General features: G+C 29.8%; 6 protein-coding genes and 1 non-coding gene across 12 annotated transcripts; 3 read left to right on the forward strand and 4 right to left on the reverse strand.

Moving 5' to 3' along the window:
* Nucleotides 1–8,295: 8,295 nt before the first annotated feature.
* On the reverse strand, nucleotides 8,296–10,525 carry LOC148569490 (uncharacterized). The gene is made up of 3 exons (XM_088485081.1): nucleotides 10,515–10,525; nucleotides 8,826–10,194; nucleotides 8,296–8,589 (listed from the first exon to the last, which is right to left on the reverse strand). The coding sequence occupies exons 1-3, from the start codon at nucleotides 10,523–10,525 to the stop codon at nucleotides 8,296–8,298; spliced, it is 1,674 nt and encodes a 557-aa protein (XP_088341207.1).
* Nucleotides 10,526–12,063: 1,538 nt separating this feature from the next.
* On the reverse strand, nucleotides 12,064–16,318 carry LOC107635323 (NAP1-related protein 2). The gene is made up of 10 exons (XM_016338779.3): nucleotides 15,908–16,318; nucleotides 14,854–14,976; nucleotides 14,682–14,732; nucleotides 14,436–14,507; nucleotides 14,182–14,298; nucleotides 14,029–14,090; nucleotides 13,547–13,604; nucleotides 13,249–13,305; nucleotides 13,086–13,130; nucleotides 12,064–12,425 (listed from the first exon to the last, which is right to left on the reverse strand). The coding sequence occupies exons 1-10, from the start codon at nucleotides 16,028–16,030 to the stop codon at nucleotides 12,366–12,368; spliced, it is 768 nt and encodes a 255-aa protein (XP_016194265.1). The 5' UTR covers nucleotides 16,031–16,318; the 3' UTR covers nucleotides 12,064–12,365.
* A 12,600-nt stretch (nucleotides 16,319–28,918) lies between these two features.
* TRNAL-CAG (transfer RNA leucine (anticodon CAG)) lies at nucleotides 28,919–28,999 on the forward strand. The gene has a single exon. It is a non-coding gene; the product is annotated as a tRNA-Leu (tRNA).
* Nucleotides 29,000–29,962: 963 nt separating this feature from the next.
* Nucleotides 29,963–31,440, reverse strand: LOC107635324 (large ribosomal subunit protein eL34). The gene is made up of 4 exons (XM_016338780.3): nucleotides 31,297–31,440; nucleotides 31,102–31,181; nucleotides 30,363–30,472; nucleotides 29,963–30,262 (listed from the first exon to the last, which is right to left on the reverse strand). Exons 1-4 carry the CDS (start codon nucleotides 31,373–31,375, stop codon nucleotides 30,169–30,171), a joined length of 363 nt encoding a protein of 120 aa, XP_016194266.1. The 5' UTR covers nucleotides 31,376–31,440; the 3' UTR covers nucleotides 29,963–30,168.
* A 1,008-nt stretch (nucleotides 31,441–32,448) lies between these two features.
* On the reverse strand, nucleotides 32,449–38,572 carry LOC107635325 (uncharacterized). Of its 6 annotated transcripts, none has more exons than XM_021122024.2 (6): nucleotides 38,438–38,572; nucleotides 38,160–38,245; nucleotides 36,447–37,750; nucleotides 34,861–35,277; nucleotides 33,475–33,737; nucleotides 32,449–32,790 (listed from the first exon to the last, which is right to left on the reverse strand). In XM_021122024.2, the coding sequence occupies exons 3-6, from the start codon at nucleotides 37,729–37,731 to the stop codon at nucleotides 32,530–32,532; spliced, it is 2,226 nt and encodes a 741-aa protein (XP_020977683.1). In that variant the 5' UTR covers nucleotides 37,732–37,750; nucleotides 38,160–38,245; nucleotides 38,438–38,572; the 3' UTR covers nucleotides 32,449–32,529. The 6 variants fall into 6 exon arrangements, with proteins under 6 accessions (XP_020977683.1, XP_088341772.1, XP_016194273.1 ...); XM_088485646.1 differs by lacking the exon at nucleotides 38,438–38,572 and adding an exon at nucleotides 37,863–37,906 and having other exon boundaries at nucleotides 38,160–38,372; XM_016338787.3 differs by lacking the exon at nucleotides 38,438–38,572 and having other exon boundaries at nucleotides 38,185–38,372.
* Nucleotides 38,573–40,041: 1,469 nt separating this feature from the next.
* Nucleotides 40,042–41,756, forward strand: LOC107635327 (large ribosomal subunit protein eL38z/eL38y). Its single transcript, XM_016338788.3, has 3 exons — nucleotides 40,042–40,170; nucleotides 40,961–41,144; nucleotides 41,539–41,756. Exons 1-3 carry the CDS (start codon nucleotides 40,168–40,170, stop codon nucleotides 41,559–41,561), a joined length of 210 nt encoding a protein of 69 aa, XP_016194274.1. The 5' UTR covers nucleotides 40,042–40,167; the 3' UTR covers nucleotides 41,562–41,756.
* Nucleotides 41,757–55,302: 13,546 nt separating this feature from the next.
* Nucleotides 55,303–57,152, forward strand: LOC107635328 (myb-related protein 306). Its single transcript, XM_016338789.3, has 3 exons — nucleotides 55,303–55,663; nucleotides 55,806–55,935; nucleotides 56,031–57,152. Exons 1-3 carry the CDS (start codon nucleotides 55,531–55,533, stop codon nucleotides 56,860–56,862), a joined length of 1,095 nt encoding a protein of 364 aa, XP_016194275.1. The 5' UTR covers nucleotides 55,303–55,530; the 3' UTR covers nucleotides 56,863–57,152.
* Nucleotides 57,153–72,089: the final 14,937 nt, after the last annotated feature.

The following is a 72,089-nucleotide window of genomic DNA, read 5'->3' on the forward strand; positions in this document are numbered from 1 at the left end:
ACTTTTTTTTTTCAGTTTGTCCATAAATTAATGGATTTATGCATTGAATTTTCATCCCTTATATATATGGAGCACAATTAGAGAATTATTATAATTTTTGTGAGAGGTTCGATAAATCTTAGCTGTTTAATAATAATAAAAAAGTTAAAATGGTAAGAGTTTATATATTATTATATCAAAGACTACACATGTCAAATTAAAAATATCATAAATTCATATAAGTTGGTCAAATAATTAATTCATTCATTCGATTAAACAAATATTAAAAATTGAATTTTATTGTATATGCAACAACTTTTGAATGAAGTTTCAATTCATGACAAATATTAATTCTTAATGTGTTCGGCTAAAAATTACCATAGAAACAAAAAAATAAAATAACATAATTATTCATTTGTCTTAATTACTTGATTGTTTAAATTGTTAAAATAAATAGTTTTTTAACATAATATCAAAAATTTTATGACTACAAACTTTAAAATTTTATTTTTATTAATTTAAAAAATAATTTAATATTAGATAAATAAAAAATTTTAAAATCAAATGATGATTTAAAAATTAAAAAAATTGTTACCTAGATTTTTTTTTTATATAAATGCCATTGCAAAGCTTCATTCTGTTTGTAAACTACCATTCTTTTTGAAGTTTTTTTTTTCACTTCCCTTGCTGAGTGAGTTCTTTCTTCATAAACAATGAAGGTTGGAATTAGTATTCCCTTTCGATTTTTCAACGTTATAGTGGCATGGCCACTCATCTAAGATGAAATACTCCTGCTTTTTTATTTGTTGAGTTATTATATCTTATATATTATATATTTTTTATATATTTGTCATTAAAAAATATAATAAATAAACTTATATCTATTATTAATTAAAAAAATAATCTAAGTAACAAAAATAACAAGAAGAATGAATCATTGATCTCATTATTTTTCTATTATATTCAAACAGCCAATATTAAAATCATGTCTTCGTTTTTAACGTGGTAAAATCACACGCACCAACATTAGATGCTACTATGCTTATTTATTACCAGTGCACGTTCTAGTGCAGAAAGAAGAACAGACCTTGCAATAATGATACCATAAGACTTGTGTGGATAAATTGACCGACCCAAAAAAAAAAAAAAAAAACTTGTGGATAAATCAGTAACATTAAGTATTTTTTTATTTTAAATTATTTATTTATATTTAAAATATGTAAAAATAAAAAACAATAATATATTATTCCTTTTAAGAAGATAAGAACTTTTTTGTAGCCATGGTTCAAATTCTCTTTCATCCTTGTTCCAAGTGCCAAATATTATAATAATTTAATTTTAATATATTAATAATATAAAATATTTTAGACAGTTATTCAATTGTACCTATTTATTTTGAGAACTATTATCGTAATGAATATAAAAAATATTTATTTTTATTAACTTAAAATTATATAATTAAATATACGAATAAAATTGTTTTATACTAAATTTATAATATATAATATGGTATTAAATTATATTTACAGACAATTTTTTGTTCTACGCTAAAAAGTGGCTAAGGATCCGTTTGGGAAACACCAAAAAATTACTTTTTTCAACTTTTGACTTATAGAAAGTTATATTAATGTGTTTGGTACAATTTTTTAGATAAATTTTTAACTTTTCAAAAAGTTATTTAAGAGCTTTTGAAGAAGTTAAAAAATGTGATTTCTCCAATTTTCAAAAGCTATTTTATCACTCTTATTTAATGCACAACTTTAAAACAAAGACTTCAATAATAACTCTCAAAACTCAAAATAACTTATTTAAAAGTTTATTAATAAAAGTCCTTATATTTTAAGCTCCTTTTTTAAAAGAACTTATTTAAAAAATTTAGCCAAACTGGCCCTAAATATGGTAATGATGACCTTCTAGAAATAATTTTAAAAAAAAAATCAAAATCTGTTAAGAAGTTGGAAGTTCCAAGACTGTTGGGGCGCATGCATGATGAACAATAATCATAATAGCCCAAAAAGAGAACAAAAAAGGGTTAATTAGTTTTCTAAGGCACTTCCATAAGCGTTGCCACAACTTCATTCTCATACTAATAATGCATGCGCGCATTAGTTCCGTAATTTAGTTACTTTAATTTGAAGGAAACTTGCCTAACATTATTTCAAGTCCAAGCTTTTAAAAATTTGCAAAGTAATCTAATGAATGTGTCGCACTTAATTACTGTTTTTCTTAATCATTTGTTAAACCTATTTCATGCGATTTATTAATTAGAAGTGCTCTAGGTCTAGGATATCCAACAATTTGCTTAGACCAATAGATTTTGTCTTAACTCATGAGTCTAATTAACTTTATTCAATTTCTTCAAGGTTAAATTAGTGAATCTTATTGGGTATTAGAGTTGCCGCATTATGATTGTTCTATCTTGAGATTAATATGTTTGGTTGGTATGTCTAAGCTTAAGGGTGCAACGGATTAAAAAAAAAAAAAAATCATAGTGTTCATTGACCTTGCCTTCTGATTTTTCAGCATTGAATCTAATTAAAGTTGTTATAATTAAGACCCTCACGAGCGAGAGTTATATATGGATAATAATCACCAAATGAAAAAAACAAAATAATCTGATGATCAGATCCATGCATGCGGTTTAGTAACCTTTTTGGTAAAATTTAGATTTTTTTAATGAGTAATCTAGAATCCAGATCGAGTTTTAAAACATAAAATAAATAAATTCAAGCTAAGCTATATGTTTGAGGGGCAATTCTATGGTGCCTTTTGTTTGGTGTCTAACTTTTGCCTAAATTACTTTTTATAGTAACTTTAAAATATTTAAAGTTTTTTAACTTTTATACTTTTAAATTTAAAATTAATTATTTTACCTATTTTAGTAATTAGACAATACTTTTTAGGCACCATAACAAACGTCACGTTTGAGTGACATTTCTTTAAGTGAGAAATGTACACTACTTTATCTAAACTAATGTTCTAGAAATACCTTACAACGCCCCTTAAAAATAACTAAAAAAATTGACATGATTAAATAATATTATATGTTTATTAGTTTGAATATTAAAAAAATTAATTAGACTAATAAATAAATTATTCCTAGTTTAATTAACTTGTTACTTCAAAATGTTTGACATCATAAGTTTCAAGACCTTTTTTCGTGGGAGAAAAGGGGAGGGGGGGGGTGCATATTTCATAAAAGTAATATAATCCGAAGTCCAAACATGTCTAAAAAAAAGTAATTATCATAATTTATACATTCATACTTTTCAATTTCTTACTCTTCCTCCGCCACCGATATAAATGCACGAAACAAGCATGATTTGAGACAAAATCAGAAAAAGTTAAGAACCTCATAATACCTCAAATTAATGATGAATAGAGAGTGTGTAGGTGTGTTTGTAGCTTATTATGATCATAAAAGGTGATATCAATTGAGTAGTATTAAATTTCCTTAGAAACAAATTGATGCTGTTGATGTAAATGCTTAATACATTAGAAAATAAAGCAGCTTCTAATTATCATTTCCTTAATTTAATTGTTGAGTTACGTGTTAATAAAAAAAAAATGTCTGCAACGAGCTATAACTCAAATTGTATAGTCTCTGAAAGCAGAGAAAATCGAGATTTTACGTGAAATCGAAAAAATAAATTAAGTACGTAAAACGTAAAATCTTAACAAGATTTAAATCGTAAAATCGTCAGATTTAGTACAAATTTCGTAAAATCGACTAACTCATTTAAAATCGTAATATCAAAAGATTTTAACAGTTAAATCGAGATTTTAACTACTATGAGTTTCTCTATACTTACCTAAGACATTATGGGTTCGAGTAAAAAAATATTGTATTAATCAAATAATGCAATCAAGCAGTTATTATTTTGCCCACGGTATCCCCAGTTCGATAGGCCTTAATAAAGGAAGAAATGTCGTATTAATCAAGTAATGTAACAAGTAGTTTTTTTTTTTTTGTTTATGTATCTCCAGTTCGACATGCTAAAGATTAACAAGTAGACGAGTGAGTCGACACTTGACCAATTTAAATTTGTTAATAAGTAGTTTTTTTTTTGGTATAAAAAAGGAGGGCTAACACCCCCAAAAGAAAAAAAAACAGGAGCTTATAACTCAACAACTAAACGGGGACTACTTACCCCTCTTACATCATCAACTAAAAGAGTTCTTATCCCTGTTGGGGGAAGATCAATAAACTGATACCCAGGATCCATCTTCATGCTTTCTGTTGCTAATCAGTCCGCACTTTTGTTACCTTCTCTGTAAGTGTGAGTAATTTTGATGTTCCATTTTTTCTGCAACCATCTTTCAATTCTCCTTATGCCAGCATTAGGGTGTTCCTTTTGGTTTTTCTTTCTTGTCAAAACTTCATAAATACTCATGGAGTCTGTTTCCAAAATTAAGTGTTTAATTTCCAATTCTCAGGCTGTTCTCAAGGCATTGCAAATTTCCCAAACCTCTGCCTGAAAAGCAGTGCAGCATCCCAAATTCGCCATAAATCCCGCCAGCCATCTTCCATGGCTATCTCTCAGCAGACCTCCACACCCTGCCAAACCTGAATTTCCATTTGATGACCCATCTGAATTCACTTTTATCCAATTTTCTGGGGGAGCTTTCCAAGCAACTTGAATCTCTATTTTTGTTCTCATTTGCTTCATAAGATCCTGCTTGTTGAAAGCTTTAGCTATTTCTGTAACATATTGAATAATAATTTTCTTTGCTGCTTGAGGCCTTTTAAAAGGGGATGAAAAAATTTCTTTATTTCTCCATCGCCAGATCCACCAGCATCCCACCATAAAAATGAATTTCCACGGGATTTGGAAATTTTGACCTAGCTCAGTTGTGAGATTCCATCTCAACCAGGCTTCGAAGGGAGCTCTAAAAAAGCTTTGAATTTTTGCAGGGTTGATGAGTTGTGCCCATATGCAGGATGCCCCCGGATAGTCTCTCAAAACATGGATTATGGTTTCTGGAGTTCCTTGACAAAGGTGGCAGTCTGGAGAAGCTCCAAAGATACTGTTCCTCCTGGAAGAAGTCATCAATTTCTTGTGTGAGGTAAGCCACATAAACATCTTAATGCTTTGCGGACCTTTCCATTTCCATATTATTTCCCATATGTGATCTGTAATTTCTGTATGATTAGTTAGGCTGTGGTATGCACTAGAGACAGAAAATTCTCCTGATGGGGTTAGATTCCATGTAGGTCTGTCCGTCCCTAAATCTTCTCTGGGGGGATGAGTAGCTGCAATTTTACTTATAGTGTCATTAGTGAAGTATTGCTCCAGCCAAGCTATGTTCCATTCACCATTTTGGTCTGTTGCTTCTGCTACGGCAAGGTTTAGGAAATTATCTTCAATTGCTTTTTGGGCTTTATCGATAAGCCTTCCCTCACCTTTAACCCAGCTGTCTGTCCATAACATTGTGCTTCTGCCATCACCAATGGAAAATGAGATATTTTTTTTAAAGGTACTCCAGACTCTGGCCAGACTTTTCCATAATGGAGAATCTGAGGCTGTGCAGATAATATTCTGAACAATGTGTTGGTTTCTTTCATATTTGCTTCTTAAAACTTTTGCCCAAAGGCTATCTTGTTCTGTGCATACTCTCCAGAGGATCTTGAGCAAAAAAGCCTCATTCATTGCTGACATTTTTCTAAGTCCCAAGCCACCCAAGTTTTTTGGTTTGCAAAGTAAATCCCAACTAGCAGCATGCATCTTTCTTCGATCAGTTTCTCCCCAAATAAAATTTCTTTGTAATTTCTCTATTTCTTTACAAATACCTTGAGGGACTTGGCTGTGTAGCATGTCAAAGTTTAGAATTGGACTGATAGTGGATTGAGCTAGAGTTACTCTCCCTGCCAAGGAAAGGCATTTTGCTTTCCATCCACCGATTCTGGCCTTCACTCTATCTATGGTGCTTTTATAATTTTCTTTCTTCCTTTTATTGTTTGTGATCATAGCCCCTAAGTATCTTTCCAAGTTGGGATTTTCTTTGTAGCCACACATGTTGATGATTAAAGCTCTATCTCTGTTATCCACATTCTTTGAAAAAACAATTGACGTTTTTTCTGGGTTTACTTTCAATCCTGACACCCTTCCAAAAGAGTTGAGGGTCTCCATAATGGTGGCCATTTGATCTACAGATGCTTCTGTAAACAAAAGGAGGTCGTCAGCAAATAGAAGATGAGAGATGTTTGGCCCATTTCTCGCAGCTTTCATAGGTATCCAGCTTCCTGTTTCAACTTTCTCCTCTATGATATGAGAGAGCTTGTCTATGGCTATCACGAAAAGATAGGGGGATAGGGGGTCTCCCTGTCTTAGTCCCCGAGAAGGATTGATGCTACCAGTTTTTCCTCCATTCCATAGCAGCTTGTAAGTGACTGAACTGATGCATGCCTCAATAATTCTTTTAGCTTTCGCATCCACCCCGAACTCATCTAGGCACTGAATAATGAAATTCCATTTTAAACGATCATATGCCTTCTCAAAATCTATTTTGATAGTCATATACTTTTTTCTGCCTCTCATCTTTCTTAAATCATGTGTCATTTCCTTTGCTATGATTATGTTGTCGTGAATGATTCTGCCGGGTATGAAACTGGATTGGTTGGGGGCTATGCGATCCGCAAGGAAAGGTTTGATTCTAGCCACCAGAATCTTCGTAATAATCTTATAGGTCACATTACATAAGGCAATCGGCCTATATTGGTTGATGAATTCTGGTTGTTTTATTTTTGGAATAAGGGTGATAAGGGTCTGGTTAATGGCTCCCATCTCTTGCGGATTTTCCCAAACATGCCTAATAAAAGCACATAGTGACTCTTGGATTGTATTCCAGTTATTTTTGTAGAAATAAGCTGGATATCCATCCTCTCCCGGGGCCTTTAGCGAACCGATGCTAAACACAGCTGCTTTAATATCTTCAAAATTTGGACCTTTTGAGATAGATCTTTTTTCTTGGTTGCTCAAAACAGGGTAGGTAATGCTAGTTCTGAGACAAGGGCTACATAAATTATCTTCATCATAGAGCTTTGAGTAGTAAGCTATTGCTGAATTTTTCAGTTCCTCCTGATCTTCACTCCAGTTACCGTTCTCCAATCGCAACTTCAAAATTCTGTTCTTTCTTCTTCTTATGGCTGTTTTTGTGTGATAATATTTTGTGTTACGGTCTCCATCTGTTATCCACAATTGTCTGGATTTTTGCATCCATAGGATCTCTTCTTGCTCAAGGATTTGTTCTAGCTCCCGATTTAATTCTCTCTCCAAATCTTCCAAAAAAGGGTTCCTGCCATATGATTGTGTTCTTTGAATTCTAGCAATTCTTCCTAAGAGCTTTCTCTTCCTCTTGAAGACGTTACCAAAAACCTTCCTATTCCACTTCTTGAGAGCTGTAGTGAGAGATGAGAGCGCTCTAGGGAATAAGGAGTCTTTCGGCCAAGAATTACTTATGAAATCATTAAAAGTGGGATGGGTTTTCCACATAGCTTCAAACCGGAAGGGTTTCTCTCCCATCACCTGTATCAAGGGAGTCATGTTAACCAAGAGGGGGTGGTGATCCGAATTTATTCTCGGAAGAATCTCTACCCTGGCATCCGCAAACTCTCTCCGCCAATCTGCATTTGATAGTCCCCTGTCCAGCCGCTTGAAGACCCGATCCAGACCCTCTCTTTGACCACCCCTCCAAGTGAATTTTGAGCCCACATATCCCAGGTCTAGCAAGTTGCAGCTTTGTATCAAATCCTTGAATTTCCTGCAAGCATTTCTATCAACACTGGCTCCCCCTTTTTTTTCTCCCTCATCAGCAATCTCATTGAAATCTCCAACCACAAGCCAAGCTCCTGCTACATTTCCAGCAACTGTTTTAAGACTCTCCCACAAAGTTCTTCTCACTACCTCTTGGGGACTAGCATACACAGCTGTGAGATACCAGACTTTGTTTTGCTGGTCTCTTATCTTCATATGGACAAACTGTTGATGTGATATTAGGATATCAATCCTAATAGAAGGTTGGTCCCAAAGAACCCATATGCCCCCCACATAACCCTCGGCCTCTTCGATATGGTAGAAATTATACTGCATATCTCTAATGACTTCCTTTGCTCTATCCCCACTGCACTTAGTTTTGTAGAGAAGAGTAATAGTAGGTCTGTGTTGCCTTTTGATTTCTTTTAGGGTGCGAATGGTTGCAGTATTCGCAGCCCCTCTAATGTTCCAAGCTACTATATTCATGATAAAATCTAGATAAAAAAAAAATAAAGTACAAGGTGAAATCTTACTAGCTGAGGACCTTAAGTCCACACTATAATCAAGAGCATTGCATTTCCTCCACTTGATGTGGAGATTCTCCCGCTTGCTGTTCTCTTTCTTGGCCTTCATCATTTTCAAACTGCTGCATAGCTTCATCTAAAGCAGTGGAGCTTATGGAGCCAAAGTCCATATTAATGGGGTCAGGGGGTTCCTCATATGTGGGGTCAGGGGGTTTAGTCTCAGGGATTTCCAAAGTGAGAGCTTGGCTAGGAGAGGTCTGGCTAGCCCAGTTCTCTTGGTAGTGTAAGGGGGTATTTGGTTTTGAGTGGGTGTCTTGCTGATCATTGGGGTTCTGTGAGAGTTGGGCCAAGTTTTTGTCTTGTGAGTTATTTTCTAGTTGTGTGGTCAGATAAGAGGATTTTTGGCTAGGATGTTTACTGGTTTGTTTTGGTTGGTTTGCAGAAACTGTTTTTTTTTTTAAGGGTTATTTTGGGTAGCAGGGAGTGTCACTATTTTTGGGCCGGGTTGGGCTTTTGGTGCTTGATTAGGTCTATTATTTGTTTCTGATTTGTTGCTCTTATTTGGAACAGTTTGGGCAGGCTTGATTTCCTTTTCTATCTGCTGATGCTGGTTCTCCTGAGCGTTGTCCTCACTCTGTTCTGTCTCTGTATTGGCCAACACTGCAAAACGAGAGGTTTGTCTCTCCACTTCTGCAACTTTTTCCTTTCCTTTTGCAATACCTCCACTACTTGTACCTTCTCCTCCTTTTTTCTTTCCACGTGGAATTCTCTGGACCAACATCCATGGGCCGAAATTTTCTGTGCTCTCCTCCATGACGCTTTTGCCCTTGTCTTTTGAACTATTTCCTGTTTTACCCCCATCTTCAACCTCCTGGGGTGTCTGTTGAACTTCTTTATGTAAAGCCTCTGTATTTCGTCTTTCTGGGCAGCTAGACTTGTCATGTCCTATCTTTCCACATTGAAAACAAACTTGGTGAATTCCCTCATATTCCACTTGATAACTTTTTTCATTTATCTGATATTGAGCAACCAGCGGCTTTGTCAAATCCACCTCTACACAGATCCTAGCAAACTTTTCTCTTGAGACTTCTGCAGTATTGCTGTCTACTTTTAAGGTCCTCCCCACAATATTTCCAATCTTTTCAAGAATGGCTCTGTGATAGTATTCTATTGCTAACCCCGGTAGTCGAATCCAGGCAGCAATAGTGTCAATAGAGGCTTCAGAAGGGTTGAAATCTGGTTTCCAGAACCTGATAGTCAAGTAGTGATCAAGTATTTTCCAAGGTCCCTCCGTGAGTGCAAAATCTAAGTCTTCTGAACTGAAAAACTTGACCAAGAAAAAATCGTTCCCCAGGTCTATCACATCAATGCTCCCCCTTTTTCCCCACAATACTTCCAGACGCCGTTTAAGGGCTAACAAAGAGATCTTTCGCCCCAGCAGCTTGACAATGAGGGTGTCCCACCACTCCTTTCTGAGCTCCCTTTTCACTCCTTCCCCTATGACTAAATTGTATATTCCATTCGGCAATTTTTTTACTATTATTTCTGTGTCTTCATCATCACTCTCTTCCATGTCTGTGTCTTCAGCACTATTTGTCTTTGGTTCCTGCTCCCTTTGTGTGTGCCCTCCTCCAGTGCTCTTCCCCATTCGGACAGTATCTGCAAAAGAGTTGGACTTTGAGGCTCCAACCTCAACTACCCTCTCAACCTCCAGCTGAGGCTGTTCTGTACCTTTGCTGTTGCCATTTTCCTCTATCTCTTCCTCAGCCATCCAATCTTCCATTCTTGGTACAAGGGCAGTGTCTCCTGTGAACTCCCTTCCTCCTTCCTCAATTGATTTCTTTACTTTTTTTGATCTTTCCATGGGGTCCCCCTCCACGTTCTGTCTGTCTCTTGGTGTATGAGCTCTCGAGGCTCCTCCTCTCACAAAGCCTCCTCTTATGGAGGTCAAGAGTTAGCTTTGGGTCAGGTGTGTAAGGTTCAGAGAAAAAATTTTATACAATATTGTTATAATAAACTTTGATTGTTAACAAGTAGTTTTGTTATGCTCGGATTGTGCATCATGTATTAGCTTTTTTTTTTGGGCTCAAGCATTAGCTTGTTTTATTTTAGAAGTGAATTTTATTTTTGGGCCACATATTATCCAAAATAGAAGCCCAAATTCCGTAATCCATTGATTTCATAGAAAATAAGTGAAGAGTTCATCAGGAGCCGAAAAATCCACTTTTCTTGTATGCTGTGTAATTGTGCTTATTACATTACACCCATGTAATAGTATATTTTGGCCTGTTAATCAGATGAAATAGGAGTATCATGAGCCAGGTGAAACTAACTTTGATCTGATTCAGATTCGGTCCGAAATATATACTGAACCTATTTGTTAGACTCGAATCGGTCCGAAATATATACTGAACCTATTTGTTAGACTCGAATCCGGTTCTAGATTCAATGAAACCTATACACTTTTAGGCCACGATTATAATGGGTAAAAACCGGGTGAAAACCGGGCCGTTAATATTACTTTCTTGTAAGTTAGCATGTGAAAATATCTAAATTTTCAAGACTCCAACCATTATCTGACATGGTAAAATTCATTTAGAAAAATATAACAAGAACTAACCCTTCCCTAAAATTAAAACATAACCACAATCAATACTAATATTGTCTAATAACACTAAATATTTAAATCAATACAAATAACACAGTATTATGCATTAGTTTAAAATCTTATGCATTTTAAATATAAAACATTAACTTATAGTCTTATAATGACTAATAACAAAAAATATTGAGGTTTACAATACTTAAATTCCACATAAGAATAGCCATCATCAATCACTAATAACACAATATTAATTGTGTATGATGACCGGGTCACCGGGCTGAGTTCGGGTGACCCGAGCTGACCCAGACCCAACCCAAAATAATGACCGGATCTATTTTTGAGACCCTTATCCAGTCCTAGACCCAATAAAATCACACCAAATTAACCCCTAAAAGATTCGGTACTGAGCCGGATCCTCGGACTGGGCCGGACCACGTAAGATGAAGCATTACCGTTCCAACAACTTTTTTTTTTGAAGCTATTAAAAGAATATTCAAAAATTTATGAGAAAAATAATTTTAAAAGATGTAAATGATAAATAAATTTTTAAAAGATTTAAAAATACGATAAAAACATCCAAACATTGTATATATATTTTCAAAAGGGTTTTAAAGATTGATTTTTAATACCGTTTTTAACAAACATAATTAGAAAAAAAGACTTTCACTCTTAAAATTTAGTAACTTCATTCTGGTTTTTTTACATGTCCTTTCTAATAATCAAATTTTATTCCAGATTTTTACATGTCCTTTGTAAATAGTTATCCAAATTTTTCTACAAAAATTTAAATCAAATGCATAAATTATTTGTCAAACAAAATTCATTTGCTATTTATATAAAAAAAAAAATTTCTTATTTGGGTAAATACTAAATTACTAATGTTCTAAATAGTTTCCACTTTTCAGCATGAGTTTATGGACTGCTAGATTATACACAATCTTTTGTAGAACTTAGGCTCTACAACATGCGTGACAATATACCAAAGAAACGAGTTATTTGACATTATATATTTAATAGTTATCATTCACCATACATGGTTCAACTTAACTAATTAAAATTGATCACCTAATTAGTCATTTCATGTTAATGAGCATGCCATTTAGAGATGCATTATTTCAAGGAACAAAATGTCATTCATATTTGGCATCATCATCATCATCATCATACAAACAACATCAGTAACAAAATAATGCAAATGAAATTAAGGTATAATCACATTTTATAAAGAACAAAGTCATCTAATAAGAGTTTCATAGGTTATAATCATATGGTAAGGATAAGATTGAGAACCTACAATAGAAGCATGGAAATGTCCAAAAAGCTAAGTAACAAACCTAAGGATTCAACACCCCAAAGGAAAAAACCTAAAACTAAAACCTCTATCAGTGTCAAGCTACAAAGTAGCTACCCTTCTACAAATATAACTCTTTCCAACCAACCAGGCTCATCGATACTAACCGGAGAACACGGAACCGTTTTGTTTTCTGCCGACCGAGAAAAGGCTTAGCTATCTTCCTTGTTATCATCTTCTTCATCATCGCCGTCATCGTCATCTCCATTTTCCTGAGCAAGCATAATATCCAAGATGATTAGTCTCAAAAACTACCTCTATTTGATTCATTGCTTGGAGAGGATGCTAAATCAAATATGTAATCGTGCATAATGGTGAGTGGTTCACGGCGCATTACTTCATCATCAAGTTAAATAAACTAGGTTTTCTATGATTGCATAATCATACACATATAACAACTAGGTTTTGTATCGCGTAGCACTAACTGGAATTCAGAAGTGGCTGGTTATATGGTCATAGACGACAGAAGTAAAGGCCACGTGCCCACATGTATGTTTTCTTAGAATGAAAGAAAGTGCATTCATGTTTTCTTAAGAAGGTTCAGTCCGACTAGGTCATTTACCAAGGAATTTCCCTTTTTCATTCCCGATAAAAGTCGCACATAGCCTTCGACAGTCGAAGAAGAAAATAGGGAAGGATCACCGAAGAAGAAAGACAACTAGAGCCTTAGATGCAGCAACACAATGCCAATAACATAAAAATCATATAAATGCTTGCACCTCCAAACAATAACTTTGAAACGTGTACAAGTTTCTATGAGATAATGCATCATAAAAGCTGATACCAAGTCTATAATGAAACTCCTAAGCCTACCTATTTTCAAGTTATTATTATTATTATTGAGAGAGAGAGAGAGGATCCACAAAGCCTACCTCATCAGCGTCTTCTTCACCATCTGAATCCTCTTCGTCAGCATCCTGCAAAAATAAATTCACTCCACGAATGAGTACAGATACTACAAACTTCTATCCGGATATTTTCACTATGTATTTCTTTGGTAAAAAGAGGACAAGTAAGCATGAAATAGAAAATTACATTATTGAAGTACTTTAGAGGGTTAGGCCATAAGTCTTCTTTAATTATTTCAGCAACCTGAAACACAACATACACAGAAAGTGAATGATAATAAAGCAGCAAAAGGAATTTTATGTAACTTCTGCCTAACTTTCATGCAATTTCCATATATTTGAACAGATAGCTATTCTTCTTTATTCCTATGAATTAACTATCCATCAATTCTCACTTAGGTCTTTAATAATAAATAATAAATACAAGGGCAGCTAAAGATCACAGTTTTTATACACATTATAACACCACATCTCCTTAAATTTACCTCATCGGTAAACTCAGCTAGGTCCTTCTGCTCAGTTTCGCCGAACCAACTGAAAAAGCTACATAAACAAAGAGCAGGATGGGAGGGGGAGAATCAGATACAAATTAATAAATGAAAGAGTTTAGGATATTATTCATATAAACTAAGAGTTACGCATTCAAGTACTGTTTTTGTTTTAAATGGCTGAGTAAACAATACAAGGATACTATTCGTTATTAATATTAGTATTCACCGATGGAAATCATTTGTTATAAGCCCTGGGACTTGGTGCTATAAGCCCTTAACCTTACTCATATGAAGTGTCGAGCCACGGTGATATACATGATACATAACTTTAAACCTTATCACATGTGAAACAAAGTTTAAATGATCACAAGCATTTCACGATATAGTTTCCAAATCTTGCAAGTTGCATTAATGTCTAACCAATCATGTTCACAACTTTCCACTCACAAAATGCCACATTTTAGTTAGAGAACTACCTCTCCTCAGCAAGTGTGCGCTTGTTTCCTTTTGTCTCGTGATTAACTCCATTAGCAGCACCCTTCAAAACAGAAAAAAATGTTATAACCAGCACACTGCAGAAAAAGGATAAGCGAAAGGAAGTCAAAAGAATACAGTTATAAGCATGCTACCATGCCCTCCTTCCACTTGATGGCAGTTCCAGTAATCTTTGTGGTTCCCTCCTCCTCAAAGAATGTGAAGGTTTTAGTCAACTTTGTATCTTCGAAATAAGGATTATCTTTAAAATTCTGAAAAGGTTAGAAATTTTACATTATTAGAATCAAGCCATAAAATAAGCAAAATTGAGAGGAAATAGCAAAACTGATCCTATCATTAAAAACAAAATAGATTAAAAAAATAGGAAAAAATGAGAGAAGAATCTTACAAAGGTGATCGAGTAGCCCAACTTCATATCTTTGAAATCTTCAACATCAAGTGAATGTAAATACTTGAAGATCTATGTCATACAAAAAGGTCAATGTATTAGAAATTGTTCAAGAATCTCAGTGGGATACACTCTAACCTGTAACAACTTTTAAAGAAAAGAGTCAATTTAGTGGAAACAAGATAATTTTCGAGGAACTGGATTTCTATTTAAAATGTTAAATAAGGTTCACAGCATTCGCCAAACCTTCTGGTCTTCCTCGGTCAGAAGATCACAGAGTGCAGGATGACTCAAGAACTGCACAGTGAAATGTAAAACGAGTTATTTATCATAATAATCAAATAATAACTTATTGCAACTATGTTAAAAAATAAATGAAACTATAGTAAGAATGAATCGAGCATGGATATTCACTAACCGCAGTTAACCAGAAGTCAGGAATGGATTTGATGATTTCATTCCTCTTATCATAAACAGGCTTGCGTATTTCATTATATTTCTGTTCAACTTCCAAAACTTTATCACTCGCCTCCTCATTAACCTGATGAGTATAAAATACTACTATGATTAATGAAGCAGCATTGGAAAATAGAAAGCAAAAAAAACGTCTTATATGTACTACTACTCATGATAACTTTGAAGCAGCTTCCAAATTAGATGGAACTGCATCAAATCACTTTAAAATAAAGTATAACTACAACCATACTCTGACACTTTAAAATCAAATCACTCAAATACATCATTTCTGTTTAGGGGCTTATTTTGATTAATGTTCAATGTAACAGCACTACATGGATTCAGAATCACTGACTTTTAGAAAGGCTTGTATTCATAGGTTCAAATAGATACACATGATTCTGGATCATTTTTCATCAAAACATGAAACCAATCTTAAAATGATATAACTATAAAGTTCCAACATTACTAAAGACTCACATTACAAACCAAAAATATCATCCAACAAAAACAATAACAAATCAGCATACACACGGAAGCAACACTCACAAATATAAGAACCTCTACAGAACAAGCTACGCATATGAAAAGCAACACAAATAATATTAATAATAATAAAAAAATCCACAAAAAACAAGAGTTACAAAAGCTATCAGACTCAACATCTCAAACCCTTGATGATACCCTATCAATTTTCCATCATAGATAATAAGTTGTAACCTAACAACAAAAGCTCTCGGCTCTAGGAATGTAAACCAAACAAATCAAAGCTGCAATCTTTCACCCTTGATTCCATGACAAAGCAAAACCATGAACGTAAAACCTCATCAAGCAAAATAAATTAATTTGCTTGCCAAAAAAAAAAAACTCATTCCCCAACGCACCATCAAAACTGACACCAAAACCAAGAGTGAGGTTCACAATTACACAATATACTAGAGATTCAAAACACAGCCAACAGGAACAAAAAGGGCAATCATGAACAAAACAAAAAATGGGGTGGTCAAAGGTATAACCTTTTCCAGCTCATCCTGCAATTCCTGCAATTTCTCAATGTTAAGAACAAGCTCTCCATCAATGTGTTCAGAAGAATCATCCCCTTGACCCACTTTGGGTTTTTTGGCCTTATCTGCCACCATGGTTTCTGGTATCAAAACCGTTTAAAAGCAAATTTGCAAAAATTTTTTTTTTGGCTCTCAAAGGGGAAGGAAAAGAAGGGTTAGGGGAATTCGGCTGAAGGGTTGTGTGTAAATGAAAAAGGTGAAAGCTTGATGATGATGGTGTTGGTATAAAAGAGTATTTATATGAAGAGAAGGGTGCAAAGGCAACACTTTGGTGCTGTCTAGTGTTGTGTGGCAAATGTGGGACCCACATTCTTGTCGAACATCAGATTAAGGTTTGAGATAAAGATATTTTGGGACTGACACAATACGCTCTGCGAAACTGGAAACCACATTATCATATGAAAGGTCGATATTACCCTCCCTTTAGCTGCAAAAGATGTTGGCAGATAACTTGATTTGTGTTTTGTGTAAGCTTATTTTTGACATTTTATTCAGCAATTTCTAAACGTTATTACCATGCTTTAAAATAGCTGTAGTAGTAGAATTTTGTATTTTTAATATGAGTAATTACCCAAATCAGTGAGGATTTTAGAATTGGATATTTTAGTCCTCAACAAAAATTAATCCTCAAGGTTTTACTCCGGCAGACAAATCAGTTCCCAGTTCATTTTTCGGCAGAATAATTACCTAGATCAGTCCCCAAAGATTTTAAAAATGGACATTTTAGTCCCCAAGAAAAACTAATGTACAAATCAATCCCCAACGTTTCTCTCTGTTAGACATAATAGTCCCCCGTCTAAAAATAAAATAAAATAAAATTATTATTATTATTATTAATTGCACAATAATATTGTACTATTTTTTTATATTTTTTGGACAAAAATAATGATAAATTTATTCATTAAATTCTTATATATATATAGTCACTCAATAATAATAATAATAATAATAATAATAATAATAATAATAATAATAATAATAATAATAAAATTATTTGAGATTATTTTACAAAAAAATTAAAGTTAAATTCATTTGATATTTTTGTATTTAATATAATCAAAAGATGTCCTATGTAAAAAAAATATATATGTTTGTATTAAAAAATATGTATTAAAAGAAAATATTTTAATTTAAATTTATATTAAATACATATTTTTTTAATACAAACATATTTTTTAAAATAGTACATCTTTTGATTATATTAAATACAAAAATATCAAGTGCTTTTAACCTTAAATTTCTTGTAAAATAATCTCTGATAATTTTATTTATTTATTTATTTATTTATTTATTTATTTATTTATTTATTATTATTATTATTATTATTTACATAATAATATTATACCATGATTTTTTGTATTTTTTAGATAAAAATAATGATAAATTTATTCATTAGATTCTTATATTTGTATTTATAAATATATATATATATATATATATATATATAGTCACTCAATAATAATAATAATAATAATAATAATAATAATAATAATAATAATAATAATAATAATAATAATCAATAAAACTATTAGAGATTATTTTACAAGAAATTCAAGATTAAAATCATTTGATATTTTTATATTTAATATAATCAAGAGATGTACTATTTTAAAAAATATATTTGTTTTAACAAAAATATGTATTTAATATAAATCTAAATTAAAATATTTTCTTTTAGTACATAATTTTTAATACAAACATATATTTTTTTTTACATAGGACATCTTTTGATTATATTAAATACAAAAATATCAAATGATTTTAACCTTGAATTTTTTATAAAATAATTTCTAATTATTATTATTATTATTATTATTATTATTATTATTATTAATGAATAAATTTTATCATTATTTTTGTCCAAAAAATACAAAAAATATGGTACAATATTATTGTGAAATTAATAATAATTATTTTATTTTATTTTATTTTTGATGGGGGACTATTATGTCTAACAAAGAAAATGTTGGGGATTGATTTGTACATTAATTTTTTTTTGGGACTAAAATGTCCGTTTTTAAAATCTTTGGGGACTGATTTGGGTAATTATTCTGCCAAAAAATGAACTGGGGACTGATTTGTCTGCCGGAGTAAAACCTTGGGGATTAATCTGTGTATTAGTTTTTCTTGGGGACTAAAATGTCCGATTCTAAAATTCTCAGGGACTGATTTGGGTAATTACTCTTTTAATATTGGAGTGGTAGTGGTATTTTTTCAAAATATAGATTGGTGGGGTGTTATACTCAAATGTGGAATTGTTTAACTAGAAAAACAGAAATCGGACCGTCTGATTTATTAGAAATACAGAAATCGGACCGTCCGATTTCTAGAGGTACATAAATCGGACCGTCCGATTTGTAGAAGTATAGAAATCGGACCGTCCGATTTGTGAGAGGTACACAAATCGGACCGTCCGATTTGTGTTTAAAAAAATTAAAAAATTTTAGGTACAGAAATCGGACCCTCCGATTTGTGTACTTCCACAGTTTTAAAAAATACCAAAAATTACAATGTTAAGGTGTATCACCACTTCTCCTTCCATAACAAAAAAAAATTAGCCGTAGTAGTATACTAATACATCAAATTCTAACTAATAATAAAGGTTAAGTACGATTTTATTTCTTAAGGCATAAGTCGAAATTTTTTTTTATTTTTAACTTTTTTTTACTTACAAAATTATTTCTAAGATTTAATTTAATTTTAATATTATCTTTTTCACTAAAATTTTAATTTTTGTTACCAAATTGTTCCTAACAAAAAAAATTATAAATAAAAAAAGAAAAGAAAGAGAACGGGGAGGAAAAAGGGAATCGCAAGGGGGAGGAAAGAAGAAGGAGGAGGGAAAGAGAAGAAGAAGGAAAGAAAGGAAGAGGGGGAAGGGGAGATGGCGCCAGCGAGGCTTGGAGCCACCGTCGTCATTGGGAATCAGAATCAGGGGAGAGAGCTCGCAAGGGAGAGAGGAGACGCGAGCCTTGCCACTGTCGAAGAGCTCGTGAAAGGAGAGAGAAAACGCACGGCCAAGGAGAGGAAGAGGATGCCTCGTTGCCGTCGCGCTCTACCACTGCCGCCGGTGTTTCTGGTCCTCGTCGCCGCTTCACGTCCTCGCCGCTGCTCCACATCACTAGTCCTCCCTAGGGTTCCTATTCTGTTTCTGATTCGTTCTGCTTCTGCTTCTAATTTTTTTTGTTTCTGATTCTGATTTTGTTGTTCTTGTGCTTCTGATTCTGATTCTGATTTCATTGTTTTTGTACTTTTGATTCTGTTTCTTTGATCTCATTGTTGTTGCATTTTTTATTTCACTGTTCTTCTATTTCTTTGATCTCTTTGTGTTTTGTTCTTCTAATTATTTGTGTTCTGATTTCTTTGATCTTCTAGTGCTTTATCAGTAGAGAAAACAAGCTGCAATGCACAATACCACATTTTTCTGAGCTTTGTATATTTGAGAAACAAAATCAATTCTCTGAGCTTTGTATTTCTGATTCTATTTTTATGTTTATTACATTGGTTTTGCTTTTGATTTTATTGTTATTGTTGCTGGTGCTGTGATGAAGAAAAAGAAAAGGAAGAAGAGATGCTGCTCGATAAGAAGAAAAAGAAGAATAGAAACTGGGTATTTTGGTGAAGAAGGAGAAAGGTATTTTAGTCCGAAAGACAATTTTAAAACGAAGTTAAACCTTAGGGACGATTTTGTATGAAAAAAAAGAGGTTAGGGACGAAAAAAATTTTCGGCCTATACCTTAGAAACTAAAATCGTACTTAACCCTAATAATAATAAGAGTAATTTACCTTAATAAAAATGATTGCAGACCAAAATTATACAAATATTCTAAATAGAGTTTAGTTGTATGTTTGTTCTAATTAAATTTATGTAAATTAAATTAGACAAATTTGATTTACGCATATACACATAATTAGATCAAGCAGATTTGATTTATGTGCGAAAATTCGCATCCATATAAATCAAATTAAACTAATTCGATTTAGTAGCGTAGAAGAAAGAGTGTCATTTTTAAAAATCTAAACTTCTTTCTATGATAAATTAAGCAGACCAATTCGATTTACAAAGGAATAAAGTACCTGATGAATTGAATCCGGTCAATTCGATTTACTCATTAACATATTATGAAATATGGTAATTCAATTTAGCAAGTGGCAGGTCCAATAGATACACCTAAGATGTTTGCTTCTGTCTAGGCTTATTGTGTATATTCTCGTCTGAATTGGGAGACCTATGTCCATGAGGTGTATCGACTTAGCATCATGTTCAAAGTCTATAAAATGGGATTCAATCATCCGATTCCATATGATCTTTGGCTCCCATATGATGGTCCCATAGTCATCTCTGCTTCCACCAAGGATCGAACTACTATGAATGAGGTGATTTTTAACAGACCAAAGCGATATAGACTTTGTAATTAATCTGGACACACTCAAAAAAATTACACACAACGAGTACTTACTTTGAGTTCTACGTCTGGCAGCAATGCATAACTTTATTCTGTTTTCATTACCACTTTGTTTTTTGTATTATGTCATCAAGTGTTTAGTTTTTCTTTTATTTCATATAATTTTCTTTCAGTGTATTTTCTTTTAGTTTTATTACAAGAATATGATGTATTTTCCTTTAATGTTGATGATAACAATCATGTATCTCGTGTATAACTACTACTTTAATGATAAAAATGTATTTCGAATTGATGAATTCAACATATAACTAGAATAAGTATCATAATAATTGTCAATAATAAATTAAGAACGCAACGAAGTCATGTTGTTAGAAACAAGAGACTAAACTGAAGGAAGGATTTGTATATTATTGAGTGTAATCAAGTTGTCTATTCAAGTTGTCTGGAATGATACAATATAAAAGGGTATTTATAGGTACTAAGAGAATCGTAATAATAAAAACGTAATCTCTTATAATAAATATTCAGATATACTAAATAATACTAATTGATCCTAATTGATCTTAATTATATTATAACATCCCCCTCAAACTCAAGTGACAACTTTTTTAAACTTATTTAAAACAACGAAATAAAGAGAAAAAAACTGCATAAATTGATAAAATGGGTGCAAACGAAACTGCCGGAAGGAAGCGCAGATGGAACTGCCGCTTGTCTGAAGGAAGCGCAGATGGAATTGCTGCTAGTCTGAAGGAACGAAGCGCAGACAGAACTGCCGCTAGTCTGAAGGAAGCGCAGACAGAACTGCCGCTTATCTGAAGGAAGTGCAGACAGAACTGCCGCTAGTCTGAAGGAAGTGCAGACGGAACTGCCAGAAAGAAACACAGACGGAACTACCACAAGGAAACGCAGACGAAACGCAAACAGAACTGCCACGAGAAAACGCAGACGGAACTGCCGAAAGAGAGCGAAAACTATATGATTTCTTCATGAGAATAGGTAAGCAGCGGATGACAATGGTGTTTAATCATTCGATTCGAAAAAATACAAGACAGAGAAAATAGGCTAGTCGGTGAGGTGAAAAAGCATCAAAGGAGTGACAAAAGGAAAAGAAGAATGGCATAGAAAAAATACAAAAATTACGGTGATTTCACCTCAAGGAAAACAACCTATCCTCTTCAAGGAGGATACCATGGCTCTGATACAATGTTAGAAACAAGAGGCTAAACTGGAGGAAGGATTTGTATATTATTAAGTGTAATCAAGTTGTCTATTCAAGTTGTCTGGAATGATACAATATAAAAGGGTATTTATAGGTACTAAGAGAATCGTAATAATAAAAACGTAATCTCTTATAATAAATATTCAGATATACTAAATAATACTAATTGATCCTAATTATATTCTAACAATGTTCATAGATGTCGACATTAGCTAAGAAGTTGATGAACAATAAACTAAAATGGTGTAATACATACGATAGCGTTTGGTTAGGGAGACTGAGACTGAATTTGGGGGATTGAGACTCATTATTATGTTTGGTGATTAGAGATTGAAATTAAAATTTTAGTCCATTCAGTACCTCCAGAAAGTGAAGACATAGAGGACTGAAATTTTGAGACGGATACTAAAATTTTAATATTTTTTATCAAAAATATTTTCATTTAACTTTTTAAATTCCAAATCTACCTCTCAATCTCCATATTTATTTTAAATTAAACATAATACTGAGACATAACTCAATTTAGTACATTTTACACTAAACACAATATAAAAACTTAATTCAGTTTCAGTCTCTTAGTCTCAATCTTCCTTTCAAACACAGCCTAAAACATACTAAAAGACATACTAGAACATACTAAATAATATACTAGAATATACTAAAAGTCATAAAAGACATAGCATAAAATACATAATTAAAAGAGGTAGGACCTTGTGAAGCAACGCCTACGCACTTGATCCTCTCGGTTCTCTGGACCAGAGGTACCTCATCCTCATCTCTATCATCATCTATCTCTGTCTCTGAAGCTATGTGCTTTGGGGATCAAACAGAACTAAAATATGATGGGAGTTCTAAAACCAAATATTGAGGGCAGCATCTCACCCAATGCAAAAAGATCATCGTACGGACCTGTTGGAGGCTCATTCAAGTCCACTATAAGATGTGGTTGAACCTCGGTAGCATGTGGTCTAGGACGCTCCCCATTATCCTCTCATAGCATCATTCATAACTCATCAAGAAACTCTAAATAGGGATGGCAAAAAACACTCGAAACTGCGGGTATCCATGAGGACGGAGAGAAAAATAGAGATCCATTAAATCTTCACGGGGATGGAAACCGTCCTCACGAATAAATGGGGACGGGGCCGGGATTGAAGTACCCGCCTCATGCAAAAAGATCATCGTACGCACCCAATGCAAAAAGATCATCGTACGGACCTGTTGGAGGCTCATTCAAGTCCACTATAAGATGTGGTTGAACCTCGGTAGCATGTGGTCTAGGACGCTCCCCATTATCCTCTCGTAGCATCATTCATAACTCATCAAGGAACTCTAAATAGGGATGGCAAAAAACACTCGAAACTGCGGGTATCCATGAGAACGGGGAGAAAAATAGAGATCCATTAAATCTTCACGGGGATGGAAACCGTCCCCACGAATAAATGGGGACGGGACCGGGATTGAAGTACCCTCCCATGGGAACCCGCAAAATTCCCACTAGAGTGAAATTATTTAAATACCCTTTATAAATATGATGTAAGTATATGTTTAATTCTTTTTTTTTCAGTTTTATTTAGAAATAAATTAATGATGTGCATAATATCTAAATTTGCATCAACTAATTATTCATATTTGTATCATTACAAGAAGGGAGTACGATCACCGAGCTATAATGGTCGACCAATATTTATTATGTTGTTATGTTGGAAACTTTTCTACTATTTTGTTTTATTTTAGTTTATATGTTGGAAATTTAGTTGAAAATGTTGAACTGGGTTTAGTAATGTTGAATGTGGTTGAATTAGGTTTGATTTGATACATTTTAGCTGAATTGTATGAAATTTTATCGAGTTAAATCTCAATTTGACCCCTGAAATTTGGCTCAAGACTCAAAATGACCCCCACAATTTCATTAGCCTCAATTAGAACCCCCCAAATTTGTAATTGTGGCTCCGGCTTGCCTCTGCATTCATCACCGTCACCAGAAAGCTGATCTAGCACAATGTCATGACACAGTGGACTACACGTGACCTGTTAAGTGCTGAGTGGGATTGCTAACAGTTACATGACCTGGAGATAGAATTTTATGTCTCAATCTGGCCCTTACGATTGAAATAAATCCCTAGACAATGGCTCAAAACCCCTAAATTGATAATTCATCATCGTCTTTGTAGGCATGATTGGGAGCAGCAGTCAAGGTTCAGCGAGCTCAAATAGGTCACGTTCACATGGAACGTGGGCGAGGACCACCAATCGCATCAGAGCAGGGAAGCTTCCTCAATGGTGTGGATGCGGGATGCACCATGTTCTTCGTTGGTCTGGTACAGACACCAATCCTGAGCGACCTTTTTTTAGTTGCCCAAACTACAATGTGAGTTGTTGAATCCTGGGAGCTTATTAGAACCTCCTTATTAACTGTATTTTATGTTAATTTTTTTCTGGTATCATTGCAAACCGCAAGAAAGAGATGGTGCGGGCTTTTCGTATGGGCAGATGAGAGGATGAAGCCATTGTTAGGAGAGTTGATTCCGCAAGAGATGTTGACCATTGGAAAATGAATTTAAGCTGGACAATTAGGGATTTGGAAGCTGATGTTAGAGTTTTAAAAATATAGAATTGTGTTTTAAGTTTGCTTGTGTTTTTTATTGTGGTTTTGTGTATTGGTTATGGCTTAAGTTGTAGGAAAATAAACCATGTGAAATTGTTCCTGATTGTACAATTAAAATTGACTTGAATGCAATGGATATGTTAAACATCACTTTTTGCCAGTGTTATTTTCAAGTTGGCTAATATGATAATGTTGAATATTATCAATTTTTGTAATGTAGTGGTATGAAGTTGCAGTAAAAAACAACATCTAATTGAACATAAATTATTATAATAACTAATATGCAAGTTTCAATTTCAACTTGGCTAACATGGTGATATTGAATATTATCACAGTCTTCAACGTGCACACATCAAGTTGCAATTAAAAACAACACCTAATTTAAGATAAACGGTTATAGTAACTAATAGGCAAGTTTCATTTCCAATTTGATAATAAGGTGATACTAGCACTAACAGTTATAACAATCACTAGCATTGATGTCTATGTAGTATCATCATTATACAAAATATTAAAATCATTCAAAATAGAACCACCTATTGAAATCCAAACTTAAACATTCTATATCAGTTTTACTGTTTCTGACTTGTACATAAACTAATCCCAATATACAATCATCAAGATGAACCCAAGTTTAACATAATTAAATACAACAAAACAGAAAGCTTCTCATCACTTCTTCCTTGGAGGTATGAAGCCTGGCGTAGGGACAAACCTCATGACCCCTGCCAATCTTGCTGCTGTCCTAGAATTTGTTCCCTGTATTGGATCCATATTTGCAGCAGTTGAGTGTTGAGATCTTTTCTTTGGGGGCAACTTGTTTGGCCTTGTAGGTTGAATTAGAACAAGTGGAGCAACCTGCAAGATAATGAGTCAGTTCTGCTACAGAAATGTGTAAGAAATAATCATTGTTTATTGCTTTGAAGTGAGTTGGGAAGTCATACCACTTCATTAATCAATGGTTGTGAATAACTGGGTTGTGTAATTTCAACCTCTGAAGCTACAGTATCATTATTGGCAGTGGTGAGCTTAGATGAGTTGGGCTTCGATGTAGTTGGTTTAGCTTCATTGGTGGTTGTTGACTTTTTTAGGGCATTGGCTGATGCATTGGGTGGGGGTTTCAAAAATTGAAGTAGTCTCAACATTTAATTTTGTGGCTGCATTAGAAATGGGGATTGTAGGTGTTGAATTAATAGTGGATTGTTTGGTGGTGGTGTGGGGGGTGCTTGTATTTGGGTTTAGGGTGGGAATGGAAATGGGGTTGGGAAAAATCTCACACAAGTTTGGACACTCCTCTTCATCATCAAATTCTGGTTGGGATACTCCATGTTCAAAGTAAACATGTACAATTCCTTGGTTATTCTTCGCATGAAAACACATCTCCAACAACTCAGAATCATGTGAAAGAGATCTTAACCTAGTCTTCAGAGGTCTTCCAGGAGCCAGCTACCAACATTCCACAATGTTATCATATCCTACACTTTGTAGTAGTCCCTAATTGAAAACACACCCATTATGTCTTCATCTAATCCAACCAACTCATCAGTGTTGTCTCTAACATATGCTACATTACCATCCTCCTTGGTAACAAACCTACCTCCATGGTGAAATACTATGGTTATATGATCATCCATCTACAAAGAAATTTCAATTAATTCAGACTAATTTTTATGCATACGACATTCATAGGAAACCATCCCAAAAGCACCACTGTCAAATCTTTCTATTACAACATTAATCCTAGACCAACAAACAACCAATATGTCACTCATCAACAAAACTAACTTTGTAGCAAACTAAAAAAAACAGCATCAAACCCTAAGTCCTACATTGCATGTGCACATTAACCACAACAGTTTATTAACAAAATACAGGAAAAATCAGCAACCAAAGTTAAAGAAGTAGACGATAGCGCATTGGTAGCAATGGGTTTTGTAACTAACCTCTGTATGAACTTGTGCTTGTGGTTTCTTCACTCTTGCCCAAAACCCCGAAGTTTGCATAGATTTTCAGAATGGCAAGAAGGAACTCCTTTAGATTTTACAGCAATGCATTAGGAAAAATGAGGAAGAAGAAGAAGAAGATTTGCAACTTATGATCGTCGTATTGAGAAGAGGGGGAGTTTTAACCACCAAAACAAGTGAAACGATGTAGTTTCAATAGGGTTTGGGCGCGAAGCCATACGCCGTCGTTTTAGTATAGTCCACCGTGTCATGACACTGTGTCAGATCAGCTTTTCGATGACGGAGATGATCGCAGGGGCAAGCCGGAGCCACAAGTGCAAATTTGGGAGTTCTAATTGAGGCTAATGAAATTGTAGGGGGTCATTCTGAACCTCAAACCAAATTTCAGGGGACAAATTGAGATTTAACTCAATTTTATCATGGTTAAAATTTTTTAAAGGTCAATATCCACAGATACCCACGAGTATCTGCAACCCCGCGGGGAGAAATAAATGGAGATCCGTGACGAAGATGGGGCGAGAATGAGGGCAATTTCCTAAATGGGGAAAGAGAACGAGGAGAGGGTCCCTGTCCCCATGAATACCTATTGTCATCCCTAACTGTGAACCTTCAAACTACTCCTTTATAGTTGCAAGATTAACGAAATTCGAGCGCAACTGACTCTGGCTAATATACATCTGATTGTTTTCCTCTTCCGCCATATATATAACTACTATATCCTGCAATAAAGTAGACATCTACACCCGATCTCCCACCACCACCACCATGTTTAGCATCACCACCACTATCTCCACCACCACCACCACTAAAGCCCTTAACGACACCACCGAATCCCCCGCCACCTCTACCACCATCTCCACCTTACCCCCACCACCATTCCCACTCTATCCCTACCACCATCTCCTTTGCCACCCCCACTGATTGTCTTCTGAAATCACATGCACTTCACAATGAACTTGTCAATACAGTTCACAAGAGGTAGTACATTGAGTACCTCCTCGAACCAAGTCCAATCAGATATATTGTTCTCAATAAACCTCTCGAAGTTTGTCTAGGACTTACTTATGTAGTCACCATTGATTAGAAGGCTTAGCTGGTACGCCACATCCTGTAATGTGATGGTGCACTCCTCGAATGATATATGAAATGTATGCGTCTCAGGATGCCATCTGTCAACAAAAGCGCTAATGAGCAGTTCATCCAACTTAACCCAGTAGTCATTGAACCTAGCAAGGTGGTATAATCCGCCACTCTCTAGGTATAGTATGATCCAGTCATCCAGAATTATACCATACTGCATCCATGCTGCTAATACATCAGGTCAGTTACAAAATAGTAAAAAAATATCTATTAAGAATTCATAATAAACTTTATACCATCAACAAATAACTCGATTAAAAAAATTTAATATTATTCGTAACCCATTGAAAATTATATAATAGCCTAATTCATAATCATGTAATTTATTAACTACTCCTTATAAAAAATGATGACAATCTTATCCTAAAAAGTTAAAGCCCAATCATATCATATATGTAAAATCTAATTGATTTCTCTACTATATATGCTACTCTAGCCTTATAGATAAAAATCAAATTCCAATAATTCTACATTTAACTATAATTATTACCCATTTAAATTTAGCTATGATCAACAATTTTAAATCACTACTGTCATTGACATTTCTAATTAAAAAAATTCTAATCAACAATTCTAAATCACTGCTCTAACTAACATTTATAATCTAATAATATCTAAGACTCTAAGTTACAAAGAATTGCTAACATTATTAATCTAATATGAAGAAAAAAATTGTGTGGACTTACCTCTTCATTAATGTTGCTAGCAACATAGACAACTCCATCTAGTCAGTAGATACGATCCGAATTGTCCTCCATGACCCTATTTTTGAAGTTTGTCGTTTTCTACCATCTGAATCCTCTCGTGTGGGTGCAAGAGGGAATGAGTGAATGTAAATCATATGAAGGCAATTCAAACCTTAAATAAGCAATCCAAAAGTTAAATTGAATTAGATGCATTCGATTTACAATAAAAATTATTTTCTGTAAATTGAGTTTGGGTAATTTGATTTACCTTTATTTCTCTCTGTTATGCTACTATTAATTCGATTTACATGGCTGCGAATTTTTGTCATAAATCAAACATGTTTGATTCGATTTACACAAATTTAATTAAGATAGACGTGTAATCAAACTCTATTAAAGATATTTGTGTAATTTTTGTCTTTAATTATTTTATTAAGGTAAATTATCCTAATAATAATAATAATAATAATAATAATAATAATAATAATAATAAAAAAGAAGGTAATCTATATTCGCTATTAAGGGTAATAATGACACACTATAAATATATAATACGATCTTATCTAGAATTAACTGTTTTTAGGTAAACGGAATTTTATTTGATAACATAACATTACCTGAATAGCCTTCAAATTTAGCATAATGAGCCAATTACATTAAAAATATTCTCAGACACTGAAAATAAATCACTGTGTTCAATATTGTCCAGCAAGTAGCAATTACGCATTATTATATTTTTACGGTTAAAATATCGTATGCACAATGTATATTAATGTGCAAATTGCATTTCATTGGTGTGTGCGAAACATTCTACTACATGCACAGCTGCAGAAGAAATCTAAACTAATAAAATAAAGGTGTCATGAGTTATTTCGAATTATGAGCATGTTTATTATTTTTCAAGTAAGTAAATTTTTGTGAATACGTAAGAACAAAGGTCAAGATGGCCGAGTTGGTCTAAGGCGCCAGTTTCAGGTACTGGTCCGAAAGGGCATGGGTTCGAATCCCATTCTTGACATGAGAACGTTTAACTTTTCATAAAGAGTAATAGTTAGAAACTTAAGACTCTTTTTAACGACAATTCTCAAGTTGGTCCACATAAAGTTTAGATGTGATTAAATACCCCAGACAGTATTCTTGCACACATATATAATGAAGTTGACATGAAAATCTTACACGCTAAGTCCTAGTTATGTGCTATTACAGTCAGACTTTCACAATTATTTGTTGGAGCATACATATCAACTCGAGGTCAATCTGAGATAAAAGTTCTTCTACTTGCGTAGTACATGATTGTTTTCACTAACATTGTTGCTATAATGGATGATTAAAATTTAAACCTTATGTTTAGTTGTTAACTTCTACCCAGGTATCCTTGAAACTTGAAAGCCCTTTTACTGATTGGGATTTCAACATTTTCCCCCTTGTTTAAAACATTGATAATTAGTGATTCACTGTTTTCTTAATCATTTTTGTTACAGTTTTAATATTGATCTTTTTATTATCAAACTAGAGCAGAATAATACATTTATAATGTCTAATTCACGGAGGTCTCTTTCAAATATAGTAATAATATGCCATTCTACAAACTTTTCTAAACATCACTCTAATTCCTAAATACTATATATATAACAAAAAACCTTCAAGGTCCTTAAAAGTTTAAGAAAAGAGAATCAACTATGCCACTATTAGATTGGTACTTAAAGACAATAAACATGTAGTTAGAACAAATGACACCAATGAATTACTAAAAGAAAAACCCAAGATAATAATAATATCAATTTATTCTAAGTTACACCAACGTATAATGATATCATTTGTTGGTACTCTCGCATATATTCTCCTTTAAATAAACATCAATTGTTAATGTTATCGTGTACCTTTTCAATTCAGATCGTTTTGACTACAGGCTAATGGATGATTAGGATAATAATTAATACCTCAATCTCAAAGAAAATAACAAATACGTAATTGTTCTATATGTAGGGATCCTTAAAAAGATATGCACTTGAAAAGCATTAGGCTGATAATGTATGAAACTGAAAAATTAACTAACAAAACGCACAAGAATCCATAAAATAAACTTCAAATAAAGTTCCACATTCATAGTTAACAGTAACACAATCCAAAGTCAAAATTTTAACAGAAATTCAAGAGGTTTAATATTTTATCCATGGTCCACTCAGCTTAACTCCTTGATGCTTGCTTTTCTTTTGCCTTTTGGATCTTCAACACCTTCTTCACAATTTTTTGTTCCTCAACAAGGAAAGCACGGATAATCCTACACCAAGATTAAATTGCCATGAATGTTATTTACTCTAATTAATAAAACAAAACAATGCAAAGAAGTAAAATCTATTGAATCTTTTTCCAGGACAAACCTTTCTCTAACTGCTCCTCCAGACAAGACACCTCCATAGGCACGGTTCACTGTGCGGCGGTTTCTAGGCAACCTAGATCTCTTGTATTCAGCAGGTCTCAGATGTGGAATCTACATATTAAGTCTGCGTTAGAAAATAATAACAGGAGCAGGTGCAGTGCTACACAGAATGCAAGTCTACTACTTCAACCAGAAAGGGAGAGAAAGACAAACAGGGCCATTAAAGACACACAAACAAGTTGGCACATCCCACGACTACCAAGTTAGGGTTATGCCTTAAGACAAGAGAAAATGAAAGAGATGACAATATTTGAGGGAAACTTAAGTTAACAAGATAACAAGCAAGAAGTAAAGCACTCATCTCTAGAAAAAATGGGTGCATCAAAAATGAATTCAATGGATTTTTGTTTTTATTTTAATGAATCAATTTGATGAAAGCTTCGGATAGGGAACTCAGATGTATCAAACAAATAATAATAATCTGAAATGGTTAATGAAGCGTTCATGAAATGCTCCTTAACATATTAGTTCCTATTAGCTAGCTTCATCCATTGGGGACTTTCAACAAACACAAGGCATACATAATTTAAGCTTCCAACAAAACAATCCACCCCATAATAACATACAAATCACTATAAAAAATCATCAAAATTCATCAACAAACATCATCGGATCTCGCTGTCTACATCATTTTCAAGCATATTAAGATTCAGAACCAAACGATTAACAAACATACATACCCCTTGGATCCTCTTTCCGGTGACAGGGCATTTTGGTCCACTTGCTCGCTTCTTCGTGGTCTGGTACACCAGCTTCCCACCTAAACAAACATCATTCAAAACAAAACAGAAAAACACAGATCAGAAAATTTTGAAAAAAAAAAAAAAACAACTTTTTTGGGGTGGCGTTTTGAAAGAGGGGAAGAAAGAAAGTACCGGGGGTTTTGACAACACGGTGCTGGTTGGATTTGGTGGCATAGCTATGGCGCTTACGATAAGTGAGCCTCTGAACCATTGTCACCGATGACTCTGTTTTTCACACACACACTCCCTCTCTGAACGATGAAGAATGAAGATGATGGCTGCCAAAACCCTAGATAACCTTTTATTATACGGTTTTGGGCCGTGGGCTTTATTTTATTAATTTAGGCCCAAATATTCACATTAAACAAAAACAAAGTAATACTGCTATGTAAACCCCCCAGCCGAAAAAAAAAAAACTATATCGATTTTTTAAAAACAATTCAATTCAATAAAATAAGTAGCATGTTACTACTAAATTTGTTTACTACCGAAAAAAGTTTAGGTTCAATATAATCAATTGGGTCTGAACCAAATAAATTATTTTTGATAAATTAAACCGCTGTCTAAAACCAAAATCATATAAAATATAAACTAAATATAGTAAATCAAATTAAAATCATATTGATATTTAAGTATTTTGGATAACAAACATTTGTTAGGGTACTTTAAGGTTTTTGAAGAGAAAATGTTTAAACTTGTAATTCAATGGGATATTAAAAATCCAAAATTTAATTTGAGTAAAATGCAAATAAATGCTAAAGATTTATATTTCGGACAAATTAGTTTCTAAAAAAAATACAAATAAACTCTTTAAAGATAACAAACGTGGACAAGTTAGTTCAAATTAAAACTATTTATTTTAAAGGACTTTATTTGTATTTTTTTTAGAGAATAATATGTTTAAAGTGTAAATCTTTTGTCATTTTATTCTTAATTTTTTCATTATAACTAGTGTTCTAACCGAACCCTAAATTCCTAAACTGCTAAAAACCAAATTGAGCTTTCATCTTATATTAAGTTGTAATCTCATAACTTTAAATCTATTAGATTAAATAAAGTTTTTAGGACATCTTAATTTTGTAACTATAGTAACATTTTATGGTTGATCTTGCTCAAGAACATGTTTATTTTTTGTACTTGAAGCTACAATGCATCTTTAAACTTGAAATGGCATTAGTTGAACGGTATTACCACATCCAATTTAGGTTACATAAACCTCCTACTAATTAATTACTATCCTTTGGGTTACTCAAATTTACCCTTTAAACCATGGAATAGAAAAATATAAGAGATCAAAGTTTCTATGACATAATAATACCATATATATTCTAACAAAAAATGGAGAAGTAATATGAATGATGAAGATCAACTAGGAAAAAGCAAGAAAGTTGGTTCAACATGTATCCTTCTATTTACAAAAGTGATCTTGTTCAATTTACTACGACACCATGCTAGTTGATCAGTCGTTATTCTTGACATGTTCAACACTCTCCAAACTAATTTCATATCCACTTGAGAGAAAAAATAAAGCACTTGATCTGTCCCATCTTCATCATAATCATGCTTCTTAAGTTTCTTCAATATGCAGCTTTCACTCCTCAATACCTCTCTCAATCTCTTTTCCTTCTGCCAATCCAAAACAACAACAACTCAAGACCAAACCTATAAAATATATATATATACCGAAACCACCAAATATTCACTCTTCTAGTGCTAAAACTTTATATTACGTATAACTACTTGAAATTACAACCTTTAATCATATTTTTTTTTAATAAACTAACCTCATAAGTAGATTATTTGACCCAAATAACTTAGAACAAACGTCTCATTTTTTAGTATTAAAAAAGTTTATATAATACATTTCGAACATTTATCACATGTATTATTCAACATTGACTAAGTAAAACAGATGATAAGTAAATTTTAAACACTCATATATAATTATATTCATACGAAGTTAATAATGAAAAATATTAAACAATAATTTAGTAATAAATATTAAATAATCTAATAATTTTTAATTATCAAATTTATATGAAAAATAACTATACTTAAGTTTCACCTAAATAAATATTGATGATATCCTTCTCATTATCATTCAATCATAAGTTGTAATAAAATACAAGTATATATATTTTTGCAATTTTGGTTTGATGCTGCAAATTAAAACATTATTATTATAATTAAATGACGAAATTAAAGTCATATATCAACCGAACTTGGTGAAGAGAAAAACTAATTTACATGTCCACGTAATTAAAAACTATATATGTGGCTTTAATTATTAAAAGTTTTATTATTTTTTACCTTTTGAAGATCTGTTAGAATTTCTAGTAAAAGCTGTGAATCTGAGAGATCCTGTAGCTGCATGAGTTGATGAGTTTCTCTTGCAGATTTAAGTGTGAAGCTAGATGCATCCTTATCAGCTCTTATAAAACGCCAAATTGTTCTGATTGATTCTTCCAAAATCTCCACTAACATGTCACTTGTTATTATTATAGACTCATCATCTGCTGCTACATCTCCTCCTTTTTGTCTTTGTTTCTTTTTATCTTTGGAACTGTTGTCTTCTGCATGCATAACCAATTAAATAAGGTTCTATATCCATAAGGAATTTGTTTGTCTCATTTTTATTTATGTATATATTATGGTCCCCTCATCATCAAAGAAAAGCTTAAAGGGACATTTCAGAAAGTGGGACAATTAAAGTGACATAGAAGATGTTCATTTATTATATTATTATAGGTCAATGATGCAAACAGTAACACTCAACCAGTTGTAATGCATTAGCATTTTAGCAGTGTTTAGTAGATGCAAATGCATTAATTACAGTATATCAAAAGCTTTAAAACTTTGGTTTGATGATACTACAAATTTTGGTTTATTTAATTTCCTAATCCGTGTCTTAGAATATGAGAAGATAATCTTGATGTGGAAATTACAAGAGTCATAGATATCTCTCTCTACCAATTTTTCACTTTTGTTAAGATGAGATATGATGATATAATCAATAAAAATACTAATTTTTCAACAAGAATGGATCATCTCAAATTCTCAATTGTTAAAAAAAATTGAGAGTGTAAAGTGTAATCTCTAACCTTTCATTGCTTTCTCTCTCATATTTATTTTTTATTCCACTTATAAAATTAATGATAAGAGATCACACTTTACTCCTTCAATTATTAAAAAAAATTGAAAAGATTCATTCTCATTTGACAACAAAAAAAAAGTATATAACTAAAAAGATAAGGGTAATTCAGACTTTTTATCTTTATAATTGAGGATTATTTGTTCTATTTGTAATTGTAAAAAAAATATTATTTGTATACTAAAATCTCTCACTAAAATCAGTCACTAATGTATTTGTGTATAAATACATGTGTAATTTATTTTTTTTTAAATATGTATTTGTATTTTAATATGTAATATTAGTAACTAACTTTAATGACTGATTTTTAGTACACATGTAGAAGGGTTGAAAGTCAAATTAGAAGGGTTGAAAGTCAAATGAGTAGTTTTCTGCGATCAAATCCACATCCAAAGTAACTTAAAATTTGAGAAAAAATTCAATCCTATCTCCAATAATTAAAAAAGAAAAATATTGAAAGTTTTTCTCCTCATATTTTTAGTGAGAGAAACTTGATAGTTTAATGTTAAAATCATCTAAAAAGTAGTTAGTGGTGTATTAATTACCTCTAACGAGTGGAACTTGAAGAAGATTCCTCATGACACAACGATTCTTGGTGTAGTTTTCAACTCGTGGACCTTGGAAAGGTTCATTCTCTATAAATCTCTGAATCAAAACCTGGAACTGTTGAAATTCCCCAGCAACCTCATTGAATCTTTTCAAACCGTATTGGTCACTTTCCCACAGCTCCAATGCCTTCTCATATTCCCATTGAAGAAACTCCCAAGAAAGGCATAATTGCCCCACATAAACCATTTCCAAGTCACTGTATAGTTCCCTCATGAACTTGTTTGTCGCGTCCCCGGACTCCTTGTTCTTTCGCCGGCCGCTCTGTGGCCGACGAAGAATGTTTTTTATGGCATAATTAGACGATTTTTTATGCCATGAAAGTGTCTGGAGTGGATCTTTTGACGATAAAAAACCTATCATTTTCCACAAGAGAAATTTATAAAAATATTTTCTTCGCATTTTACTGTCCATTTTTAATATATCTTCTGTGTAATATATATTTCGACACAATTTTTTAAATGTTTCCACAATCATATACTAAAAAATGATAAATGAAAACAAATTTATGGGAGTAGCTTTCTAACTTATCTTGCATGTCAAGATTTGATTCATAGAGGGAAAAAAAAAAAAAGAAAGAAGAGTCATGTGAACAGTGGTTGAAGCATTACAATCATTGATAGCTCATTGTAGGGAAAAGGTTTCTTTTTGAAATTAGGCAAAAAGCTAGGTTGGCCACAATAAGCAAATGTCCAAATTTCATGCCGGTAGAAAATGGGAAGTGCAAATTTAATGTACACCAATTTTTTTGATATGATCATTTAAATGAGTAGAAAGGAGAAGGTGGATAGGTCTACTTAAGTAGATACACATATTTGCTTATTTATTTAATATAAAATTGTTTGTTCTAAAAACACCTTCTAAAATTACAAAATATATAATTCTCTAGAACTTTAATTTTTATTATAAATAAAATCATTTTTTGAGGAAACCTACTACTACTAGTCTTATGGGAAAATGAAGAAGACTAGTAGAAGCTATGGTTGTTGGGAATTCTACTATGGAAGAAGACAAGCATTTATGTAATCAACAGAAATCTCATGCATGTGGGAGGAAAATTTGATCCCTTCCTTAATGGCAACCCCCAAAATTCAACCTCTATCTTCCTTGTTACAATAAACAAAAATAAAAAGAACTGCATCAACATTTGACAAAACTATTTACTGATAAGTATTATTTACCTTCCTTGAAACAAGAAACTAGTATACCAGATAGAGTAAAGTTGTATTATAATTCACTATAGGGTATTTCTATAAATTCATGCTTTCCTAGTGTTCAACCAACCAGATTTAGTGGGTCCAAAAACAAACTACTTTTAATGATATAGATGAGTTAGGTCTTCATGATCATGTAAGATAGATGAAATTTGTTTATGAAAAAAGGCACAAACCTTTTTACACTATCATAATACTATCTAATAAAAAACTTTAATCATCCCAAAAAAATCAAAGTTTTAGAGTTAAGCTAGGAAAAGGAAAATAAAATAAGAAAAATAAAGGAGAAAAGGGTAAGAAATTTTACTGACCTATAGCATACATCTTTTGGTAATTCAAGATATCAAATTTCCTCATCCTCTCTCTGTAACTCTTATAGAATTTTGGAAGATCATTGGTGTTGGAACAATGGTGGAACTTCTCATCAATATTCCATGGTTTCAAATCTTCCATGATCCTTGGAGACTCAGAATCCTCAAGGATTGTAGGTAAACCAGTTGCTCTAACTTTCTTCAGCTCCATCTTTAGCTGCTCTATCAAATCTTGATGCTCCCAAAGTGTGTCGAACCGGCTTGAATCCTCACCATCAAAAGCAGCTAAACTATCTGAATTGTTCTTCAATGATCCTTCAAAATTTTTACCTGAAGACTTTTCCTTTGCACAATCTTCTTCAATCTTTCTAAGCTCATTCATTATATCTTCGTCTTCTTCGGCAAAATCATCAGGCTCATAACCAATATCTAAATTCTCCAAATCTTTATCATCCAAAAATTCCAAATCTTCTTCTTCATCTGTTATTAGGTCTGCATTTTCCTCACCAACATGATGGTTCCCCAATGTGTAATAATCAATATTGGTTCCGAAGTCTGCTTCCGACAAGAAGCCTTCTTCTCCCATTGAATTCATAGAATCTGAATCAATACTTGAGCATATGAAATCATCATCTTCATGTGGTAAATCCTCAGCAACTGGTTCCGAATCCTTGACCTTATTTTGTGACACCTTTTGAGTGGAATTCTCAAGAATTTCTGCATTAAAGCCTTCTTTGGAATCAATGATAACTTGATTTTCAAATGGAGAATTATCACCATTTGAATGGACATAAAACTCTTTCACAGTGAAATTTTCAACTTGTGGTTCATCCAAGAACTGGCTGAAACTTGCACCGGTGAAGATCTGATACTTGTTGGTACATGAGGAAATAGTATCATCCCTCTCCACAAAATCACAACTTTCCTTGGATTCTTCTTCAACCAAGTTGCAACCCCAACTTTGATATTCAAATTTAAAAACCAACTTTGATGGTTCCTCTTCTTTTTCTTCTTCTTGAAGTCCAAAATTTACACCTTCATCAACAAAAGTTTCAGAGCAACATTCATTCATTGGCCCTGCTTCAACTTCTGTTTTGCCCTCGCAGAATTCAGAATCAATTTGATTACTTTCATGTGATAGAGAATCACAAGCAGAATCAAAATTCTCATACTTCAACTCTGTATCTTCTTCACATGATCCATAATAACTATCCCCCTCAGCTTCAGTTTCTGGATTAGTTTGATGAATTTCAAAGGGAAATTCAGAACAACAAGCACAACTCATTCCCTTAGAACTATAATACCTAGAAAGGAAAAACAAAAACAAAAACAAAAGGCAACCACAAAAAATAAGTAAATTAAATATAAGAAAAAGAGACTAACTTATCAACAGTGAACATTGAAAATTCAATATACCTCATGAAGATTTTGGTGAAAACCCAGAACAGAGATTGCATAAGCTTAGAAAACAGAACACAAAAATACTCCGTTAAAAGAACCACCTTTGGATTCAAAAAACCCTTGCTATAACTCATGATCATAGAATAACAATTGGGTATATCACGAAAATTTCATTGAGGGTCACTATTACATGAAGAAGCAACAAAAGAAAAACAGAGGAGGGAGGAAACAAAAAAACAGAGCAGGGTCATGCAAATGCAAACTCTTGATTTCGGAAATGAAAAATAAAATAAAAATAAAGGGACTTTGCACCTGAACTAGAAAAAGATGTACGTACAAACTCTCTTCACTGTTTTCACATGGTGAAATCCGATTCAGCCGAGAGGTGGAAGTGTTACCTAATGAGTGAGATTCAGAAAATATAAATCAATGAAACAATTAAATCAAAATTGAAAATGTTAATGCAGAAGAACTAGGGAGAAAACAACGTGTGAGCGACTTGTGTTTTGTTCTAATCTTTAGGGGTTGCTTAGAATAAAGAGAATTTTTTTTTAACCGTTATGAATTGAGGATTTATATATTTTCTCAACCTTTTTCTTCGGTGAATAGTCCATTGTTATTGTTGTTGTGTACGATTCTATTGATTCATGTGAAGGGTTGATGTGTGAGTGAATAAAAGAGATAATGTTAAAATTATAGAAAAAAATAAACAGAGAATTTGGGTTAAATTGAAAGTTTACGTTATCAAATTTATTTTTAGGCACTTAGATTCATAACCAAATTTTGCACTGAGTAATGAAAAATGATATTTGTATTATTATTATTATTATTATTTTTATAATATCGAAAAACATTGATGATTTGATATGTTTGAGAGTTGGAACGTGGTACGTTGGAGTCAATGTGGATATTGATTAGTATTTAGTAGGATGAAGAATTCAACCAAGCGTGTGGGCTGTGACTTTGGGAACGGACCAAATAACCGACATCCGTCATAGATCAGGCTCTTCAATCAAATAAGATACGATTTAGTTATAAAACCTTTCTTATTATTATCAGAACCTTTTAGGCTGCCTTTGTTTATTATAGATATGGAATATTGATATAAAGACATAAAAATATAAAATAATATTTGATAAATAAAATATAAATAAAAATATTGTATTTTGAATTAGTGTATTTTGTATCGATAAAAAAAAAAAAAGACATTAACAAAAAATATAATTTATTTTTTATTATTTTTATTAATTTTTTATAATTATATTTTTTATTAAATTTTTTAGATGAAAAAATGAAATGAAATGAAATTTTTTTTATTTGTTCTAATTTATTATCAAACAGAATACAAGAGCATAAAATTTTGTGTTTCTTTTTTTTTGTGTCTTGTCTTGTTCTCAGAAATAAATGTCATCTTTAGAGACAATAATTTTTAATATTTTAGCTATTATTTTATTGTATAAATATTAAATTATTTTTAATAAAATTTATATATATAAATTTTAAAAAATATAAATATAAATACAAATTATATATTTTTTGTATTATAATATTTGTTAATTATGTAGAATTATTCTATTATTATTATTATTATTATTATTATTATTATTATTATTATTATTATTTACAAATCGACAATATGTAAAAAAATAATTATATAATTGTCAAAATTTAATTTTATATAAAAAAATTTACATAGTTATTTAATTAAATTTATAGGTGTAGATAATTTTTTAAATAATAAAAATTATTTTTTCTAATCTAACAATATAGAATATATTATTTGTGTAACTTTTTTTTTTTACAAAATAGTGTATAAAAATGAATTTCTAATAGTTACGTTAAAATGAAATTGAATGAGTTATCAAAGTGGATATTTCCTACTTTAAAATGTATATTTGGTGTCATATTTGAACCATTTACAGGAACACGGGAATAAATTAACAAGTTATTTGCCTTTTTAGTCATATATAGGTAATTATATATAAATAAATAAATAAATAAATTTGGGGGAATCATAATTCAATTCATAACTCTCAGTCTCATAAGTTGTGTTTGATTTTTTTTTGTTGTTTCTGATTTACGGGCTTCTTTTTTTGGCCTTTCGGGCTTCTTTTAATTGTATAAGCAAAGTGGGCCCGAAAACCATAAGTAGTAATGGGCCGGCTTAAGAAAGGATAATAACGTCATTTAATAATATGTGAAGGATATTCAACGTGTAGGGTTTTACTTTTATGAACCCTAAACCTAAAAATCGTTGTTGTCACTGATTGGGGCTGTAGGAGGAGCTGTCGCCGGTGCCAATAGTCACGAAGTCAGCAAAATGGTATTTCAATTTGATCTCTCTGCAAATTATCGATCCTCTTAGTTTATGTATCTACGATTGATCTATTCACAGTTTGTTATAGCAAAAAAAGGAAGCAACTTTTCTATTACAACCTTCAGTTTTTTTTGGAGGGAGGGTTCGGAATTAGTGTGTTCTTATTCGTTTTATGAGCTTCGGATTTTACTCGGTGGTAGCTGATTAGCTATTGTTGTTAGCCAAAATTTGTAGAATGGTGTGTAATAGTTTAGTTGAGTGTAATTTGTGACTTGTGCTCATTTTGCAAACTTGTTTTAGTTTCAAGTTTTGCTTCTTTCTCAAACGGGATTGTGCCATTGTAGAATTGGTTCTGTCAAAATAACTTGTAAGAAAGTACCAAATATAAATAATTTGACTTTGAAGTCATTATAACTCATTTTTTTGGTATATAACTCATTTAAATTCTGAAGTGTGTGTAATTCTTTAGTGTCACTTTTATCAATATGTTTTGTTTAGGTTTTTGGAGTTTTTATGTTTTTGTGAGCTCTTAAAGTTTTTTTTTTTTTTATTCTGTGTTGTATTTTGGCAATTGAGAATAATAGATTGAATGTATTTTATTCTTGAAACGAGGGATCTAGACATTAAAGATATAAACTCGGGTCAAGAGAATATGTTACCAACAAAAATAAGGGGAATATCTGAATGTCATCACTTGATTTGAAAATGGATGAAATGGATTTAAGAACTTGCTCTAAATTTTTACCTTTGGTAGTTTGGTACTCAAGCTTTTTTTTCATGAAATGGTTTTATGTAGCCGAAGCAAATTCATGAGATTAAGGACTTCCTCCTCACAGCCCGTAGGAAGGATGCGCGTTCTGTGAAAATCAAGCGGAGCAGAGATGTGGTCAAGTTCAAGGTTCGTTGCTCCAAGTACCTGTATACCCTCTGTGTTTTTGACCTTGAGAAGGCCGATAAGTTGAAGCAATCACTTCCTCCAGGTTAGTTTTAAGAAATCTTATTGCTGATATATGCAATTATTAGTTGTTATGCTTGTCTTCCAAGAAACTAGTGGAAAAAATTTATGTACGTTGTATGAATTGTATAGATAGTTGATGTCATCGGTTGGAAATTCAGAGGTTTAACTCGTTATAATGGGAAACCAATTTATTGAAGTATAAGATTCCGTTGTGTCTAGGGAAAACAATGGTTTAGATTCTGGTTAATCATGATCTGGATGTGCTCACGGCGAATGATAGAATGAGTACAATCTACATGGTGTTCTTGGGTATCCAAGAATTTCTCCATGCTTCTGCCATTTTTTAGTCATGCTTTGATTTTTCCCTGTTACTTCTTTCTGTTTTGTAATTGACTCATTGTATTCGCTTTGTGCAGGTTTGAGCGTGCAAGACCTTTGAATATCGGGTACAATATAAGGGACCAATTTTGTTTGAATTTGTGCTTTATATTTGCGTTTACCATTTCGTTTCTTATCAGCAAAGCATTAGATTATGATTAATGTAATGAACAATGCAAGTTGACTTGACCCAGTTTATGCTTTTTGTAGCCAATTTCATATATTATTATGGATAAAACTTGGTTAATTTTATTAATCTTTCTGGTTGTTTCTTATACTAATTTACAAGAGCCGAAGTGATAGTTACATGTCATTGAGATTGAGATAATGAATACCATAACATTGTCGAGCATCATCATCCCTGTTTGACAAGGATTCAGCAATCTAGTGGATTTTGAGCTTTTTGGGATGCATGAAGTGATAGAATTTTAACTCCTAATTTATAATGGTTACCTTTTTTATTGATAAATGTATAAGTAGTGGTGGAATTGGACCGAGTTTTAGGGTCAATTCGGTTTAGCTCGTTTTATTAAATAGGTCAAATTTAATTTTTCGGAAAACTTATTAGCTCAATAGACTTGATCATAGACTTTTTGTAAATGATGATGAAGTTCGTGTTGATAAATGTAATGATTATTTTAAAAAAATGTATTATTCTTGTTAATGGTTTATATATTACTAAGTATTATTATATGTAGATTAATACTTATTTTTGCAGTCTATTTTCACCTTTATCTGTAGGGGATTTGTCACATACCTTTAAAAAAAGAAGAGGGAAAAAAAAACAAAGAGGTCACGTTACAAATTTTTTATTTTTAATTTGTTGCAGTCCAAATAAGATCACTTGTTTTCTTCAACTATGAGTTTGTGTGTGTGTGTGTATCTGCAAACAGAAGTTATAAGCTAAATCAAACATCTCATAATTAGTTAATGCATCTAGACAAATTTAACCTAACAATATAAATTAAGAGTGTGACATGGTCACTAATTGGAACCGCATTTTGTGACTATAGGGTCTACAAATAAATAGCAGAAAAGAACGTGTCAGATTTGATTCAAAGCTGATATTACAACTTGGCCTTGAAGAAATCTTTATAAGCAAAATTTGAAGCTTTCTTACGGGGTTATATTTTTTTTGCTTTCATATTGGTCAGCTTTCACCATTGGACTTAAGAATTCCATCTTTCATATTATCTTATTTCATGTTCCATGCATATTTCATTGTCATTGTCATAATTATTTATTTTAACTTGTTTATACAAGAAATTAATTTAAGCCAACAGGCTAATGAGACAGGACGCCTACTTTGTTGACATTTTAAGCCATATGAGTCAATGTTGTTCTTTCTAAGTGACAATGATATTCCATTTTTTTTATCTGTTCATGCTTCAAGTGAAAGTGATTTATTTGGGAATTTCTTTTTTTTTTTTTGGTGATTATTTGGGGATTTATATGCTTGTAATATTTTGATTAATATATATAAAATTTTAAGAGGTGGTTAATTTCTATACATTGGCAATACAAACAGAGAAAATAACATTTTCTGTAAATCATATCGCAGAAAAGTAAAAAATAACCATGGTGAATAATTATAAGGAGTAATGTTGATTGGACATATTCTTGCAATTTGATTGGTAGTTCAATGTGAAAGAAAATTAATAAATATGATAGTATCCATATACAATAATTAATATTTATTATATATAATTAAAAATCACTAATATAATTTTTTTTCACGGTCAGTGGGTTAGGTCAAAGAATTAATTGGTCACGAATCTAAACTCCATTAAAAAGTTGATATTCATTGCATTTTTTTGTTTATGGTATCTCTTAATTCGATATTACATTTTTTTTGTTGTTCATGGTATTTTCAAACCCGATAGATCAATACCTAATCCGCTGTGAATCTAAGCTCCATTTAAAGGCTTATCATTAACCAATAGATTACTGCATGTATAAGACAATAGTCAAACTTTCGACATTTGTTTAAACAGACGAGTGAATTGATCGTCGACGAATCCAAATTGGTTACCTTCAATATTTACTTTTTTGTTTTTTTTTTTTTTGGTATAGACCTTCAATATATACCTTTTTTTTTTTTTGGTTTCCCACGGTATCCCTCAATCCGGCAAGTCAAGGACTAATCCGTCGCGGTACTGAGCTCCATTTAAGCCAATATATACTTATCACTAATAGAAAATATATATAAACATGTACAAAAGATTCAATCCAATTGGAACTATTTTTGGGGGCTCAAGGATTCAACATAATTTGTATGGAATTATGGATTGAATTACGGATCAGAGAACAAACTATAAAGTTTGGGTAGATTTGCATGGGCTGGAATGTGAAATGGACCAATGAAAGATGAATTAGATAATACGCAAAATTGATGTTCGACTTATATGGGCTAGTTGTAAGTAGCCCAATCAAAATGGAACTATTATTTCTTGACCCAAAAAAAACTAAATTATTATTATTGGCAGAAAATAATTGGGTTATAAGTTTTAACTGCAACTTTATATCACTCATGGTTAAATTAATTTAATTTGTATACTGATTATCTTCTACATTGTGAAGCTCATGAGCATATTATATATATATATTGGTTCTCTAGGTTTATTAAAGGTAGGTATATTCCACAGGTTCTCTGGCATATATATTTAAAGCCATTTGAACCTAATTGTCAAACAATAGCACCATGAACTTACACGTATTGGTTAGTAATTAATTGATCCAAAAATATATGTGTTTATATAGCCTCTAATTTCCATGATGAATGAGAGTTAGTTGTAACTATATACTGTCAAGTTGTCATAATATAATTAATAAAATAATATATACTAATTAATATAATGTATTTTCGATGAGAATTAATCAACGACTTTGGTGCATATATACATGTCATGATCATGATGGTGATGATGTGTATAGTATACGATTTAGATCGGATAAAATTAAATTTAGTATGAAATGGATGAAGTGATGATAAAGATTGAAGTCTCCAGAATTGACTCTTCTGGGAAATGGGAGTGAGTGTGGTTTCCTCATTTTCAAACATACTAATAAATAATATAAGATGCAAAGGGTCCATATACATGAATAATGATAGATACTAGTTTACTAATAGTCAAATTAATGGTGTATTATTTTCTTAAATCATATGAATTCAACTATAAGATGGAAAGGGCACTATGTTCATATTGTATACACAACATGTATGTAATAATAATAAATGATATGTGACCTATATATGAGTCAGTAAATAGGGTATTAGCAGGACCATTACTATAGAAGTATAGATTCTCCTGGCTAAGTTTCTTATTTACTTCTTAATGAATGGAATGGATGAACTTTTCAATTTGCAAGACTAAAGTATTTTTTAAAAAAATATTTAATGGATACATTTTTATAAAAATATCTTCGCATAAAAATAATATTGTAAACTACCAAATAATTTAACGTATTTAATTTAATATATTTGACTAAATTATTTACTGATTTACAATATCATTTTCATGTGAAGAAATTTTTATAAGAATATCTATTAAAATATTTTTATATAGAGAAATGTTGTAAACATAATAAGTTATTTTAAATAAAAAATAATTAGATATAAATTAAAAAATAATAAAATTATTTTATCCAAAAATTTAAATTGATAAAAGAAGATACATAAATAACCATATTTCAAACATGTTTTTTTATGCAAGAGTTTTTTTTAGTTTACTTGAAATTTTTATAGTTTCTTTTTTAATTTGATTTATGTTAATTTTTTTTTAAATTCAACAAAAAATAAACTCTAAATTTTTAGTTATAAAAGCCCTAATAATATTATATTATAAAATTACTTTATTTAAAAACTTAAAGGAATGAGAAGACACAGATATATATGAATATATCTCTAACAAATTTGTTAAAAATTAATAATTTCTTTACAAAAAGCTATGGTCGTGCCTAGTCTTTTCTTATTCATACTTAGCGTATTTGAATTAAATCATATAAATTAGCTGGAGTTTATTAGATTGCATATAGATGGGCTTCCCTTTTTCCCTTTTCTTTTTTCAGGAAAAACCTAGAAATATCAATGTTACATATATAGAAAAAAAAATTATTTCATAATCTATTAAACTTGTTACAAATAAGCTATCACTTTTATTTTCTTGGTTTCTCAAGAATATATAGAGATTAATTCATTCATTAATTACGTATCATTCAGTTAAAAGCAAACAGCAGACAATCACTTTAGTCATGTCATTTTCTAGCCAAATTTTGAGACAGATGCATGCTTTTTTTTTTCGCTCCTTATATATAGAGCAGTTATTAAGTATTGAAAATATTTTAAGTGCACCGGAAGTATCGGTACTCCAATTATTTTAACTGTTGATCTGAATTATAAAAAATATATATAATATATATTAATTAAATTCAACGATTAAAATAACTGGTGCACCGGTACTCTTCGATACACTTGAAATGTTTCCTTAAGTATTAACTATTAAGTAGTAATACGGACTCCATCCTCTCTTGAATTTGCGAAACAAATTTCTCTTACCTAAGTGTTATTCCATTGACTTGTTGATGAGGATCATAAACTTAATTATTCCTAAGTATAATTATTGCCGCCATATGTTGTTGGGACTAGACACCATCTTTAATAGCATGGCTACTCTCAATGCATGTTATCATCTTGACATTTCCATGAGACAATGTGCTTGTCTTTAGCATCTTTGATATTTTCATACTAATTAATGATAATTACTATTAATATTCTTCAAATGCTTAACAAGTCTCTTTAAATAAAAGTTTCTTTTGTGTTTTTTTTTTTTTATTTTTGTGTAGGCATTTTTTTTCTCTTTTTTGGAAATAACAATGGCTAACTTTTTTTTACCATAAAAATTTTGATACTATATCTTAAAATCACTTCTGTTAAAAATTTAAATTGATAAAAGAGGATACATAAATTATTATATCTTTAATATAAATATATATAAAAGATTAAAATTAAAATTAAGGTTTTGCTAATCAATGAATGTTCTAATGTATTTTTTTTCTATCATAAAACATTTTTTCCCCAAAGTTTAAGAGATTGTTTGTTTGTGTGATTGAGAAAAATGAATTTTAAAAGTAGAATTAGAAGTAGAAAAATATTTCTTACTTGAATATGTTTACAGAAATACGTACTATTTTATTGGAACTAAAAGTAGTTAAGTTATTTAATTTAGATATAACAGATATATAAGCATCTTTTTTTCTTTTTATAATATTATAATTATGATCATGAGTAAAACAAATTACTTTACATAAGATGGTATTTTTGAAAAATTACAAGATGAAATTTCTTTATGATATATGTTTACTTATATATTGGTATAAAATTAAATAATCACGAAAATTTTTAATGGAATATATTAACTATGTTATCTTTTAAATGATATTTTATTTAAAATATTTTCTTAAAAGTTAAAATTATTTATCTTAAAAATTTAAAATAATAAATAAAATCACATTAATGGTTTTATATATCTCAGAATATAAAAAATTTCAAATATGTATAGCTGTCTAGCTGACAATGCAACTAGAATCAATGAAGGAAACAATGAAGCACCATATCAATCAAAATTTGTGATAGAGATCAAGAAAGGAACAAATTCAGTGACTACTACTTAATTAATTAGGTTCTTCATCGTTTTTATATGTATTCACTAAAACTCAACAAATTGAACAAACAGACAAATATGGTAAACCCTAATTAAGATGATACTAGTAGCATGATGTTTTATCTCCTTTTGAATTTTCATAAAACACCAATGACAAAATAATATTTAAGCATTATTGCAAAATGTTTTATTTTTTTTTTTCTACACTATTTTTTAGTTTGGCAGGTCAAAAATTAATCTGTCGCAGATCGGAGTTCCGATTTATTTAAAAATTTGTCGCTAGCCAATAAATTGCTACATGCATAATGCAAGATTCTAATCTCCAACACATTATTAAACAGATTAGTAAACTAATTACTAGACCAATCCAATTTTATTCAAAATATTTTATATTTGATCAATTAAAATAGAGGATTATTCTAGAGTTAGACACAGTCACCAATAAAAAAAATTCTAGAGTTAGACACATAGACGTACCTTGACTTTGAGTGTACCCTTAGATTTGTATAAATTAAATTAAATGAATAGAGGTTCTAGCTTGTAAGTGTGTGACCAATTCAAAGGGTATGTGTGGGCCTTTGTTTGGGTGCATGCCACTTCAAATGTCATTTATGATGAAGTTTATTACGATGATTTTTTGTTTTTCTTTTCCAAAAAATTTAAAGTAGCAGTGTTAATTAGTTTGCGGTAGCTTTGGTTTCCATCACCGAATTGCCTGATCTATACTTAATTGTTTAGAGTCCACATACACATCCATGCATTATTAAATTCATATATATATGAATTCATCATCAGTTTTAAGTGGGATATGCATTCAGTTTCTTGAATTGCCATGCACCAACATGATCTTGACTCTTTTCAAGTTTTAAATGGCATAAATTTTATATGATCATGAGGAATAGTATCCCGTTATACCTATGTTTTTTTTTTCTTATTCTTTTATCTTTTTTAAAGTTGATGAATTTGGTAGAATAATGACTCAAATTAATTTTTGTCATTATTTAACGAATTTTTTAACAATTATTTCGTATTGTCTCAAAATAATAATATATTAAAAGTCGAAGTTTTTTTTTTTTTTTGGGGTAAAGAATGATGTTGTCTTTTGTAAAAATGAATAGGAAACTAAATTGGGATGTGACTCAATTTGGTATTTAAATAGTTTTGTTAAAGAATCATGTTAATTTAACCAATAATAAGTCAACAAAATAGTGGATGCCTAAAGATGAAAGACTTGAATTATTATTAAAATAATGCTAGGTAAATGACAAAATTTAATATTTTTAATCAACACTAAATATTAAAAACTAAAATTTAAATTATAAAAATTAAATTTTAAATTTTAATAGTATAAAAATAAGATATTGAATTAAAGTATTGGCTAAGATTGACAAAAGTATTATCTTCTAATATTTCACATATTATTATAAAGACAGAAAAAAAATTTACAAAAGAAAAATATTAGCACATTATTGTCTTCATTTTAATTTTTAAAAGTGTTGCTGAATGTACTAGTAATACTCAAATTGGCTACAGTTTGGTAACTGTCGCAAAAATTTGTAGTGACAGCTAAAATTGTAAGACAATTCAAACCATCAATAAACAATAACTCAAAAAAAATATTACAAAATATGTTTTTATGAATTTAATTTTAATACATTAATAGTTAGTATAAAATATTTTATATATTTATTCAATCATATTCATTATATTTTAAATGATCATTTATGTTGCTAATAAAAAAAATTATTTTTATTAATAAATTATTATATAATTAAATACACAAATAAAATTACTTTATATTGACAGCTTCATCAAAATTATTTTTTTTTTATAACCTATAAGTATTAATTTAATCTTTCAATTATTTCGAAAATCATTTTTAATTTCTAGCCGATTAACAATTAATCAGTGTGACATCCTAAGTCACCACTTATCAATTATGGCTATATGACACGTCATGTCATTGATTAATACCACGTACTAGCTACGTATATAATGCACGGAATGAGTTAATATATAATTTTAAAATTTTAGAAATTAAAATGAAATATAATTATTCTTGCATATGAAACTAAGTCTTTTTTTTATATAGTTTCAAATTTTAATTTTTTTTTTGGTGTCGGTATACTCTAGTTCGTTTTCAATCATTTATTATTAGTTACAACAACGATTTTAAGGCTAATAAGTAATAACTAAAAAATTTAGTAATCAAGATGTTGTCTCAATTGAAAAAGGAAGAGTACCTTCTATCAATAATATCAATGATAATAAATGTATTTTTAGGAGGCTTTGCAATTTGAAAACCAAGCACGAAAGATTTTCACAATATAAATCAAAAGAATATACCTTTCACGGGAGTCAAGTATATGAAGAGTGTATTACATTCCATTAAAAAAAACTAGCTTATTGGATAAAATAATTTTGTACCTTAAGTTGTACCACACTAATATAAGCTAAGCTTATCATTACTTTTTTGTTTGATGTGCGACTAGACAATTTTCCTTTTTAGATAATTAAGGGAAGTTTATTTCTCTAATAGAGAAGTAAATAGTTCCAAGAGACAACATATAACCAAAATAACTAGGTAAATTCAGATGCAGTCGACTTCACGTAAATTTGATAATTGAGAGTCGTGAGATGATTTGACTGATTTGACTAAATTTTCATCTAACAACTCTCAGTTATCAACTTCACGTGTTCACCAAATAACTAAACTTGAATCGATCATGAATTGAAAATTATAAAAATTAAAGAAGCATTACAAAATCATTAACTGAGACAAACTTTTTTTTTTCATTCATGGTAGATCTTTTTTAGTCTCGTAGGCACATTAAAATTCAATTTAAAAAATTGTCACGGGCTAAATGATTAATAAATTATTATATATATAAAATAAAATTTAATTTTTTGATAATTATTTAAACGAACTAATAAATTAAATTAGTGAAGCTAACTCATATATGTGAGACTTATTTATTGTCAACCATTTATAAGAATTTGCGTCCACGATGACTTATTCTGTTGACTATACTTTGATATAGCAGCCCCTTTTGTCTTATGTACTATTTTTCGATAGAATTATTATCTCGTTATTTAATTTATTATTATTATTAACCTTTATCCAATTTGTATGCAGTCTTTTGTTTTGTTCGCTGAAAAGATTTAATTAATAAGTATTTTAAATGTACATATTACAATTATCATAAATAAAAGTTTTTAAATTTTTTAATAAATATTAAAAAATATGTTAAAAATGCAAACTTTTCATATTTTTTATAATTTTTTTTATAATAATGAGAGTCCATTCTAACTATTAGACTACATTTGAATTTTGTTCAGGGCAAAAATATATAAATGGAAACTCACCCCATAAATAAATGGGAATTTGAGGATGGAAGTCTACTAAATTTTCATGACGTAAAATCACAATATAATCCTTGATTCTATTTATATGCAAACCTAAAACTAGAATTATAGTTATTAACTTATTATTAATTTTGGTAATATGATGAGATTTAGACAATATTATGATAGAAATGTAATAGATGATACATGAATAATCTTAGATTTTTAAAATGGTTTAACCTTAAATTAATATAAATAAATTTTTATGTTATATTTTAGTTTTTTTTTAATAAATAAATTATGCATATTTATCTTTTAAATTAAATTATATGTTGAATTGTATTATTTTATGTTTATTATTTTATTTTTTAAAAAATATCTTTTTTCAATTAATATCCACAGATATCTACAAAAATTTGTCATCTCTACGAAGGAATTTTCGGTCATAGAATCTCACTGCAGTCCCTAAATATTGGGTGGTTATTATGCCTTGATTAGTAGTGTATGATGCTTGCATTCAGTAAAAAGAAAAACAAAGAATTATTTAGGTAGCTTTAATTTTAAGATTATAGTTTCTCACTTTCATTATATGCTTATCAAAGAGAAGCAAAAAAGTCTTTATGGTCGCTGTCCTAAATATTAATAAGCATTCATACTGAGTGTACGAATGCTTAATGAATTTAGTGATAAGTTAAAAGAAAAAAGGTGGTGGTTTATTGAGATCACCGATGAGCAAACAATGAACAGGGGAGGTGGATATTTACGTGTGACATCATTTATAAACTTTTCTATTAATTAATAAGAAAAAAACACTGTAATATGATGTTCATACCAAAATTTTATCAATGATAAAAATTTGGATTTGCTTATGACGCTTATTTAGTTCTACAAAATACTTTAAACATTTTAATATAGTAGAAAATTTAAAATTTCAATTCTTTCTTATTATAGCTTAATTAACAAGTGCTCTATATATAGAAAAATTAATTTAGCCAATGAGAATTTACATAGTTTCATAAGGTCTGAACTGGAATTTAGAAAAACCGGAGATTTTTTTTTTTTGTAATATTTTGTGGGTGTTTTCTAATATATATATGTTGTTTTGATTTGGAAGCAAACACAAAAATTTTTTGTTAAAAAGAATAAAATTTTTATATATTTAAGAGTTTTGTTAATAAATGTTTTAAAGAATTTTTTAAAAAATATTATAATTAACAATTTTACGTAAAAAAGCAAATTGGATAAATTTTTTTAGTTTTATATATTAAATACATTAAAAATAAAAAATTATTTTTCATTTATACTTTAATTTTAACCAATGTATACATGTGCCATTAGGATAAAACATAAAAAAAATTGTCTATTCTTAATATTAAAAAAAAAATACTCAATTTAACCTCTTGAAATTTAAAGTTGAACTTAAATTGATTCTTGAAATTTTAAATGACTTAAATTAGATTTGTAAACTAGTATTTTTATCCGTAATGTTATTACGGGAATATAAATTTTTTAAAATTACGATCTACTTTATTTGTCCTGACAATATAGATTATGCATGACACAAAAGATTTATAGAATCAAACTACTTTTACAAAAAAAAAAATCGTAGGTTGACAAAAATCTCCGACTAAAAAAAACAATATCTCTGTAGATAAATTAAACAATAAGATTTTTAGTTATTATTTTTATATGAAAAAGTCTAGATTTTTATTAATAATTAATTTAACATTCTTTATCTAAAATTTAAAACAATTTAACGTGTATACTTTTACATTTTATTAGGTGTTAAGTCTGTTACACAAATAAAAATAATTAATTTTTATACTTACTAATTAAAAATAATATTTTTCTCTCTGTGTATATAAAAATATAATTAGATATTAGCATAAAAAATGATATTGATAGTTATAAAATTAACTCAAAATTAATTTTTTAAACTATTAAATCTTGATTCTAACTTTTAATTATAACATTAGTATTCTCTCCAAATTATATGTAATAAATATTTGAAAAAAAAAGAAATGAAAATATCTATTGAAAAGATAAATGGTAAGAATTTAAAACTAAATAAAAAACTAAAAAAATATGTATATAATAATTGTTACGTTATGTAACCGAAGATTAATGGACTAGACTTGTAAGGTTAGCCCAATCGTCAGAAGGATGTGGTCTCTGACTTGGTATGCGTCTGAGAGCCACCGTCCAACTTGTGTGTATGACAGAGTGGGGGTGGTACCTGCAAAGACACTCTGATGCCTAAGTCAGCAAGGAGTTAAGCAGGTTTGGAGAGTATTGGAACTTAGAGATACCTGAGGGTTGTTAGTGTATTTATAGTGGTGAACCAATAACCACCGTTGGAATATTTCCACCTTTTAAGGTGGATAACCGTTCCTTTATCTTAGAAAAGTTGAGATATGGCTCCTGGAAGTGGGTTGAGAGATTTTAGGGGCAGTTAATTATTTGAGTAAGTGTTATCTGCCAGTTATTATTCGATCCCAACTTCTTTGGAGTGGAGTATGTATTCGATCCGACCTCCTCTTATAAGGAGGTCGGTGAATAGCAAATGTCAATTCTTTGGATTGGGCATTTTTGGTTTATTTGGACCTGGCCCAAGTGTTGAGCTAGTGTATGAATAATAATAAATATTATTATTTGAATTATATTATTTTGTTAATTTTATTTTTTGTAGAACAGAAAGGTAGAAAAAATAGATAATGAGAATGAGAGTTTGTTAATTTTAGAAGAAAATTTTTTATTTTAATTATAATAAAAAAATATCGAATGACATATTTTGATTTGTCAAATTACTAATATAAAATATAAATTAATATAGAGTGAAAATGGTAGAGAGAAATAGAAAAATAGAAAGAGGTGGATGAGAGAATTTAGGAAGGAAATTTATTAATTTTAGAAGAAAATATTTTCTCTCAATTTTAATAAGAGAGTGTCATATGACACATTTGGTTAGTAAATTATAGATAGTAATATATGATATATGATACATAATATAGGTATATTTTAATTTTAATTTTAACGCAATTAAAGAATGTCATGTTATACATTTTTATTGTCAAATTTGTAATTAGTCATTAATAATGATATATAAAAAAGATAGAGTGATTGAAGGAATGAGAGAGATAGAGAAAGGAAGAGGGAGGAGGGGAGAACTCTTTAATTTTGGAGGAAAAGATTTGATTTCAATTATAATGAGAAAGTGATATGTAGCACACTTTGGTTGTAAAATTAGTAGGGAGGAGAGAAGAATTCTTTAATTTTGGAGAAAAATATTTGATTTCAATTACAATAAGGGAGTAATATATGACACATTTTAGTTGTAAAATTAGTAATGATGAGGAAGAATTCATTAATTTTAGAGAAAAATATTTAATTTCAATTGTAATAAAAAAAAATACCATGTGACACATTTTAATTGTAAAATTAATAATATATAATAGATATAATAGATTTACAATTGTTACTCCTATACTAATTTAGCATGTTAATTTGTCATGTTGAATAAAATAAAATGATATTATTTTATATTAGTGTCCAATTTTTAAAAATATGTTCTCATTTCACACTAATAGGATAAAATGCATCTCATTTTATGACCATGATTAGTGAAAAAAATATATATTTATATAAAAAGATGTTATTTTTGTTAAAAATTAGATGCTAATATAAAACGATATTATTTTATTTTATCCAGCATAATAAATTAATGTACTATATCAATAGATCATTAACAAATAACAAATTTAAAAACTAACACAAACTACTATTATAAAATAAAAAATTCAATTTGAATAAATTAAAATTTTAGACATAAATTTAAATCTGACTTCAAATTTTAGAAATCAAATTAAACATAAACTCCTTAATATTCTTAAAAACTCATAACAAGTGCCTAAACAAATTCTTATATAAATAACTAAATGCTCCTACAAATACATACCCATTAAATCTAGCTAAAAACATGTAATTTTTTTATATAAAAATGAAGATACATAGCTTATATTTGCAAAACCCTAAAAGTTAATGGGTAATAAGGTTGGTTACATGAGATTTTTTAGGTAAGTAAGCAGATCCTACGTGATGATCTATTCCCTAGAATGGAAGAGGTGATTAGGCTTTGCAAAAGTCAGCTTTATCCTCATTGTAGCAATTAATGGCATGCCGGGGATTAGAGACATTTAAAGGCTGAGATACATATGGCTTTCCCAGTGCAACCCACATTCAATGCAACGCGGTTTTCATTAGACCTATTACTATTACCACTATTATTATTCTTATTATTATTATTTACTTATTACTATTACTATGACACAGAGGTGAATAATTTGGTTTGGCCCTTCCTGCCCTTCACTTTAATGCCCTTGCTGTCAACTTTTGACCTTGGAGCACCTTCCTCTCTTCTTTACTTGATTAAGTCAACATCCTCACACACCTCAACACTCTCAATTTTTTATTTTTTATTACACCATACTAAAAAAAATTATATTAATATTAATTATTTTTCTAGAAGGATTATAGTATTTATTAACATTTTCTATTTAAATAATTATTTATATAGTTAATATAAAAAATAATGGTTTTTGTTGATATATCATTATTTATTTGTTTATTCGTTTAAAATTATTTTATATTAAAATTATATTTTAAAAAAAATAAATAAATAAAATATATAATAAAATAATGTAAGGGATATCGGTTACACCACCTCCAAAGTCATACCCCCAGCAATTTAACCCCCTTTGTGTTTTTGCTATATATGTACACCAAGCACTCCTTAGCCTTGGACACTTGCCTTAGCTTACACCAAGAAAAAGAGGTTATATATTATATATCATAGAGAAGTAGCACATAGATAGATAGATAGATCATCACAAAGAAGCAAGTGATAGGGAGAGGAAAACGACCGAGATATATACACACATAAATACATACATAATTATAATTATTGAGGAGGGAGTGCACATAAGCTAAGAATTGAAGAAGAAAGAAGGGAAAAGAAAACAAGGAGACATGGGAAGACCACCATGTTGTGATAAAGAAGGTGTGAAGAAAGGTCCTTGGACTCCTGAAGAAGATATCATTTTGGTCTCTTATATCCAAGAACATGGTCCTGGCAATTGGAGGGCTGTTCCTACCAACACAGGTATTTATTAATTTTTTTTAATATTAATTTTATGTTCATATATACATATCTAGCACTATGATCTGAAAAAGGTTCATTTTTGTTGGCTCTTATTAGTGGGCTTTAAACTTTAATTAATTAATTTCCACTTTAATTTTTCCAGGGTTATCAAGATGTAGCAAGAGTTGTAGACTTAGATGGACTAATTACTTGAGGCCTGGAATCAAAAGGGGTAACTTCACTGAACAAGAAGAAAAGATGATTATCCATCTTCAAGATCTCTTAGGAAACAGGTAATTAATTAATTAGTTATTATTAATATTTATTATTATTTTTTTTTGGATATATTTTCACATGGCTAATTAATTAATTGAATTTATGGATGCAGATGGGCTGCAATTGCTTCATACCTACCACAAAGGACGGATAATGATATAAAGAATTATTGGAACACGCATCTGAAGAAGAAGCTCAAGAAGTTGCAAGCTCCTAGTTCTGGAGTTTGCAACTTCGGCGGAACCGGAACTGGAACCGGAATTGAAACCGGAACGAATTATTCCGGTTCGATTCCGGTTCGAGGCCAATGGGAGCGAAGGCTCCAAACCGATATCCACATGGCGAAAAGAGCCCTCAGTGAAGCCCTTTCACCGGAGAACAATAATAATAATAGTAATAATAATAATTTTTGTTCTTCATCTTCAACAAAAGCGATTACACAATCATCATCTTTGTGCTATGCTTCAAGTGCTGAGAACATAGCACGTTTGTTGAAGGGTTGGATGAAGAATCCAGGAACAAATAACAAGTGTTCAAGAACAAACTCTTCATCTTTGACTACTCAAAACAACAATTTCTTTGTTGTTAATGGTGGTGACACAGCTTCAAAGGGATCAGGAGGAAGTAGTAGCAATGATAACAGTGTTGAGTTGTCTGAAACCTTTGAATCCTTGTTTGGTTTGGAGTCTTTGGATTACTCATCAAACGCTACTACTACAACAACTACAACTACCACAACTACTTCAGATCATGATCATGATCATGATCAGTTTTCTCATCAATCTTTGTCTCCTAATGATGAGAACAATGTTTTTCAAGAAAATGAAAGCAAGCCTGAGATTATTGAAGATGTGATGCCATTCTCTTTGCTTGAGAAGTGGCTTCTTGAAGAGGTTGCTTGCCAAGATCAGAAAGTTATTACTGCCGATGCCAAGTTCTTCTAGAACAATCAAGAAGATATAGAAGAATGTATGGTTCAACTTTTTGTGACATATAATTATTAATTAATTATATATATCATCATCAGTTCTAGTGAAATTAAAGCTAGGAGAAGATGTAATTTCATCAAATCAGCAAAAGTTTGATGCTAGCTACAACAAGTGTATATCTATCTCACTAGTAACATTATAGTATTTATCATATACTATATGTTATATATATTATTAATTAATGTTAGGTGCATCATATCACTGCAAAAGTTTGCTGCTTCTATATATGTGTAAAGTTGATGTGATGAGATCTTAGTTTCTTTTTTATTCTTTCATTGTTTCATTCTGTTCTTCCTGGAAATTCAAGTTTAATTTCACATGTCTTCAATGTTATTACTCCATCTGGGATTTAGTTTCTGTGTTAATTACAAGTGTTCAATTAACTAAAATTCTCAGTAATTAATCAAGCTGATAAATTTAAAATTAGGGATTAACTAAGGATACCAAAAGATTAACTTTTGATGATTTTTATACATTTATTAATAACATTAACTACACACACAAAAAAAAATATCATTGAAAACTCTCTCTTTGGATATTCTTGATCATTTATTAACCAAACTCTTATATAAAAATTTTACCATAAAAAACGAGAACTTTAGGGTGCGTTTTTATTTTCAATTTTTTTATTTTTTAGATTTTATGAAAAAAATAATAATAAAATTTTGTTTTTTCACAAAATTTTAAAAATTAAATACTTTTTTATAGATCAGTTATTTTCCTCAGGAAGTAACCGTTTAGATGAGCAAAATTTGATGGTTTGATTTGAATTTTACATGGGTTGCTAAGCTAAAAATGGTATGATATGTGACAATACTTCATCATTTAAACCATGGATGCTGCCGTCTCCAAAGGCACCCAGATATATTTTTTACCACCTTGTTATGGAAATAGTAGTTAGTAGTCAATATATATTATATTGTTGGCTTAATTTACTTTCACGATCATTTTAATGAAGAAAAAGCATTAGCTGATTATTTAATAAACTAAGTATAAAAGAGTTAATTTTTAGTTAGTTAATAATATGAAATAATTTTCTATTGTAAAATTGTTTTTAAACTAAATTTTTGAAAGATTTAGAGTTTAGAATTAAGATTTAGGAGTTTTAAATTTAAAATTTTGAAGTTAAAATTTAGAATAATTATTTTTAAAAAATTGATTGATGTTGATTAAAAAATTAAAGTTAAATCCCTAATTAAATTTTTTTAATAAATCATTAAAAGCATTTCACTAAATCGTCAACTACTTTAATTACGTTTAGTCCCTTTTCAATGACATGTAACAAATCTAATTAAATAATAATTTTTTTTATAGGTCTAATTACACAATAATGATTAAAATAAAAGCATTTGTCTAAATCGTCAACCATTTAAGATAATAATTCAAAAATTAAGAAATGACTTAATAGTTAATAGATCTAATTATTAAAAAAAAAGCATCATCATCCTATTAACTCTTTTACTTAATGATGATTCCTTCGTTAATTAAAACATACTTCGACCCTCCATTTTAACTTTTAAATCCTCATTTTTATACTAACCATCTTTTATAAAATGATGATTGTCATTGGAACCCTCTCTTACACTTTTAACTATACAAAGTAAGCGATAACAAAAATAATCAAATCCTAATTAATTTGGAAGGCATTATTAAACAAACTCACTCTTTATTATTTAGAGCATTGCTAATAATGAGCCTATGATAATAATGTATTTTAGGTTCTAAAATTGGGAAAATTTGATTAAAAAATTAGAAAGGTTTTCAATTTAAGTACTACATAAAAATTGAACACTTTTTTTCTTTAAAATCTTAAACATTAACACTCTTACAAACGGCCATATTAGTAAATAAAATAAAATATATAAATGTTTAGTGAATGCAAAGAATTTGGCGTTGACTTCTGAATGCATTATTACTGTGTACAGAAGCTTATTTAACTCATCATTTAAGAGGGGGGAAAGAAATTCAATAACATTGCAGATTGATTGTTTATGTGACCAATTGATTACTAGCTAGTAAAAGGAGGGATTCTTCTGTACTGTGTTGAGAATTGAGCAGTGTTCTTTCTTTTTTTTTTCCTCCATTATTACCCTTAGTATATATTAAGAGTAAGAAAATTAAAGCCTCGTGAAAATGCTCATTATTGATATCTTTAGACGAAAATATAATTGTCGGTTTAGCCACATATGTTAAGGTTGTTATTAATTGAATTTTTTTTATAAAAATATATAAATTTAATTTTTTAATGTATTTATTAAAATAAAAATTTAAAAATTTTTATTAATAATTATTATGAAATTATTTCTTTTAAAAATTAAAAAATTTAAATTTTATGAGAAATAACATTATAACTCGGTATCAAAATTTTTATGGCGTAAATATTTATAATTTAATCATTGTAGTAGACTCAAAAAAAAAAAAAAAGAATTTCAGCATAAAAAAATAAAAGGAAAAGAGAAACAAAATTTATATAAAAATTCATGCAAATCAAAAAGGATTATTGCGTGAAGAAAAATATTAGAAATATAATAATGTATATGTCTCTTCTTATTAGCTTAAATGTTTGAGAAGAATAATTTTATAACATAACATGAGAATTTTTATGATAAAAAAATTTAGAATTCAATCTTTATTATTTTTTCTCTTTTTATTTTACCTTATGTTATTTTATTTATCATTTAGAAAATGACAATAATTGAACTTTAAATTTTTTATTATAAAAAATATGATACTATATCATAAAATGATTTTTTCATAAAATATTTATTGTTAAACTGACCAAAAAACATACTACCAAAAACAGAAAAACCTGACCATTTAATTTTTAATGTAACTATAATAATATTGCTAGTTGAAAGTTTAGACTTTTTAACATGAAACCTATTAATTATTATCATTATATAATTCACTGAGTAATAATGCTTGATGAACCCATAAACATGGGTTATATTTATCAGCAAAGTGTAAATATGAAGTCTCACATCATATAAGTAGAAGACGAAATATGCCTTATAAAATATATAGATATTCTTTAACGCATTTTGATAGGTGAGAATGAAAATTTGCCATTATAAGTAGATAATACCTACAAGTAGATAAAGTGATGAACTCTACAATAAGAGTTTTGAACCAGCACATCATAACCAATACTTAAAAACACTGGTTTGAATATGAACCAAGATTAAGATTATATATTATTATTCAAATTATAGTAAAGTCTAATATGACTTTCTCTTTTCCTCCAAACCTATCGAGTATCGACTCGATACTTTTTTTTTTTATTTATTGTGTCTGCACATTAAATACATTTTAGATGCGATATTTATTAACATTTGTTTAAAATATGTATTTTTTGTGTCCAAATCGATATATCATGATAAAAAATAAAAAATTTAGTTTTAGACATGTTTGAACACACTTAAATACCATCACATATCAATGTGTCCAATTTTATTCTGAACATGTATTCTTAAAATAAATTTAGAATTAATATATATTATTAATTATTAAAACAAAAATTATTTTAAATATTTTATATAATAAAAAATATACATTAAAAATAATAAAAAATTTAATTTATATTTTAATATCAATAAAATACCAAAATATCATTACAATTTATCTAAAAAAAATTTATATTTTATGCATATGTCGTGTCTTCGTGTCTTATAATAATTTTAAATTCACATATCCGCATATTCTATATTGTGTCGTGTCTTGTCTTCATATCAGTATCCATCACGAGCTTATCTTAAATGGGGTCCATATCAAAAATATTTTGACAATTATTTTCTATCTGACCCCCAAAATTTTGTTTCAAGTTCCGCCACTAAATCCATGCATTATAGCTCCAAATAAATTATTATTTTTTTTCATTTTCATATGAGACTTATACGTTAGATTTGATTTAGTTTTTGATGATAGAATCTTTATAGTTTCAATTATTTTTAAATTTGATTATTAATTTAAAAGTTTATAATTAATTTTTTAATTTTTAAAAAAATAGGTCTTTATATAGGGATGTTTATAGGTGGATGGATATCTGATTACCCATCTGAACTCAAATCGAACTGATGACACTCTCTATTAATTAGTTCGAATAATGATTATGAAATTGTGAAACCAAACCAATTCGTAGACCCAAACTCTTTATTAATTAAATTAAAAATATATAAATTTTAAAAAATATATGTATAACTTTTACTGATTATTAATCTAATCCTAAGATACATTGTAGCCTCCCAAGTTCCCACCCACATCCATCGTATTTCTTTTCCAGAAAAAGAACCCTAACAAAGTTTTTTCACTGTTACTCACTCTAGCAAATTGGCGACAGCTTTCTCTCCGTCAGCGTTGTATCTATCAACAGCATCGTCGTTTCCGTCAGTATCATATTCTGTGGCACCGTCGTCATCTTCGTCAGCATCTTTTTTATCATGGACTCTTTTTCTGCTTCAATGCTTCAGCAATCTTCCTATTTTTAATTTATTGTCTTTTATTTTTTGTGAATCTAATTGTTAAATTTTGTCAACTTGATAGGTTAAAGTTAATGTTCTCTTTTATTATTAATGAATTTTTGTGAGTCTGTTTGTAAATTTGTTGGTTAGTTTTTATAACTGTGTTGGTTTAGGGTTGAGATATTCTGTGAATCTGAAAAAAAAAATCTGAATATAAATATGATTTGTTTTGATATTGCTAAAATTGATTATATTTGTTTTTAAATTTTGCTGTTAGAAAACTTTTTCTTTTTTCTTCTCAATTTTTTTATTTTTTTAAAATTTAAGATTTAATTCGGTTACCTACCATCTAAACTAATCCAATCTAAGAAAAATCGATTTGAATTGATTTGGATCTGTTCTAAAAAAATACCTTATCCAATCCAAATTAATGTTATGACAATTTAATTAGTTCAGTTTTAATTTATCTTTAAATCTGATCTAACCCAATTTGTAAACATTTCTATCTTTATAGACGAAACCGTTATAGTTAAATCTTTATATATAATATGCAAAATTTTCGACCAGGTACCTTTTAGTTGGAAAATTCTTCAACCAATAATGTAGTAACACGATAACAAAATTTTGAAACTACAGGAGCCTAATAATACAACACATGAACTTGATTAAAAATGTTTAAATTATAAATATTTAATTAAACCTTTTATATAATATAAAAAATTTAATTTAAATATTTAAATTATATAGATTAATTTAAAAATTGAATGCAATTGTAATCTCCATATACATGCATGTTTAGTCAAAGTTCTCTGTTTTAAAAGAAAATCAAATAAATATAATATTTCCACAATTCAAAAATAAAAAACAAGCATTTAATATATTCTTCATTTAAAAATTAAGAGGAGAATTTAGTTGAGAATAGTTCATTGTTTAATAAGTTTTATATATGCTTCTTTTCTCCTTCACACTCCAGCCACTCACTTTATTCTTGCAATTTATTTCGCCTGTGCCATGAATTTATTCTTCACCGTCCATCATCATTTTTCAGAAAAAGATTAATGGCCACCGAACCAACACTTGTCCACGCAGTTTCCGTTGCTTCCATTCTATCTAAAAATAACACCAAAAATAGGAAAGCATAATCCAAAAATAAATAAATAAATAAAAATATAAAGTCAGCTAAATCGTCGTTGATTTGTTTGGTCCAATCATATATACCATCAACACATTGTTCTCTCACATAAATCTAGCCAGTTACAAAATCTGACCATATACACAGTACAACGAATGTATATTACTACAAAAATAAATCATCGTATATTCATGTATGTATAAATATATATTATTTAATTTATTTTTAATATATATTTTATATTTTAATATATATTTTATATTAATAACTAATTCTTGTCATGGGGTTCGACTATATTTATATGTTGGTTGTCGAAAACTTAACACAACCCTCCTCCTTTATCCGGTTTTGGGACCGGCTATGTACCGCAAGTATAACATAGGGAGAGAGTTGGAGTAACACCCATTGTGAAAAAGATAGTTGAATCGCGTCTCAAATGGTTTGAACATGTGAGAAGAAGACCGATAGAATATTCAGTCATGAGGGTAGATGAGATGGAAGATGGACAAGGGGCAAAAGATAGAGGAAGATTTAAGAAGACCATCCATGAGATGGTCAAACGAGATCTACATGTAAACGGTCTCTCTGTAGACATGATATATGACAGAGCACAATGACGTCGTTTGATTCATGTAACCGACCCCACTTAATGGGACAAGGCTTTGTTGTTGTTATTTGTTTGTTGTTGTATTAATAACTAATTCTGATGACTAATTTTAGTATACACATAATATAATTGATATTACTATTAATCTATTATACTATATTAGTATTTCCTATTGTTATATATATAAATCTCATTCACATTATATATATATATATGATAAAAACAAACTAAACAAATTAAAGAAAATACAGCATCATCACAAGATACACTTGGAAAATATAGATATAGAGTGCTTTTGCTACTTGCATTTCTAGCCTCCAATTTCTCTGTTCCACCATGTTATATTGCATTTGCAGTTGTAAGAACTTATCAATTTGTCCCATTATAAATGCTCATGCGTGTGAGGCTATGAATTTTCTATTTCAGTTTCCCTTTTATTATTTATTTTCATTTCTTGTTTATTTTTTCAGTTAGTTTTGTACATCTGTTCTGGCAATGCAAGTAGCATATATATACTGTAAAGAGATTGGAAGATTAATAAGCTTCTCATGAGTTTGAGTCTCCAATTTCTTACTTTATATGGGGGACCATTACTGCTTTCAACATTAAATCTAGCAATCATTTTATTTAATTTCAAACATCCCTCACTTCTAGACAATATATATGACATTTTTTTTTTTATAATTGGCAAACGTCATTTTGGAGACATTATAGCTTTGCAATGTGAATTAAGTCAACTTTTGTGGCATATATGCATCTAGTTATAATGTTGTGCAGAGTAATGAGAAAAAAAAGAAACACTAAATGCATCTCATCATGCTACTAACAATAACTACTAAGAGACAAGGATGATTTTTCTATATTATACATTCGTATAAAATACAATATCAAGTAGTGTTATAAAAAACTGTTGCGTACATATTAAAAATTACATATTAAATAAGTTATTACGTATTTATATATAAATAATTAATTTGACGAGTAATTATATATATATAATTATGATTGTATTTCATATACCTGTAATTAGGACCCACTAAATAAAATCCCTTTACCATTTATCAATAATTTTGCCAACTTTTCAACATTGGAGATATGTCCATTTGGGGAGATGATGAATTAGGTGTTTTTTTTTTTCATAATAAAATATATTTGACTATGTATACCCCGCCTCAGCAAATGAAGAAAATAGAAAGATAGGAAAAAAGTTAAGTTATATTATTATAAATAAATTTTATTATTTGTCTATTATAAATTTAATTATTTTAATATGATAAATTTAATTATTCTAATGATTATTTATTTAGTTAATATATATATATATACTTGAATTAATAACTGATATTAAGTATGTATAAAATATTTTTATTAATATTTCTTAACCTTTTTATAGCATTGTCTAGTAATTATTAAAAAATTTTGTTTCGAAAAATTGAAATAATGTAAATAGAAATAAAAAATAATTTTTTGTTTTGTTTATATCTCAATATTTTTATTTTTTTATAAGTACTTATAAAAATCAATATAATATTGGTATTTATTTATTGCGTACAACCCTAGATTTGTGTATATTATTTGAGTAATATTATATAATCAATAAAATTTATTATTTTTATTAATATTTGATAAATTTTAAATTTTAATAATATAAAATTAAAGTATTAATTTAAAATATTAATTAATATTATTAAAAAATTTGTTCTAATATTTTTTATATTATTTTAATGAATCTATTATACATCTAAGTATTTTTGTCAATTAAGTTCAATCAAATTAGATCAAACTTAACAAAAATTACTCACATAAGGTACGCATGAATCACACTTCTTCTTTTTTGTATTCCTTCTTCTTCGCATGTTTCTTCTTTTTCGTCGTTCTTCTATTACTAATGTTATTGATACGTTGTTTTTTTAATTCTTTTTTTTCTCGCTCCTCCTCTTTCTAGTATTATTGTAGACTTGTAACATTTTTTTTCTTTGTTTAAATTTTTTTTTTTATTTCTATCTTTTTTAAGAGGATCTAAAAAAATTATGAAAAAGTAAAACAAGAAGGAGAAGATGAAGTAAAAAAAGAAGAAGAGATGATAATGAAGAAAAAGATGGAGAGTTTTAAATTGTGTAGAATTTATCAAAAAAATATTATTAAAACTTTTTTAACTTGACACAAAAAATTTTTAAATTTTAACACCAAAATTTTTTAATAATGACACAAAAAATTTCTTAACGAATTGAAAATTATCAAAAACAAAAATATGCCGAAACTTCTTAAAAATAATCCTAAAATTTTTCAACCCTAACACCAAACTTTCTCCAACCATATCTTATTCTTTTATTTTTTTTATATTCTACTTTTTCTTTCTCCCAACATGTTCTTTTTTATGTTTTAATTTGTTATTGCTGATACAAAATTTTTTCTGTATTTTCTTATATTTTATTTTAAAAATATAAAATTTTATCTAAACAAATTTATTTTAAAGTTAAATTATATATTCATAAGTCTTAAATAACAATTTGTTTTGCAATGTGGTATAGAGATCAATTTAAATTATGTATTTAATATAGTAAAATTTTTATGTTTTATATAATAAATTTTGGTATCATTTATATTTTATTTTTATATTTTATGTAAAAGAATTTCGGTGTTATTTTTTTCTTTTTTTTATCATTTTCATTGTCATTTTTTTGTTTTTTTTTATTTTTCTCATTTATAATTTTTTTTTAAAAATACACAAATAAATAAATAAACAAAAAAAATAAAAAAAAATAAAAAAATGTACAAGAAAAACTAATCGATGCTAATGATAATGATGACCAGGACGATAATAAAAAAGAAAAAAAAAAGAAAAGAAAAGAAAAGAAGGAGGAAAAAAAAATTAAATTATGAAAGAAGAAAGAATGAGTAAGAGGAAAAAAAACACTAACTAAAGAAAAAAAAGTCTATATACCCCTATTTTTATCGTTAGTACTTAGTATCAGAGTTGTTATAACCGAGTCGATGATCAAATCGGTTATATTATTGGGTCATTGGGTTATTGGTTTAATCAGTAGGTCACTATTTGAACTGGTGGATCCGATCCTATATAAATAAAAAATAATAAAAAATTTAAAATATATATTTTCACCAACATTTTAATAATATCTAGTTATTCTAAAATAATATGGAATATGAATAATAAGTATTTTGTTAATTTTACTCTATCATAAATATTTTTATTTTATTTTTATATTAAAATAATTATTATTTTTAAATTTCAATAATTTATTAATTAGTTTATATCTATTATACTATTATATACTAAAATTATTTATTAAAAAATAATATTAATAGATATTATATAATTATAAAAAAATAAGTAAATTTATAATTATTATTAAATAAAAATATAATTAATTTAAGAATGAGTGAGTTTATAACTAAAATTAAAAATTTATTAAATAGAAGTAAACTATTTGATTAAAGATATTTATATGTATTATAATTTGCATATATATTAACAAGAAATATGACAACTTGATGGCTGTGAAGCACATTTCTCTTATTAAGGACAGGAATTTGAACCCTACCTCAAGCAACCCGCCCACAAAGTTATTATGATCAGCGTCCGTCTTCTCATATATAGAAGACACCTCCAAAAAAGAAGGCATGACAACAGAGGGAGGGAAAAGAACCTGCACAATGCGTCTTGGAGGCGGATGAATGCTCGGGTCGAGACTGTCGGTGCGGTTGTGCGAAGATTGACAGCGCGTCGGCACTAATAGAGGGGCAATGGCACAGCTATCTAAAATTTGTGGTCACTGTAAATGAGATGAGAGAGAAGAGGGAGCGGGAGGTGCGGCACAGCTGCTTAGATTAGGATTAAGTTGGGATTATTTTTTTTTTATGTTAGTGAGTTTTGGACCCAATCCAATAAAAGTTGGTAGATTTTATGTTGGTTACCTAAAAGAGATTAAATTCTAAATTTTAAGCGATTTCGATAGGACCGATTTTTACCGATTCATTTTAAATTTTACCAATTCGTTCTGATTCTCCACCTTATACAATCCAGATATTAGACAAGATTGACATAAGATCTAATTTATCAATTTTTTGTTGAATCGACCGATTTGATTCGATTTTAATAATTATACTTAGTACACAAATTTTTGATAATCACTCACCTGCATATATTCTCAAGTCGTGATGATTTTGTGCTATATATTAATAGAAAAGTTAATCCTAGACAATTTTTCTATTTTACTTCTAAAAATTTATAATTAAAATAAAAAATTTATAATTTATAATCTAAAATTTAAGATAAATAAAATAATTTTTAAATAATCAGTTAGTGTTTATAGAAAAAATTAACTCCCAAACACTGCTTATACTAATATTCTTATTAACATGTAGATTTAAGTTCACTTTTAATAATAAAAAAAAGGAAGAAAAATCTAGATCCACTGCCAGTGCCAAGTATCGGATTTGGTCCAAAGACGTTCTTGTTTCTCCACGTTAAATCATAATAACTACATTGTAAGTTTTGTACCTTGAGAGTTAAGCATTATTATTATTAAAGTAATAAAAAGAGCTAACAATGCAAAAGCACACAAGAAATCATTACGTGTAAGAAAACTTATTATGAACTTGTATATATATATATAGTTGACAACTATAAGTCTAGAACTACCTCCCCAAAAGACAGAATCATGTGGGGGCGAAGCATAAGCTTCTGAGTCCAACTCATTCTGCATTTAGTGCGGCATGTGAATACATATCTATGTTGCCATATTTGACAGCTTGCAAACTCATACACGTAACTACATCAAACATGTATATCACATAATAGGTACTAAATTATACGGTAAAAATTTAGAATTATTTTACGTGAACTTAATATTTGAGAACCGTTAAATAATTTAAATAATTTGATTAAATTTTTATTTAACAGTTCTCAATTATTAATTTCACAATAAAATTTTTACTAAATTATATAATTTTTGTTGAGACGGGCTTTACAATAGATAGATAAGACTAATATTATTGTGGTTTTTTTTTTTTTGTGCTTGGGCTATATGAAAATGATCCATATATTTGGCAATATAATAGACAATATCAACCGACACTTAAATGTACTGTAAGGATTAGTCAATTAGTGACATTTGTGTATACGTTACTAGAGAGTGTATCAGGATTTAAATTCTAGCTATGACTAAAAAGTAGTTATATGACATTCATGGGAAGAGAATGGTGTGTGTTAAGGTGTATTAAAAAAAAAAAAACCGACACTTAAATAGGTTGATTTATGCTTTGGCTTATCCCATATTTCTCATTGATCATATTATGGTGTATATTAATTTTTATACATTAAATTCCATATACATATATGGAATGTCTTGGCGTTTTTTAATGACCAATTGACCATAGACAGAAGGTGATGAGCCAAATGGGGCAAGTTTTCTAGTTCCTATTGTTTATTTGTTTCTCCCTCAACCATTCTCTATTTTTTTTTAGAAAAAAAATCCTCCCCAAGTTCCACGTTATACCCATTATATATCAAACCAATTAATTCTATTATATATATATATATATCATGTGTGTTAAATAGAATTTTCAAGTTGTCAAAAAAAATAAAAAAACACTTAGATCCATTTTAAGGCCTCTTTTGGCACATTGTTGCATAAGTTTAATTACATTTATATAATGAATACTTTTATTACATTTTTTTATTTTTGTTTAATATTTATTTATATTTTAAAATAATGGTAAATAAAATATAATATTATAGATAGAATTTATAATTTGATATCTTATTCAGTGCTATATCAAACAAATGTATATTATTAAAAGTTTATTAAATCCTATACTATCATACTTAATTATCCTATTAACCCTTAATACAATCAATTTTTGTTGGTCAAATGATCAACTCATGTAATAATATTGAAAAAGAAGAGAAATAAAGAAATTTCAGATAAAAGATAAATTTAAGAAGAATGAGAGATATTCTAAAACATTTCACAATTCACATGTTCACTCCCTTAGTATTACAATATATATTTCCTATTTAAACTGCGTTTAGTAATATCTATTATCCAATTCTCTAATAATTAGCCCAACCCAATTATATTTATTACATCAATACTCTATTTATATTATACTATTGTTTTTTAGTATCTATTATATAGTTTTACTCATTTATTTAAACAAATATTCTGTGAATTTAAATCTCAGATTGTGTATATAATAATTTATAGGCCAATAACCAAAACTAATAAATATAGTAAAAAAAATAATATTTATATATTATATATCGATCCTTATTATATACATCCTAAACATATTTTAAGAATATTTTTAATCGGTAACGAATCTAAAAATTTTATAAGAAGAGTCAAATTAAATATAAAATAAATTAAAATATAACATAACAAAAAATTAATAAAATATAATTTATAGTATATAGAATAAAATTAATAATTATATTATATAGAAATCAACATTCAACTACATATTTTAAGATTTTGGTATTTTTGAATTTATTCTGCGATATTTTATATAACTAATATATATATATACATATATATATATATATATATAATAATAAACTAATAGTACTAATTTTTAAAAAAAAAAAATTAGAGAGACTATGGCCATTTTAGGCCCCTTAAATTCGCCACTATTCCCAATATTTAGTTTTATTATAATTCTAATTTTGGTTTCACAAAATGTTACATTAACATTTATAAGACTAAAGATCAGATTTGTCATTCTAATATTTTATTTAAATTTAATTTAAATTTTATAGAAAGTGACAAAATTTAATTGGTTTTGTATCAAAATAGAACTGCCTCTTTCTATTAAGACTGACTTCATTCCATCCATTATCTCTAATGTAAAATAAAATTTTAAAACAATTCACTTTCTATAAATATATTGAATTTAAAACTTCACAAACACTATTAAAATTACTATAAAAGATAGTTAGTTAAAATCTATTAGTTCTTAATTTGACTACCCAAGATGTACTTATTATTTCCCACTACTTCTTCATCATATAAAGGATAGCAAGTTAGTTAAAATCTAATAGTTCTTAATTTAACTACCCAAGATGTACTTATTATTTTCCAGTACTTCTTCATCATAGTAAAGTTGCATTGTTGGACGAACCAGCATTATTATTGGTGATGACATATTTAAGTAGATAGAAAGACTATTATGTTCAAACTGACTTGCTTATTAAAATACTTTTTGTGCATTATTGTCGTTGGCTTGTTGTTGTCGTCATTTTTGTTATTGTTATGACTTGAATTAATAATCCTGTATAGGTGGAATTAATCTTGTATTATCTAATGGTTAACTTTTGCCATAAGTATTGTAAGATGTGTGATGTCTAATAACACACTATAATGACGCAATGATATATATTGTTAAATTAAGAGTAATGTTACGAATTTAAGTCTTTTTTATGAATTAAGTCCAACTAAGTTAAAAAATAAAATTTGGAATAATGTTATTCATAATTAATTTTTATTGATGTTAGACCAACTTAATTAGATTTAGTTAAAAAAAAGGATAAGTACGATTTTGGTCCCAACGTAGATGCCGAAAATCGATTTCGTCCTCGACCTTTTTATTGCTACAAAATGATCCCAAAATTTCAGTTTATTTTAAAATCGTCCTTTTTATCAATTTTTTTATTATCAAATTACCCTTCATTAAAAAATTATAAAAAAATTATAAAATAAAAAAAAGAAAAAAAAAGAAAGAAAACAAAGGGAAAAGGGAAGGAGGAATCACGCAGAGGGTGGGAGGCAGGGAAAAAGAAAGGGAAGGGGGAGGTCATGCCGTCGTTTGGGCTGCCTCAGAGGTGCACCGGCCGCCGCCCCTGCGTCCAACCCGCAGCCACCGGCCGTTGCAAGCTTGCATGGAGGTACCGCCGCTGCCGTTCAGCTCTCGACCCTCCGCTGTTTGCTGTTCGAGTTTTCCCTGTTTCTTCCCGAAGCCGCCACTTGCTCCTACAAGGCCTCGCCGCTTTGTCCTCCATCTCGATTCCAAGGGAAGACCGCCACCAGGAGTTGTGGTGGATTAGTCACGCACTTCTCCCTTCCGCGCCGCGAAATCACCAACGGCGGCTCTGCTCCTCACATCGTCATCAGTGGCGGTTGTCCGCGGGTTCGGCGCCTCCCAAGGAAGAAACCGAGCCCTGTCCCGTCACCGCCGCTGGAGTGAGGTCCGTCGCCATCGAACCCTGTTGTTGCTTCTGCTTTTCTACTTTTGCTTTCTGCCTTCTGCCTTCTGCTGTTACTTCACCATTGTTGATTCACCCTTCACAATTGTTGTTGTTAATTTATTATTGGTGATACTGCTTCTGATTATAGTAAATTAGTAATTGCTTCTGATTATAGTAATTGCATGATGATGATTTTTTTATTTTCTGAGTTCTGAGTTCTGCATCTGGGTTCTTGTTTTTCTTGGTTCTTGACGATGATGGTGATTTTCTGGTATTTCTTCTGATGATGATGTTTTTGGGTTCTTCTGATTTTATTATCCAATTGTTGTTGTTGTTGTTGTTGTTGTGCTTCTGGTTGATTGTTTTATTGGTGTTGCTTCTGCTTCTGCTCCAACGTCTGGTTCAGCTTCAGCTTCTAGTTCTGCGTTAGTTGATTTTGGAAAGAAGGGGGAAGGGCATTTTCGTCCGAAGAACGATTTTAAAACTAAATTAAACATTTGGGACCATTTTGTAGCAAAAAAAAAAGATGGGGACGAAATCAATTTTCAGTCTCTATGTTGGGGACCAAAATCATACTTATCCTTTAAAAAAATACTTGGATGTGCAGCATTATTCTTAAATTAAACTATAGCATGCATTGATTTGATAGTGTTTAACTGTTTATAGAATGTTCAGTTTTTATTTTGAAATTCAAAGTCATAAATTTATTGACATTTTAACAATATAAGTTCGCCCCTGGTTTATTTAAAGGTGTTATTATTAATAACAAGTAGGCTTGCA

This window comes from Arachis ipaensis, chromosome B4, assembly GCF_059453495.1.
Source record: "Arachis ipaensis isolate K30076 ecotype BB chromosome B4, ASM5945349v1, whole genome shotgun sequence".
NCBI classification, from domain to species: Eukaryota; Viridiplantae; Streptophyta; class Magnoliopsida; order Fabales; family Fabaceae; genus Arachis; species Arachis ipaensis.

Coding starts and splice junctions, on each gene's coding strand:
- LOC107635323 (XM_016338779.3), bottom strand. CDS start 16,030: ATGGTGGCAGATAAGGCCAAAAAACCCAAAGTGGGTCAAGGGGATGAT. Junction 14,091..14,181: donor TCAAGTGGAAGGAGGGCATG/GTAGCATGCTTA, acceptor TCTGTTTTGAAG/GGTGCTGCTAATGGAGTTAA. Junction 12,426..13,085: donor GTGAAGAAGACGCTGATGAG/GTAGGCTTTGTG, acceptor ATGCTTGCTCAG/GAAAATGGAGATGACGATGA.
- LOC107635328 (XM_016338789.3), top strand. CDS start 55,531: ATGGGAAGACCACCATGTTGTGATAAAGAAGGTGTGAAGAAAGGTCCT. Junction 55,664..55,805: donor GGCTGTTCCTACCAACACAG/GTATTTATTAAT, acceptor TAATTTTTCCAG/GGTTATCAAGATGTAGCAAG. Junction 55,936..56,030: donor CAAGATCTCTTAGGAAACAG/GTAATTAATTAA, acceptor TTATGGATGCAG/ATGGGCTGCAATTGCTTCAT.
- LOC148569490 (XM_088485081.1), bottom strand. Junction 8,590..8,825: donor AAATCAAGCCTGCCCAAACT/GTTCCAAATAAG, acceptor CAACTCTCACAG/AACCCCAATGATCAGCAAGA.
- LOC107635327 (XM_016338788.3), top strand. Junction 41,145..41,538: donor GAAGCAATCACTTCCTCCAG/GTTAGTTTTAAG, acceptor CGCTTTGTGCAG/GTTTGAGCGTGCAAGACCTT.
- LOC107635325 (XM_016338781.3), bottom strand. CDS start 37,987: ATGATCATGAGTTATAGCAAGGGTTTTTTGAATCCAAAGGTGGTTCTT. Junction 35,278..36,446: donor CCAAAAGATGTATGCTATAG/GTCAGTAAAATT, acceptor GGAAAATGATAG/GTTTTTTATCGTCAAAAGAT. Junction 32,791..33,474: donor TTCTAACAGATCTTCAAAAG/GTAAAAAATAAT, acceptor TTGGATTGGCAG/AAGGAAAAGAGATTGAGAGA.
- LOC107635324 (XM_016338780.3), bottom strand. CDS start 31,375: ATGGTTCAGAGGCTCACTTATCGTAAGCGCCATAGCTATGCCACCAAA. Junction 30,473..31,101: donor CCGGAAAGAGGATCCAAGGG/GTATGTATGTTT, acceptor CTTAATATGTAG/ATTCCACATCTGAGACCTGC. Junction 30,263..30,362: donor GGAGGAGCAGTTAGAGAAAG/GTTTGTCCTGGA, acceptor ATCTTGGTGTAG/GATTATCCGTGCTTTCCTTG.